We start from the raw sequence: 72,089 nt of genomic DNA, 5'->3' as shown, positions 1-72,089 counted from the left end.
GTGTCTCAAACCTTCAGATCTCACCATGTGGCATTTCTCTAGATTTTTCCACACAAATATCTCTTAGATTTGCATTTTATTTAATAAGAATGGTGGGATCTAGAAAGTGCACGAAATTGAGCTAGTCCAAAAATATGGCCCACAAACCAAATCACTATCCCAAACCACTCTGAAACTTTATCAGTTACTATTCACTAGTAACATTCTACAATTTTTTCATACCTCCAAAAATTCATTTCTCTCCATGATAATTTACCTTTTAAGATGGTAGCATGATCTAGAAATTTTTATAATTTTTCACCACCTCTAGGTATTTATTTTGAATTTTCTCCGATTAGGCCTTTATCGGTAAATATCAGGGAAAATAAATTCCCTAAAATTAATTCATGAGCTTCCAAGGCCCAAAATTAATTTTATAAATTCAAACACACATTTAGATGAATTTTCCATCAATCTTCCAAGTTTATTGAGGCCTCTAACTCATTAAAATAATTATTTTCCTTCATTTCTCCAATAATTTCCCCAAAAACCTCCGTTTACAAGAAATTCCGTAATAATTCATTTTCACCGAGATTCCACCTTTCGGACCTCAACCAATTTTTCAAAACCTCTACTCTATACTCTTTCCCATTTGTCAGGGATTTTCTGAAATTTTTCTGAAATTTTTCCGTTTTGCCCTTCCTAGACCGATAATTACAAAAATGCCAGCCCGGACTTTTTTAGGATTTCATATCAAAAGTTGTTTCATCTCCCCGTCTAGTTCCTACATTGACCCTCATCCCAATTTTTGATCCTTTATTGCTAAATGAAAATTTTTGGGATGTGACAGTACTGACAAAAACAACTGGGCGATCTTCGATTCAGAGGAATGCCTAGTCATAAGCAAAGATGACTTGCCACTGAGGGAGGAAGAGTTGAATGTAAAACTGAGAGCTCCAAGGGATAGTAATTGTTATAGTATTCAAATTGATTCAGATTTTTCTAAAAACTGTTTTATTAACAAAAAGGAGGAAAGTTGGCTTTGACATAAACGTTTTGCTCATGTTAATATGAATCAGCTTTCAAAATTAACAAAAAGGGCTTTATTTGTTGGTTTGCCCAAAATTAAATTTGAACATGATATTATTTGCAATACTTGTCAGAAGGGTAAACAAAGAAAGTCCTTGTTTAAATTAAAGAAGGCAGTCTCAACCGAAAGACCACTCCAAATGCTTCATATGGATTTGGTTGGTCCGTCAAGAGTCAAAAGTTTCAGAGGAAACTTGTCTACTTTTGTGATAGTTGATAACTATTTGAGATTCACCTAGACTCTATTTCTTTCCTCTAAAGGTGAGACATTTAATGCGTTCATCATTTTTGCCAAAAAGATCCAAAATGAGAAAGGTATCTCTATTGTGTCAATCAGGTCTGATCATGGAGGAGAATTCAAGAATAACAAATTCGTGGACTATTATGATGAGCATGGGATTGATTACAATTTCTCAGCACCAAGAACCCCTCAATAAAATGGAGTTGTGGAAAGAAAGAACAAAGTGCTCATAGAAATAGTAAGAGCAATGTTGAGTGAGAAAGGGATTTCTCAAGTGTTCTGGGCTGAAGCAATGAGCATAGCTTGCTATATCTCTAATAGAGCTTACATCAGAACATTGCTCATGAAAACTCCGTATGAGTTATACAAAGGAAGGAAGCCTAACCTGGCTCATCTAAAGATCTTTGAAAGCAAGTACTGCATTCGCAACAATAACAAAGAGAATCTCAGTAAATTCGATCCTAAAGCTGATGAAGGTTTGTTTCTAGGCTACTCTAACTGTAGTAAAGCCTATAGAGTTTTCAGAAAACGTACTTTTACTATTGAAGAGTCAATACATGTTGTGTTTGCTAAAATTGAGTCAATTTCAAAACCTCTAGATGATGATGCTGAGATCATTCAAAGTTTTGAAAAACTAAATTTGAACAAATCTTCAAACAAAGTACCTTCAGAAGAGTTTTTACAAAACAAGGATGATTCAAATAAACCTCTTTCACAAGAAAATTTAGAACAACCTAAAGCTTGGAGACATAGTAGAAATCATCCTTTGAAACACGTCATTAGTGAAGTCAATGAAGGGGTCAAAACCCGGAGACAAGTGTTCAATGAAGTGTGTTTCTCTGTATTTATTTCACATATTGAAACAACCATGTCGACGAGACTCTATCCGATAAATTCTGGATAGTAGCAATACAAGAAGAGCTAAACCAATTTGAGAGAAATCAAGTTTGGGAGTTGGTACCTAGACCTAATGACCATCCAGTCATAGGCACCAAATGGGTATTTAAAAATAAGCTCGATGAATCGACACAAATCATCAGGAACAAAGCCAGACTAGTAGCTAAAGGCTATAATCAGGAAGAAGGCATTGATTATGAGGAAACATATGCTCCAGTAGCTACATTGGAAGCCATACGAGTACTTGATTGAACCCAATTATTCTCTGTTATTTTATATCATTTTAAGGGTTTTTATCATAGATTTTGGCTCCTTTTGATGATAATTGTGCTTAATTTAGATTAAGAGTCCTCGCTTTGAGTTAGTGTCTTTTTTAGGGTAAAATTGTTATAATTGGTTATTAATTGTATTCAATTGATTTCTAGGACAATTGATGCTTCAAATTGTTGCTTTTCATTGTAGGACACTTGAGAATTAGAGCCAAAATTGAAGACCAAAGCATGACACAACATGAGAAGTCAAAATATTGAATCTGGAATAGTTGGTTGTAGCCAAGAAAATGCAGTGCTATGGCAAAAAGTCTGAAAATGTGCATCAGTGACTATTCTAGAATAGTTCACTAGAACGAACTTTTGAGTTTGCCGCTGCAAACTCTCAAAATCTCACCAAAAATTCCTTTCTAGAATAGTTCGGTGCGGTGTCACACCTTACTATTATATTGATTTAGGTTCTTTTCCAAATCATTTTTGACCACATTAGATGGTCTTGGGCTTACTTTTTATCACAAAAACGCTGAATTTCGGATTTTTACTGTTCATCGGGTAAAAATCCAGTTTTTCTGGTCCAACTTCAAAAATTCATAACTTATTCTACAAAACTCCAATTGGGGTGATTCAAAATTCTACTTAAAGCTCTTTAAGTCCTCTTTCAAGGAAAAATAATCTCATTGTCTAATTCCTTCTGAAAAAGCATCAGGTTTTTGAGAAATACAACACTGTCCATTTGCCAAAAACCCTTTTTCCAGATTCTGACCTTTAACTTTGAAAAATCATTAAAAATCGTATACTTGGCCATTTTTAATGTATTAGCTATCAAATTGAAGCTCAGGACGTTATCTTTCACCATAGTATGACTTTGAAGATCTATAGAGATATAAATCAAAGTCATAGGCACATGTAAGAGTACAAGGTGTTGGACTGACCCGCTATGAGAGAGCTCTGCATGGGTTAAGTCATAAGCTTCTCTCATATACAAACCATGTCACTGTGCCCTTTGACCTGAGATCATCATGGATTCCTACATTAGAAACGCTCAGCTTTGACCTAGTCAAAAGTCACTTTTGACTGAGTGATCATAAAGACTATGTTCAGGCTTAGTGGTTTTTCATGCGGAGGAATGTGAATGGTCAAGATGGAATTTGTCCCTCACATTCATAGAGAGATATTACTGGGCCCCTCGATGAGTGAGTCTGAGAAATGTATGGCCATACTATAATGGAAAGGTAGTTCCGTTTCTATACTCAGACTACTTAGGGATCGAGAAAGTAATAGTCATGAATAGGAGGATGACGTTCTCCATGCCTCATCCATGACCAAAATGTCGTGTGACAAAAGGGACGTGATATGGTTGTATGAAAGGTTACATCGTTTAACGATCCTCATATGATTTGGGTAGTCGTGATGTCTTGCTAGAGACCGCTTACGACTTGTAAGTCATTATAGTTAATGGCCCACTGCCAACTTCATATGGGCCTACAAGGTCGCACACAAAATAGCCCAACACGAGCTATGATGTTCAGATTCATTGAATCTAAGATATGTCCAGATTCAATGAATAATATAGGGTGGACGTGTATATATATAAATTCGTATATATATACATATTATATAAATATAAGAGATATTAATTATTAGATTTAATTTATAAGGATAAATTAGATCTATATCAATTTTAAATTGGTAAGATATAATATAATATCTCAAATTTGATTTATGAGAATAAATCAAATATAATTCCGTCATATCTTTATTTTAAATTAAATAAATAGGTGAATTAAATCTGTGGGATGGATTTAATATAAACCATATTTATTTAATTATTTTCTTATCTGATTAGGCAATATTTGATATTGTATTAATTTCGGAATTAATTTAGGATTAATTTTGAAATCAAATATCATTCATAATACCTATAGCATCCTATATATTTGATATTAGGAGCTGGGGTTTTGGGGGTGAGAGTGAAAAAACTTGCAGATAAGAGACAACCAAAAATAGAGAAGGGAGGACGGATTCTTTGAACATAAACCCTAGAAGGACAAGAGGCGCTAGCACGTCATTCGTGATTGGAACGCTGTCCGTGTGGATACCGATAGAGGAAGCCAATCTGAGTGGTCGACTTCGAGCGATAAAAGAGGCGAGCAGAGGCATCCTGAACGGCGGAATCCCCGAGCCACCAAGAAATCGAACACCGAAGGTAATACTTCTTACTACTTGACTTAAACACAATCGGTAGATCCGAGCTAGGGATTGAAAAATTTTAATTTTTTTTCCCGTTGCGCATCTTTCAATTCCCTTCATAAGCTGCTCGATCACTCAATTATCGATCCACACATCAATCAATAGCAATAAAGAATTTCAGTCAAATCAATCAAATGGGTAAGAATTATTGATAAGCTGATTGATAAACTATTAATCGATCAAATGATCGATAAACCAAATGAGGTACACACTTTTACTTAACATTTATCGATAACATGATCGATAATTCATTGTTCGATAACTTGATCGATAATTACCTGAGGATTCTTGTTTGTTCTTCTTATTTATCAAACACGTGATCGATCATTCATTGATTGATAACTTGATCAATAAATTTAGTATTTATAATGGTCAGATTTTGAAAAACCTCGTTAGTTATCGCAACCCTAGCTCGATAAAACCGTCACCCCTGTTTCACGTAACATTCAGAGTTTTACTATTTCATCAAATTCCTCACTCCTTTCCACTCAATATCACTCCTTAAGCTCTTTCAATCCCTGCCAAACCTCTCAAACCCATAAAACACTGAACATTCTTCAAAATCTCTTCCGGATAACGAGAAATGATGAGAGTTAAGCAACTGAATGTTAGCCAAGAGGAAAGCACCAAGAAACAAACCCAATCCAAAGAAACTATTTCCTCGACCACAAAGAAAAGATACAAATCAAAAGTGAGGGAAGAACCCTCAAAGAAAAGAGGCGTATTGAAGATACGAGAAAGTCAGACTGAAAGCTCTGAGCAACCCATCCCTCAGAGAAAATCTCCATAGTCAAAGTCTAAATCTAAGCTTCCTATAGTTACAGAGGAGTCTGAAACAAAATTAGATGATGAAGCTTTAGTTCAAAAAGCTGTGGAGGTTGTATTAAGAATTCCTATCCCTAAGCAACTAGACAAAGGAGACAAAAAGCAAGTGAGGGTATGTCACGCCAAGTTCCTGCCCAAGGTACTCCATCTGAAACATATGAGTTTTTAGTTGGGAATTTGAATAATGATATAAACATGGCTAAGTTTAAAGTAGATTTTGCAAACCGTAAGTTCTATCCTGTGGTTTCTGTTGATATAAAAGACTTGAAGAAAAATGAGAAAATCAATTTGGACTTGAGTAATCCACTTGAACACTATTCCAATTGGTTGATCATTGGAGGAGAATACTACCCAAAAGTGGTTAAAAGATTCTATTGTAACATAGAATCTGTGGAGGAATATGATGAACAAGATAATCTGGTGAATAATTATCTAAAAATCAAACTAAGAGGCTGAACCTTCAATCTCACCAGTGCCAAGTTGAATAAACTGCTAGGAACCCAAGAATTTGTGATGGGAGGTGACATAAATGACATTAACGCTTACAAGATTCTAATACAGAGTGATAACTACCCAGGGGAGCTCAATTTTCCACCAAAGCAAATTATGATTAGTATAGAATAATCCATTAGATCTATTCAATGAGTATGGTCAATAAATCTGGGAGTTTCTCACATCTGAACCGAGATGATTACTTTATGTTGACCAGAATAATTAGTGGAGAAAAGATCAACATAGGGGATCTAATTTTTAATGAAATGAAGGACTTTGTGCTTAACAAGTCCAAGTCTACAGCAACCCCTTATCCTCAGCTGGCCACCTATCTATTTCAAGTGCATAACATTGCACCCATTGAGCTAGAAGAACTTAAAGTGAAGGTTTCGGAATTTGGCATAAATCAACTCAACAAAATGAGAATCCTTATGCCATTCAGACCATCACAAAAACTGGCACACAAAGAAAAAGGAAAACAACCGCCTAGCAGCTCCAAACCACAGGATGTCCACTGCAGCTCCCTCTTATACCTTTAGACCTTTATTTATGGAGAGATCAATCAAGGAAATGTTCCAGACTGAGCTCCAAGATTTTGAGAGGAGAGTTTATGATACAACCAAGGAATATGTGCAGATATCTAATAGGGTCTTTACACAGTCCTAGATCTTTATCATCAGGCCATGGCTGTCTTGGAAAAGGAGATTTCCCAGAGATTTGATTTAGTTGAAAAGGAAATCCGAGAATTGAAAGGAATGGTAGCCTCTCTCTGCAACAATTTCTCTACACCAAGCACCTCCTTCAGCTTTGAGGATCTCTTATCTCATCTACCATCTCCTCCTCATCCTATTCCTGAAACATCTTCCTTGCTAATCTCTACCTCTCCCACACATGCTTCTCTTACTATCCCTGTCACATCTTCTCCCACTCCATCCACTTTAGCCATTATCACTGTTCCTCAACTTGCTCCTTCTCTAACTCTTCCACCTATTTCTCAGGCCCTCTCACTAATTTCTCAGCTTGCCCCTCTTCCTATTCCCATTACTTTACCTATTGTCTCTACTTCTTCCCTACCTTCTGATGCTGACAAAAAGGGGGAGAAGGAATCTGTTTAGTTCTTCTGTGCTTTTATTATGCTTTCTGTTATTTCTGTTACGTTTTTCATGTATTTCTGTTATATTTATGTAATTTGAATTCTGACAGTACTTAAATGGTATTAGTTGCACATTTATGCTAAATTTTGATGGTTTGATATTTACTGATGAATATTGTTATTCTTGATCTAATTTACATTTTTATCTGATGAAATATGATTAATCTTACACCTGTGTTTTGTCATCATTAAAAAGCGGGAGAATGTTAGATTTAAGGTTTTGATGATAACAAATCAAGTATGTTCTAGCAATTGATCAAGTGTCAAATAAAATGTTTCTGTTTGCCTGAAATTTGGTACTAAGTTTGATCGATAAATTGATAGATAATTCAAATTTTATGTGTTGATGGATCAATTAATCGATCATTGTTAACACTGTTTGGTATAGAAGTCTGCAAAAAATTATCAATCACTTGATCTATAATTAGATGATCAAACAACTAACAGATAAAGAGACTTAATTCTGGTAAGAGCTTATCGATCATATGATTGATAAATGAGTTATCAAAGAGAAGACAGATAAATGGTAAAGTTTTTTTTTTACTCGATGTATTCTGTTCCATTCACCATTTATTGATCACTCTATCGATCAGAGATTTATCGATAACCTGATTGAACATTGCTTAATAACTCACTAGATTATCTATATATTTTTTTTGTTCAAGGTTGTTGTCTAGTTCCTTAATCGATCACTTGATCGATCAGTGATTTATTGATCAAATGATCGATCATCACTATTTCACTGCACCTACTATTTTAAGTTATGTTTTTGATCACCTGACCGATCATTTAATTTTTGATGAAATGATTGATCATCCAAACTTCTAAATATTCTGTTTTCACATAACGTGATCGATCAATCTTTATCTGTGGATTTTTTTAACTAAGCTTTTTCAAACAATATTTTATCGATCACTTGATCGATCAATCCTTAATCGATTGACTACTCGAACATTATACAATTTGTGTTTTCATCATGAAATACTTTTCTTGACTTTTTATCGATCAGTTTTTCTATCATTTATTTATCCATAAAGTATTTGATCAATGGTCTTTAGAAAACCTTTACACTCATACATAGCTTTATTGATAACATGATTGATCAAACATTTTTCGATCACTTATTCGATCAATGTACAAGTTCATTTCATAACAAGCTTTTCATGATGATATCAAAATCTCTCAGATTTTTATCTTTAAGCTTTTCTTAGCCTTCCTTTTCCATATAATTCTCTTTGAAGGGATTCAAAGGCATAGGAGAATTTAAAAGCTTTAACCTTGAAATATCTCGTTTGAAGTCACTGTATTCATTTCTCATTGTTTATCGATCACTTCTTTGATTAACTGTTAATCCATAACTTGATCGATAAATATACTTATCTATTTCAAATTCTTTCACTTTGATTAATCGATAATTTGATCGATCAACCAGTTATCGATCATGACTTCAATCAAGGATGGTTAGTTCATGTTTAATGCACCTGGTGATTGATTGATTCCCTTTCCAACTGCCACATGAATGTTTATTATTATCACTTGATCAGTTATCTTCATGAGTTTCACTGGAAAAACTTATTAGTTTCAAGTATTGTTACAGAATACGAAGCTCAACAGATATTTAGTAGCCCTTAACCTACTGTGTCAGAACATCAATGGCGAATATCGTTGCAATTGGGAAAACACACAACCGGACTTCCAACTGCTAGAAGCTCTTCAGTCTAACGATTAATTAAACCTCTCCAACTATAAAAGGTGCAAAGAGCATTGAATGAGTCATTGAATATGCGAGCTACCTTCTACTAAAATTTAAAATTAGTGCCATTGGAAATTAAAATTATATTAAAAATATTTTTTAAAAAAATTATAAAATAAATAGGAAAACAAATATTTAAAAATTATTGTCATTAAAATAGTTATGATTAAAATTATCATATAGCTTATTTTTAGTTTTTAATAATACATATGTATATAAAATTATTTGTGTAAAAGAATATTATATATATTTAATTTCGCATAATAAGTTAAAGTTCATTGCAGCTCAATTGGTAAAGCCGTATATCCACACAAATGAGGTCCTGAGTTTGAGTCATGGAGAAGTCACTTTGAGGAGGAAAATTCCGTCATTAATTCATGGCTAAATAGGGATGGAATTTCAATTCTGTTGCTAAATAAAAAGTCTGTCACTAATTGTATTTTTTTTCAGTATGCTAGATGCATCAAAAAATAATTTAAAATGCTCAACCTACCTTTAAAAATATTTCAGAATGTTGGATGTACTTAAATATAATTTAGGTTGCTAAATGCATATAAAAAAAAAATACTTCAAGCTAAGGTGCTAGATACACTAGAAAATACTTTAGGATATTGGATATACCTTAAGAAAATACTCCAGAATGTTAGATATATTTTAACCCTATTATAATTATCATTAGAAGGAGTATTGATTAATTGATGATTTAGCTATCATCGATAGCTCTTTAGTTCATAACTAATGATTTAGATTTTTAAGTCGTCCATAACCAAACTTCATTAATAGTCTATGCATAAGCTAAAGCTTTGGAAAAATGATGTATAATAATATGCGCAGAAGCAAAAAATATGTATTCAAAGATGGACGCCTTTCAATAGTATCCAGCAAGAAAATTCAAATATGGAAAAAGGAATGATATTAGAAAAAAGTTTTAATTTCTTGCCATTCAGTGTTTGGCACTTGTTAAATCTGAATCACAAGAAATAATAAATACTAATTCTTGCACAACAGCAATATAAGAGAGTTGTAAGGCACATAAACCATAGGTGACTTTCGTCTTGTTTGAGATTTAACATATAGAACTGTCATGTTTCATTTGATGCAAAATAATTAAACAAGTCAGCATTACAGGTAGAATTAAAATCCCCATTACTACAATTGGATAGGAGGCAAGTAGTTATGTTTCATTTTCTTATTTCTTTCGAATGAAAAAAGCATCATCAGTAATATTCATGAATTCACAAAAATGCCGCACAAATCCTTGTACATCTTTATAGATTCTGCGGTCTGCATGATCAAAAGGTAATATAACAACCCAAAAGAAGAAAAAAGTTGCTTTAATTTCTCAATTTGAAAGGTACAACTAACCAAATCCCAACTGTACTCACTCTATGAACCAAAAAAATGTGGCCAATTGAATTCTTGAACTGTAAATAGTGAAGAGAGATATTCTAGCCACACAAAAAGAAAAGACACTAATTGCTAGTAATTCATGTGAGCCGCAACTTAATGGTTCAGTGAGAGAGAGAGAGAGAGAGAGAGAGAGGAGCAAGAAAACATGTATTCAAGATTAGTCCTATAAATTGAGCAAGGCCAGAGCTCTGAAGGGGGTGACAGTCTATTATCTGCATTTTATTCATTCTGGGTTTCCAGATAAAGAGATAGAGAAGCAAAGCGATCTTTGGTGCAGAGAGATTTTGGGTTTATAAGAAAGATTTGAAGCATTCTGGTGGGTGAGAGAGAGACGAATATGGGCGTGGCGTACTGGTGGAGGCTGATTCTTGTTCTTGTTTCTGGGATTCTCTTCTTTCTTCAACCTTGTGTTTCTTCCCTCCAGCAAGGTATTTCTGCGTCTTCTCGTTATACCGCTGTAGTTGCTGAGATTACATGTAACTCTACGATTGATCATTTTCATTTAGATTTGTTTGGTAATCGAATGAAACACCATGTAGATTCTGTTTCTGGTCTGGGAATTCAGTTAATGACAGTTTACTGCAATGTTTAATTAATTAATTACTTGTTTGAGTTTTTCTTTTTGTTGATTTGTGTTATGATCAAGGCAGAACTAGTTTTTTTAATGTAATTTTATGAGGCTTTATTTGCATGCTTCTTCGTTTTTGAGCCAGCATATAATAAACTACTCCCTACGCCCTTTTTCATAAACAACAACTACTGTCGTTTTTTTTTATTCTTAAATATAAACAACATTTACAAACTGTCTTAAATTTTTGTAACAAATTTCCTAGCCCTCATTAATTACTTATTTTAATACTTTATATTTATTATTTTATTTTTCAAACCATTATCTCTTTTTCACCACACGTTCTCTCTCTTTCATTAATTTTTTTATTCTAATATTTTAAAATTTTTTTCTTATACTCTCTCTTCCATAAATATGAGTATTCTGAAAAAAAAAACTTTTAATTTCTATCTATTTATTGTCTTTAACGAATTTAACTGATTTTTAGATCTACGTGATAAAATTTAAAATTGCTTATAAAAAGATACGGAGGAAGTAAGAAGAAATTGTGATTCCATATCAATGGACTTGGAAAACATACATTAATTTTTTATCATTATTATTATTTCTTAGTCACTAGAAGTACTGTCTAGAGTATCCAAAAAATTATGGCAGTCACTGCTATTTGACTTTGACTTTGACTTTTACCTTATTGACCCTCTTATTTTACAAAGAAGTAAAATCTAGGGGAAAAGAGTCAAGCAGCGTGGCAGGTGGAATAATATAATGGAGAGTTGAGGTGCTCACAGCTGTATGTGTACATGCTAATAAATATCCACGAGATTTTGTAGGCATTTAATAATGCCATATAGTCATCAACTGTTGTGAAAATGAAAGATTTACTTCCCCATCAAGGAGAAACGACGACTTGTTAATCATTTTCAAATACTTTTTTGAGAAAATTTGCTGAAAAATTCTCAATTTTAAAATTTATTGCTTAAAGGTAATCCTTAATATAAGATTGTGCTGATTAATCTGAGAAAATTAAACAAATTAAATAAATTACTTTGAAATATTTATATTCATTATTTTCCCCAAATAATACATGTCAATATTTCAGCAATATTATGTAATATATTATATAATTAAATTATTTATTCATCTTCTTTAATTTCTTTAAATTAGTCAATTAAATTTTATATTAACAATAGAAAGTATTACTTAATTAAGAATCCAGGTTTTTTAAGTGAGTACAACTTATTTTCAATGGATCCAACTCTTTTGTACAACATATTTTTAACTATGTATAAATATCTTTTGGTTTGCACGTAGTTAAACATATTTTGCCCCTAGAAGAGTTGCACACCTTTGGTGGGGGATTTTTCAACAAATTTCAGCTTTGCTGGAAAACAGAAACGGTGAATTAAAACCATTCAAAATGGATAACATAATAATAAAAGTGAAGTATGATCAAATAAATACGTAGTATTTAGATTCAAACTATATGTTTGGTTAAGTGGTGGGAGTTCAAATAAACCTAGTTAAACTCAAATAAGTGATTATAGAGTTCATTTATTCTGTTTGGCTAAATTTTTTGAAATCCCAATATATAAATAATGATTTTAGTCCCAATCACACGTTTGAACATAAGCTATTAGAAGTAAGTAGCTTTTGCGATTAGAAAATCCCGATAGAGGTTCAGCAACAAAAATTTCTCTTTGTTAATAATAATTATCAAATTAGAATTATATTTAAATAATAATAATAAATACTTATAACAATTAAATTAAATTATATTTTAGTAATTATATGTTAAGTAATTTTAATAAATGAAATGCAAACATAATCAATATTTTCAAAATCATTTATAAGAAAAAAATATAAATAGAAATTATGATTAATTATTATCACTTTTAACTACTTTTACTTGTAAAAATTATGATTATTTATGAAATGTCACTTATAAAAATTATGTTCATCTACGAAAGCACAATACTGTAAAAAATATGTGTGCGCTCGCGTGCAGGTGGGAATGATTACAGTTTCATGAAGAATGCGAGGACTGCTGCCAAAGTATCGTACTACGACTACATAGTCATCGGCGGAGGCACCGCAGGTTGCCCTTTAGCCGCCACACTGTCTCAAAACTACAGCGTTTTGCTCCTTGAACGCGGTGGCTCACCCTACGGCAACCCTAATGTAACCCAGGCTGTGGCATTCGGCGCCGCCCTGTCTGATTTGAGCCCCACGTCTCCGGCCCAGCGGTTCATATCAGAAGATGGCGTCATCAACTCCAGAGGTCGCGTGCTTGGCGGTGGAAGTTGCATTAACGCCGGTTTCTATTCTCGCGCCAGCACTCAATATGTCAGGTAATAAATCCACCCAACAACAAGCATATCGTCATTGCATTTTATTCATTTCTTCTACGCACACTTGCATGCATAGATTGTATCGATAATTAAAAAAAAAAAAAAACTCCCTCTTCATTATAAAAGCAGCTCTAATAATTATAGGAACAAAAAACACGATTAAGGGTCTGTTTGGGTAGCACCCCAAACCATGGTTTGGGGAAAATGCTACCCAAACAGCCTCCAATATTTTGAAACCATGGTTTCATCTGAAACCATGGTTTTAACCTCTAAAACCTTGGTTTTGTGGAAAGCAAAATTATCTTGCTTCTGATGCTGAAGCTTTCGCTGTTGGGTTGTCAGAAATTATTTGGACAAAAAATGCCCCTTGACTCGCTTGCGTTGTTGGCGTGGAGAAATGGTTTACGGTCATTTGGTCCTGACGCAGCAAGAGAGTGAGCCTGAAAGAATCATAAAGCGGAAAAGATAATTACTATAATAAGTAATAAATTGTTTTAATGTGTGCTTATTTATTTTGTCAAAAAATATCATGATATTTCATATTTATAATCTTTAAAATAAAATAATATTTTTCTGTTGGTAAAAAATATTTATTTTTTCCAGAAACATTTTTAATCTTATATTTTATAAATATATATACACATGTTAATTATTTATTAATTATGTTGGTAAAAAATATATTATTAACAATTTTGTTCCTTCAAATTAAAATATATTATAAAATCTATATTTTATGTAATTATCATATTAACTTATACCCTTTTTAGTAATTTGCACATATAAAAAGTACTTCTGGTAATAACTATCCAAACACTCTCACTTCTCAGAATCACTTTTTCACAAAATCTATTCTTCACAAAATCTATTCTCCTCAAAATCTATTCTCCAGAAGCTATTCTCCAAACCATGGTTTGGTTTTATCCAAACACTCCCTAAGTCATTAATATTAACCTTATCTGAAAGTAAAATAAATTTATCATTTTACTGTATATACTACCTCCGATTCTAATTATAAAATTTCATTTATAAACTATAAACAAGATTTTATAATTAAGATAAGAGGTAGTGTCTAAATAGAAAATTTTTAAATTTGCATTACATTCTATTTCATCATTAATAATTTTAAATAAAAATAATATTGAAAAAAGATTAATTGATGCGACCTTCACATCAAGTGACTTATATTAAAAATAATAAAGATCAAAAGGAATATATTGTAAAAAAAAAAATTAAAAGTCACTTATATTCTTTCATCATATAATTTTTGTTCATGCTCTTTCTTTCTGTTTATAAATGAGTCTTTTTTTCTTCTCAACTTGACTTTGACTAAATTTTAAGTCTAGCTTCATCAATACATGTTTCGTATTTAGATTTTTAAGTAATTAATTCATTATAATTAATATAATAGTATAATATTAACTTTTGTTAAGATAGACTTAAATAGCTTTAAAATTATTCTAATCTTTAATATAAGACCTCGTTTGATTTTTATTTTAATCTTAAATATAAGACCTCAATTCACTTTGTCTCTCATATTATCTTTCTAATAATAGTAGTTTTAACTAATAAATTTGATTAATAAGGACATTTTAGAAAATATAATACTTATTTATTATAAATAATTATTTAAATTATTTTTTTAATTAACTCAAATTAGTCAACTAGTTCTTATATTTAACACCAGAGGTAGCTTTTGATATTTTTAACGCTATGTTATCTTCTAGCATTTTATCTTTTGTTCACATGAAGCTGCTAAAAGTCTAAAACAGACTTAAATTAGCCGACACTGGTATATAATATTACTGAAAATAATATAATATTTATAGTAAAATTCCATTCTATTACTAATAAGGAATGAGTAGATAGGAGAGGAAGAGTAATTTCTTCACAAAAAAAAAAAAAAAAAAGAGTAATTTAGCGCGAGACTGATGCGAAAGGGATTGGGCAATGAAATGTCAGGGAAGCAGGATGGGAGGGCAAAGCAGTAAATGACTCGTACGAGTGGGTGGAGAAAGTGGTCGCCTTCCAGCCTGTCATGGGCCCATGGCAATCGGCCGTCAGGGATGGCCTCATCCAAAGCGACGTCGTTCCCTACAACGGCTTCACTTACGATCACATCAACGGTACCAAGGTGGGCGGCACCATCTTCGACCCCCACGGCCTTCGCCACACCGCCGCCGACCTCCTCCGATACGCCAATCCCTCTCAAATCACGGTCCTCCTCCACGCCACTGTCCACAAGATCCTCTTCACTAATCCCTCCAAAGGTCCCTTCTCATTTTCTTTCTTCATTTTCATTTATTTTACTTGGAATTTCGAATTCTGAGGTCTGAAACTGAACAGGCAAATCAAAAGCCACAGTGGCTCGCGGAGTCATTTTCAGGGACTCGAGGGGGTTAAAGCACAAGGCGTATCTGAAGAATGGGGCTAAGAACGAAATAATTGTATCAGCTGGGGCTCTAGGAAGCCCACAACTTTTAATGTTGAGCGGAATTGGGCCTCAGGCCCACCTCAAGGCCCATAACATTACTGTGGTGTTGGACCAGCCCTCCGTCGGTGAGGGAATGTCCGATAACCCCATGAACGCCGTCTTCATCCCGTCTCCGATCCCCGTCGAGGTCTCCCTCCTTCACGTCGTCGGCATTACCAGCTTCGGCTCCTTCGTTGAAGCTGCAAGCGGCGAGAACTTCGCCGGCGGTTCTCCCAAAGACTATGGAATGTTCTCCCCTAAGGTACGTATTGCCATCCCTTGCTTCTGATGATAACATCCATGGCTTCGGTTAATATAATATAGGGAAATCGCAGATCGGTCAACTGTCTAAACTGCCGCCGAAGGAAAGGACACCGGAAGCCCTAGCAAAAGCGATAGAGTTGATGGAGAGCTTAGACAGTGTCGCATTTCAAGGCGGATTCATCTTTGAGAAGATAATGGGTCCGATATCAACCGGGCATCTGGAGCTCCGGAACCGAAATCCGAACGATAACCCGGCTGTGACCTTCAACTATTTTCAGCATCCGAGGGATCTGGAGAGATGCGTGCGAGGAATAAGCACGATTGAGAAGGTGATAGACTCAAAGGCGTTCAGGCCGTTCCGGTACCAGAACATGCCGGTGGAAATGCTGCTGAACCTGACGGCGAAAGCGCCGGTGAACTTACTTCCCCGTCACGCGAACACGTCGATGTCACTGGAGCAATATTGCAGAGATACAGTGATGACGATATGGCACTATCATGGAGGTAGCCAGGTTGGGAAGGTCGTCGATCGTGATTATAAAGTTCTGGGTGTGCAGCGTCTTCGCGTAATTGATGGCTCTACGTTCCTTACTTCTCCAGGAACAAATCCTCAAGCCACAGTGATGATGCTTGGAAGGTTTGTATATCACTTTGCCGTCAAGATTATTCTGAAAGCACTGATTCGAATTCAATTATGATGAAATGGCCTTAATTTGTGCGGTGCAGGTACATGGGAGTTAAAATGTTGGGAGAGAGGCTTGCCGGGTGAATGATGATCATTGATGAAGGTGTTGTCGGATTGGGGTGGTTCCATCATGTCTCTCTGTTCTGGCTATCACATTTGGATGTTGGGTTAAGAAGCATGTGTGTCAAATGATTCATCAGGTCGAGTGAGAAACTTACCTGTGAGAAAGACTATGAAAAGAAATATATATATATATATATTTATATAGACATGTGTTGCTGAAAAATGATTAAACATGTTTTGTTGATGGGATTGGATGACTAATTTTCACATATTCATCTGGAGGCGTGATTCAACATGACAGATTATATACAAATGAATGAATGATACCTAGTCATCTTGAAGTAATAAAACTCCCCTATTTTATTGCTACCCATGGGATCTGAATTCCATATTCACTGTTCAAGGGGAAGAAAAAAAAGAGATAAATTTTTTTTTTTCCTAAAGCATAGGTATCCTCCTATTAAAAGCAATCCTATTCAAGATACTATCGGATACTAAATTTATTATAATTAACAATATCTACATTCATACCAAAAGATAGTGTAGGAAAATCGAGCCAGCCCAGCCTTTTATGGGCTCGGTTTTAAACAGGTCTTGTTTAAAAACCCACCATCCCCAAAATATCCCTTTTTACATGCTCAAAGTTGACATATGTGCTTTAGGCCCATTTAATCATATTTCACTATTTTTTTCTAAAGAGATGAAAATAATATAATAAAATTCTTAATTTAAAACATAAAGATGATCAAAATTAAGTCACAAATCAACAACGTTTAGATTTCAATTGCATTTCTTAATTTTGTTTCCTTTAAGAATTTAATAAAATAAAATACTAACATTCAGGTTTTAATTGCATTAAGTAAGTTACATACTGTTAAGGTTGAAAGCACATATCATTTCTATAAATTATGATAGATGCAGGTTATATAAATATTAATTGATACCGCAAGCTCACATGTCTTAAAAGTTATTTCTTGCCATGTAGGTTAGAGCAAAATTATAGTGTCTAAATCTTATTCAAATAAAATTTGCTACATACATCTAATTCTTTCTAATTATGAGGTTTTAGTATTGGTAAATATTAGAAAACTTAAATTTGTAATTTAAGTCATAAATATTACCAAACTAAAGTATCAAATTAATTGCTAAATAACAAAAACATAAAGCAAATCAAATTGTTATCTTGAATTCTGATAGAAAATTATCCATCATCATATAAATATCTTGATATTTTTGCATCATGTAATTTACAAAGGATTAAAATAATTTCAAGCAAATACTGGCTAAAATAATAAATAAATAAATAAATACAATGACTAAAATGGTTAAAACATATTTCAAATAATTAAAAAAATAACATACATGTTTAAATGGGTCAACCGTTGATGGGCTTGATCTACTTTTCAAACTCTACTGAAAATTGGATTAGTTATTGAACTGATTGAGACAGTAATCCAAGAGTCAGTGGTATAAATCAGAATCAATAGGTCATTATTTAATTAAAATATATAAAATATTCAAATATGATTCTTAAAAGAATAATATTTAAATGTTATCAAAAAGTAATATTTAAATAAAAAGATATTAATTCGTAAGTAAATAGAATATTAATGTATAAATCAACATAAATCATAGTACTACAAAACAAAGTTTATTAAAGGACAAAATGAACTTTGAAAAAAATGTATTTTTTGAATTCAATAACCAAATGACATTATTTCAGGTTTAATAACGTAAAAAAACAATTTGATCAACCTATCCCAAAACCTTAACTGGATCAATCAAGGGACTCATTCACTAGTTCACCAGTCAAAAACCAATCAAAGTGGATGGAGTTTAATACAATGCATAAAAATGATACTTTGGTGGCTGGCTTAAACACTACAATATATGGCATCATAGAAGGCATATGTCTTATTTTTTCTATTTGATCAAGGGGTTTTTTTTTAAGGTTTAGAGTGCAAGAGGTTTTCATTTCTTTCAACAAGTGTGATTCTTTTGATTTGGATTTGTATTCTTCTCTTTACGGAAGTAAGGCTGCTTGTTAGGAGCATTATGTCTTATTTATAAAAGATTTTGAGCATGTTTTATTATCTCTAGTAAAACAAGCATGTTTTATTAAAAAATCTTAAATTTATTAATTTTATCTTAAAATTCAATAACTTTTTTAATTTTATTCTTATTTAATACACACACATTTTTTTTAACAAAATTGTACATTCATATAATTTAATGAGGCAATTTATCGTAAAGACAAAAAGAGGAAAAAAAAAACACTCTTTAATTTCCGAATAGGACCATAGAATCATTAGAAAAAAATAGAGAGAGATTGTTTATTTCAATGCTTATATATCAATCATCAACTATATTCTTGAAAATTTGTAACACCCGATTTATTTCAAAACGGGTCGGGTATGACATTATAAGGTCCGAATATATTCAATTAATTAGATTTGAATAATATTTTGATTGGGATTCGGGTATATTGAATTAAATAGGAAGCATCATTATTAAATAAGATTTCAATTGGAGGCTCAAATAAAGAAATTAATAATTAATTTTGAATTTGAATGATATCTTAATTGAAATTTTAATATATTGAATTACATGGCAAGTATCATTATTAAATAGTATGTCAATTGGGAGCTTAAATAGAGAAATAAATAAATAATTTTGAATTTTCACACGTTCACTCTAAATTCCACACCTGTAATTCAAATCCCATTTGAATGAATAAAAAAAATCATATTCCTATAAAAAATGATCTTGAACTACCTTAAATAATGTAACTTATTAGAATTTAAAACCTAATCAAATATTTTAATCTGCCTAGTTAAAACAAAATTGGAATACTCAGATTCAATATTATTTTAATTTTATATTTTTAATAGCCTGTTGTTGTTGGTGCTGCTGCTGCAACGCTACAACAGACTCGATAAACCTCTAGGAGGAATATGCAAAACACACAGGTCCTTACCAAAATTAAATCCAAAATTGGCAAGCCAGTCAGCTACAGTATTGCCTTCTCTCAAGGTATGAGAAAAACAAGTCTCATCATTCATATTAAAAGAACAAAGGCCGGATAGTAAAATTCTATTTGTAACCTGCCCGCCGTCCCAAGCAGCTTGGAGCGTAGAAATGGCCGTAGCAGAATCTCCTTCTACCACAAGCTTGGAGATACCCAAGTCCTGGGCAATCTTTAGCCCATAGACCATCCCCGAAAGCTCCGCAGAAATAGCAGAACAAATGCCAAGGATTTTAGCAAAACCACACACCCAATCTCTAGCATCACCTCTCAAAACTCCCCTGCAACTAGCAGGTCCAGGATTCCCTTTTACAGCACCATCAAAGTTGAGCTTAAACCAACCTGAGGGAGGGAAACACAATCTGATATTTCTGAAAACTTTCTGTCTACAACTACTAGCATTACAACAAAAAGCAACTTTACACTCATCCACATGCTTTAGCATAACATGTGCAGGTCTCAAAGGGAAGAAAAAACCCTCCTCGGATAGAGTAAGGTTCATCCACTTTCATAACCACCAACAGCCCACTTCAAAAAAAGTCTTCTAATTACCTTTAGAACCCAAGTTCTTTATGAACCAGTCCCTGCTGGATAAGATAAAAGATTCAGAGTCTAAATAGAAGATATCTAGACTGAACCAAAGCTGCTTAGCTTTAGTGCAGTCTCTCAGGACATGGCACGAGTCCTCCTCAGCAGCACCACAAATGAGGCATTTCGGATCAGTCCCTAATAACTTGGCTCTTCTCTTTGCGGTCAAGAGTCTATCAAGAACTGTTATCCAAAGAAACACTTGGATTCTTCTACTCACGGGGAGTTTCCAAACAACTTTCCAGATGTGGTCAACTCCTCCAACAACTCGAGGGTTAAGCTTCCAATACATGTCTGCAACAGAAAAATTACCATCACAAGATCCATTCCATATCAATTTGTCCGTTCCATTAGCAAGACAAGGATGAGGCATAGCATGTAATCTATTCACTATATTCATCAGAAGAACTTCACGAAGCCACTGCCAATTCAATACCCCATCTCCCCTTTCCACCTCTTTAATAAGAAGATTGTTATCACAACCAAACTTCCCCCCACTATAGTGAGACTAAAGATGATACACATTATCAATCCGAGGGTCAACACAGAGTCTCACTCTTCTCCCATTTCTTACTTCGCACTTAATATTGTAAATAATCTTAGGCCACAAAGAGCCCAAATGTTTCCACATAACAGTGTCAGAATTCTGAACAATGCAGCTAGAAGTCAAATCAGCACCTCTTTTTGTATTTGGCAGCAAGCACCTTGGAGTAAAGGCTCTCCGGTTTCACAATTAAATTCCAACCTACCTTAGCCAAAGAGCTTCATTCATTTCTTTCATTCTTTGAATTCCAAACCCTCCACATGATGATCAGGAAAAGGTAGTGTTGGTCACTACTATGGCCCTGTTTGCCAACATTTCAGATAGTTGGTGGATCGGGTCCTCGCATCATATTTTCTTCCGAAAAGAATCCTCTTCGACTTACATATAGTTTCCCAACTTAAGGCATGGATTCTTCTCCTATCTCCTTGAGAATCCCACATAAAATTCTTCTATAATTTCTTAATCTCATTGCACACACCAATTGGAATGTTTTCATGTTGCATTTGGAAAGAAATCAATTGGGATCTGACCGATTGGATTAAACTGAGCCTCCTTGCTAAAGATAGTGAATTAGCTTTCCACCGACTTAGCCTCTGCTGAACTTTATCAATCAGCACTAATGGCCTTTTATTTTAATAAACACAGAATTTAAGGTATGGATAATATTTCAAATATCACTCTTTAAACACTTTCATGTTTTTTGGCAAAAGAAACTTTCATGTTTTCCCCCTATTAAATTGTTCAAATAACATAATTATTAATGAGCTGAGTAGGGGGCAAAAGGCTTCATGTATATTTGAATAAATAATTATGGGACAAATCAAAATCACATTCTCAATAATGGAAATTGCTAAAGCATGTTTTTGGCTTCTTCCTATTTATTTCCAACTACAGCTTTATTTTAAAAATGCTGTAACAAAATGATGTCAAATGTTTATTATTTAGTATTTTAACAACTAAATTATATTTATTACTCAAAATCTTTTAAATAAAATTAGAAAAAGAAAAGAAAGAAAGAAAGAAACACATGCAAGCAAAGTTGTTAAATTCACGAATTTAAGCATACTCATGAAAGGAATGTTGACCTAAGTTGTAAACTCATAAGAGTTTATTTTTATTAATAAATTGGTATTAAAAATATATAATTAAATAATTAAAATATAAAAAATGACAACATTTCATTCAAATATATTTTAAATTCAAATAATTGAAATTATATTCATCAACATTCCCAATTTATCATATTCAACAAAGAAATTTATGTAACATTCACATATAAAGTCACTAGATATCAATGAATTAAAAATTTTAGTATGAGTTTGAGGACGACTTGACATGATTTTGTAAGCTAAAAATATAAAAATAGTAAGCTTGGTGAGTCAACTTATAAGTTCAATTGAGTTTACAGTTAATATGAGTTTACGAGCGATTTAACATGATTTCGTAAGCTAAAATGTAAAAACATTAAACTTGGAAGGTCAACACGTGAGTTTGACAACAATGCATGTGAAGAAAGTTTCTCTTAATTGATTGGTATTTAAGTTGACTCGAATCTAATTTTGGATTTGTCATTAGCATGGTGTACTTTAATTACTTAGCCAAAGAGAATGAGAAACATATTATTAAAGGAATGTCCGTTGCAATTTATGTAATGAAGTAATGCTTCTCATTAAATAGAAAAGCAGCATTATAATTAGCTCCAACTAATGAAAGTTTGTTGGTAACCAAATTGCTGATGTTAAATTGAACCCACTATTGTTTTTGCATTTCAATTCTTCTTAAGTTTCCATACACCTAAGAAAGATTAATTCACAAGTTAAAAAGGGTTACAAGTCAAGTCATTATTATTAAATAAACGGATAAGTGTTAACCTCGTAAAATTCATGTTACTTTAGCACATTTTTCTTTATTTATTACACTTTTCAATAAACTAATACATCTTTAATTTGGAGGTATACATGAAAAGAAATGTTCATAATTGACACTTAGGCTAAAGTTATTGATTTTTGGTTAATTGTTACTCCCTCCGTTCCTTATTATAAGAGACGAATAACCAAATTACGTTGATAAAAAAAACAGTTAAAATTAGTTAAGAACAATCAATGTGTAAAAGATATAATTTTTTTCCAAAAAGGCCCTCATTAATAAGCAGAGAGAGCATGAGAGATAACAATGGTAAATTATTCAAAGAAAGAGAAGTGGGAATGAGAGAGAGTGTGAGTTGGAGACAAATATGGGTAAAATAGGAAATCAACACAAAAAAATAGAGACAACTTTTAAATGTCTCTTATATATAGGAACATGCCATAAGCATCAAATGTCTCTTATAATAAGGAACGGAGGGAGTAATATTTTGCCCTTGTTTCATCAACTTGGCTTTAAGAGTTTGTGTTGTTTTCATAGGTGGTTGAAGCTTTCCAATGAAGCCATTCAATTCAAATGTTAATCCCCATGAAGTTGAAAAGATGTTTAGAAAGCCATAATACAATGAAAAAAAATCAAGAAAATAGGATATGCAAAATAAAGCATTATTGGTCTCAGTTAACAGCATTTTAGATGGTAATTGGCCTTAACCAAGAAAATTCCTGGCCGCAACCAAGATTACTACTGAAAGTAATTGGCCACAGCTAAGGAAATTCTTGGCTGCAACCAGCATAGACTTAATGAAGTTATGCATTCTAATGATAAATTGATCGTAGGACTCCCTATGCTATAAAACTCAAAGGGAAGTGCTGTTTGTAACATCCTAAGTTTTATCGGGTTTTAATAGCCTCTTTTGGGTTGATTTTGAGGATAGATTAGTGATTTAATCTTGATCTTGGTGTTTGGGTTGGATTTGAGGTTTGTTGGAGGAATAGGTGAACGTACCCCTTTCTTTGCCGCGGCACTTCGCCGCGGCGCACCGGGAGTTTCAGAGGGGAGTGTCTTCTCGGGGAGGTTTGGCCGCGGCGAAGTCTAGGGGACGCCGCGGCGAAGTTGTTCAGGTGAGCGAGGCTTCCCTTTCGGGAAGGTTTCGCCGCGGCGAAGGTAAGGGCACGCCGCGGCGAAGTTCTTCTGGGCGAGCGAGAGTTTCCTCTCGGGAAGCTTTCGCCGCGGCGAAGATTGGGGTTCGCCGCGGCGAAGTCAGGTTTTCAGGCGACTAATTCCTCTCGGGATTAGTTCTCCGCGGCGAAGATGGAGTTCGCCGCGGCGAAAGGTCGCGATTTTATATAATCGCTGGAGGGTTCAGTTGTGCGAAAATAAGAAAATCTGAAGGAGGAGAGAGGAGCTCTGCTAGGGTTTCGTTGTTGAGGCTTGGGAAAGCATTTCTAAGGATCCATTACCTCAAGTAAGTGATTTTAACCTCTAATCTTCTTTCTTACTTGGAATTTCTGAGGATTTTGGTAGAACTCTAGGTTTTTTTCTAAGTTATGATGGGACTGAGGTTTTTGACCGATTGTTTTGAGTTTAATCGATTGCATTGGGTTAGTTTAAGTATTTAATCGGTGTAGTTTTCTTAGATTTAAAGAATCTTGAGTTTTGGAGTTAGGGTTTATGGAGTTGGATGATTTGGCATTGAGGATGATAATGTAGAGATTGAATTTGAGTTTTGTGAATTGGGTTATGTTAAGGAGGGTTAAATTGGAGGTTTAATCGGTTTAGAATTGTTGTTGGAACCTTAATTGCTCAAATGGGATGTTGGAGGTTGAATTCCTATAGTGGGTCCTTGAGGTTTGAACTCTAATTGATGCTTGGAAGGAGACTTGATGTTTTAATAGACTTTGAGGACTTTGGAGTGTGGTTTTGTTAGTTATACCCTTTAAGTTGGGTAGAGTTTTGATGGGAGATAGGAATTTTATGTCCCCAAGTGTTGTTTTGGCCACATTATTAGTTTGAGAGCTAATATATGTTGGTTGTGCGTTTGTGTGCTTGTGTAGACCGGTTGTGAGTCTTGGTGGTGCGCGGGGCCACTTTGTTGGTTGTTATTCCTTGCTCAGGCGAGAGGTAACCACTTTCCAATCCTTAGTACTTGCTTATGTGGTATTGTGAGTAGATTTGTGTTTTGTGCTCCAAATAGTAATTGTGTTCAAACTATATGTTGTATATAAAAAGGGAAAACCGTCTTGTGGGGTTTTGATTTATGATGAATGAATTTTGGAATTGTGAAAGATATGCCACTGAATGAGGTTTATTGCGAAATGATTGTTACTCTTGATTATGATTTGAGCATGATGCATAATTTGGGATTTGGTGAGAGTTTGATAGTTACTACCACGTGGTAAGGCCTCCATTAATGCATGATGGTTGGCTCTTTACGTCCCCCATAGTGAGGGATAGGCCTTCGGGCTCATTACGTCCCCCAGAGTGAGGGATAGGCCTTTATGGCTCCTTACGTCCCCCATAGTGAGGGATAGGCCGGGTTCGGCTCCTGAAAATCCCCCAAAGTGAGGGATTTGATTGATGGGATTGCATCATTGCACTTGCATGAATTGTTGTGGCTATCAATATATATATATAATTTGTAAACTGCCCCACTTGACATCTCACGAGCACCTATTTAGTAGTACCTAGCATTGGAAAGGTTGGTTACTGGGACTTTGTCTCACCCCGTGGTTTACAATATTTTCAGGTGAAGGTTCTAGGCGTGCGCCTTCGGGAAGAGACGCAGAGGCTTGAGCTTGGTTAGCTTTAGGCCTCTAGCTTTAATTATGTATGGATAGTTGTATATTGCCACGTTTAGGGTCCTTTTAAACTATTTTGATTGCCCGGTTTATTCGTAAACTGGAGGAAGTGTATCTTCTTCTTATTTCAATTGGGCCGGAGGCCCTTTTTTATTGATTTTGTAAACTGGAGAATACATTATCTACTCGTTTTGTTGGCCGGAGGCCATTCCTATTATTTTATGAAACTTTGTTATTCGTGGTTGAGATCTATTGGGATGGGCTGATTTTGATGTATGTCGTTACCCGGGCCGGAGGCTCGGAGGCCCAGTAATTGTGATTGAATGATGATAGTTGCATGCAACTGCATTTGAGATGGAACCAAGTTTTAAATGTTAATTTTTAAATTACGCAATTTCTTTCTACTATGGTAGTTGTTGTAACATCTTTCTTTTTCTACCATAGTAGTGGTCTTATGAAGAGTATTGATGTTTAAGGATAAGGTTTTTACACTGTTTTCACCATTCGTCACTTTTGAAGGCTTATTTTGGGATGTTTCTCTGGTAGGATTTATAGTATCTAGAGCTATTAAAGGCAAGGATTGACATTTGAAGAGATTCAAGCTCATTTCCTTTAGTTTTTCTGCCTCTTTTCTCTTTCTTCTTCATTTTTCTGATATGACTATAGCTATTGTTTGTAGTTATGGTTGTTTTTTGAACATGAGTAGCTAAGCTTCTAATCTAGGATTATTTTGAACCTTTGTATGGATTAAATATTCATTTTTTCTTTTTGTGGTTAATGATATGATTTTGTTAATTTTACTCTATGTTTAATGCTTCTTGTTAATTGGTCACCAATGAGATTGTTGTGTTCACTTGAAATTTGCGAGTTAAATGTGTAACACCTTAACTTTAGACCATATATGAAACCAAAATAAGTCAATTAGAGCCACATTATATGGCATTAAGCGTGAAAAAACCTTACTTTGAAAAATTCAATTTCGGGTTACTATTCACTTGGTGACCGTAGAATTATTGTCAATTTTAAAAATTCATAACTAATTCTAGAAAAATCAAAATAAAGCAAATCTAAGTTTTATTTGAAAATTTCTGAGTGATCTTCAAAGAAAAAAACTTTCTGCTTAGAAATATATTACACTTGAGTCCAATTTTCATGCAAATATGTACTGTTCATATTGTAAGTTTTTAATTTTTAAAATTTATATATAACTTTAGATAGGCATAACTTTTTGTACAAAGTTTCAATTTTAATGGATTATTACTCATTTGAAAGCTAAAAATGAGATCTATTAGACTACCAAATTTTGTCATCAAACCCCCTCATTTGCTCAGAATCATATGGACCCCAAAATAGGTTCAAATTAGGTCATCTTCATCCTTTTTAATCTCTATTTTTGCACCATTATGCCACATTATTCTATAGGAATCATTTATCATTCCAAATAGTATAAGATTATACTCCAAATATACTATATAACATGTAAAAGTTATTGAGTCATCCAAACAAAGTTAATACATAATTACATAACATTATCTAAAAGTATAGAACAAGTAATTTTTCAAGTAATTGCTACCTCCTTTAAAAAATCCTTTCTTAAAACCCTTCTAGTACGCGTTCGAAAGCATTATGATTCAAGTAGTTCATAAAACAAACCCATGGATTAAAAACTTGCATTTGCTTTCTTAGGTTATTATTCACTGGTAAATTCCAGATTTTTCAGTTCAATTTTGAAAAATCATAACTAATTCTAAAAAAATCGTATTAGGGTAGTTAAAAATTCTATTTGAAACTCTTTCAATTCTCTACAAGAAAAAAAAATAAATATAGACTTAACCCTTTCCAATTTCTATAGCTAATTCATTAAAGTTTATTGTTCATTTGGTCAAAATAGTGCTTCCCAAATTCTTTGTCCTAAATTTGAGCAATCATAACTTTTAGCACACACATCTAATTTAAGTGATCTACCACTTGTTTTAAGCCTTAGGATGTGTTCTAGATGCTCACCAAATTTCATAGGCAGATTTGATTGTTTGCCTTACTTTCACTTTGTCACTATTTTGTGACTCATTTAGGGATAATTTATCTTCCTTACTTGCATTAACAATTTATAATCAATTCTTTCTATGCATATTACCATTCCATACATCATCATAGACAATCATATATGCCATCATCATTATTTAGCATCTCATAACATTGAGAGGCATGTTCATATATACATTAACATAAGGGCTACATTAATTACATAAGCTCAATTATCACATTCTTCTCTTCTTTCTTTGTTCTCCTTCAAGCATTCCTCTTCCTTTACATATTATACTTACTATGGTTAGTTAAGGAAGGGTGAGATTTGGGAGAAGCTTAATAGCAAATAATAACTACTCAAACATACATGGCGAACTTGGCATTAGCAGCATGCTTTGCAACTTAATATTTTTATAACATAATGACATGTTTGGAAATCATCATGCATTTATCATAAAACACATAGGCTGATGGAATACTTAACCATATTCAAAATCATAATGGATGAGTTCATCAAATCACATAAACATAGAAACATGTCATACATGCAAGCAAATATCAAGCATACAAGAGTAGGATAAAATTTGCTACCTTGTGTCTTTAAACTCTCTTTTACTTCCTCTTGCTCCCTTTACTTCCAACCATTAAAGTTACTTGATCAACCTTTTCCATTCATCTTTCTTAATGTCACATGACCCTAATCATATTAACACATCAATAGCCAACTCATTAAGACTATGGTAAACCCTAATAACTCTTACTTTCAAACTTGATTCCTCTTTAACCCTAACTTTTCACTTTCTTATTATTAATTTCTAAAATCATTCTCTTGACCATTTCCCACTCCATTTTTCATGAGGAATCCAAAAATGAGCTTGGATTTAACAAAATTTAACTTGTTCCCTTTGAATTCCATTAGGGTCCAAAAATCTCATTTTCAATTCTAATGCTTCCAAACTTGTTTCTTTCAAATAACCCTACATAATTTCTCATTCTAAACTCATTGAAAACATCAAAGTTATCAAAATGCAACCCTAAGGCATAAACCCTAGCTTGGCCGAAACCCTTAATTAAGTTACATAATCATGAAATCTTCCCAAATCATGCAATTACCACTTGATTCTTGTTCCTTTCAAGGCTTCAAACATTATTCTAATAGCAATTTCATCTTCCCCTTAACTTATCAATTTCATGTAGCATGTCCTTTTAGGAATTCAAGCTTTCAAAAACCATTAAAACCATAACCAAACTCAACAATTCATATGGTGACATAGACTAGAACAAGAGCTATGATATTACCTTGATTGGATGCATGGATTTGCTGTTGGAAATTGTGCCCTAGGGGCCAATCATTATGTTTTGAACATTGTTAATTTATGAATTTATTAATTACGTTATCATATTATTTGCATGTTTACTGTGATGACTATCCTTGGATAACTCATGGTTTATCCTAAATGTCCCTGGTCAGTCATCTATGTGGGAGCAAAGATGAAATAAGACCAGTATGACTTTAAAGATATATAGAGATATAAATTAAAGTCATAGGCATATGTAAGAGTACAAGGTGTTGGACCGACCCGCTATGAGAGAGCTGCATGGGTTGAGTCATAAGCTTCTCTCATATACAAACCATGTCACTGTGCCCTTTGACCTGAGATCATCATGGATTCATACATGAGAAACGCTTAGCTTTGACCTAGTCAAAAGTCACTTTTGACCGAGTGATCATAAAGACTATGTTCAGGCTTAGTGGTTTTTCATGCGAAGGAATATGAATGGTCAAGATGGAATTTGTCCCTCACATTCGTAGAGAGACATTACTGGGCCCCTCGATGAGTGAGTCTGAGAAATGTATGGCTATACTATAATGGAAAGGTAGTTCCATTTCTATACTCCGACTACTCAGGGATTGAGAAAGTAACGGTCATGAATAGGAGGATGACGTTCTCCATGCCTCATCCATGACCAAAATGTCGTGTGACAAAAGGGACGTGATATGGTTGTATGAAAGGTTGCATCGTTCAATGATCCTCATATGTTTTGGGTAGTCGTGATGTCTGTAACATCCTGAGTTTTATTGGGTTTTAATAGCCTCTTTTGGGTTGATTTTGAGGATAGATTAGTGATTTAATCTTGATTTTGGTGTTTGGGTTGGATTTGAGGTTTGTTGAAGGAATAGGTGAACGTACCCCTCTCAGGGTATGTTCCCGCGGCGCACCGGGAGTTTCAGAGGGGAATGTCTTCTCAGGAAGGTTTGGCCGCGGCGAAGTCTAGGGGATGCCACGGCGAAGTTGTTCGGGTGAGCGAGGCTTCCCTTTCGGGAAGGTTTCGCTGTGGCGAAGGTAGGGGTATGCCGCGGCGAATGTTTTCTGGGCGAGCGAGAGTTTCCTCTCGGGAAGCTTTCACCGCGGTGAAGATTGGGGTTCGCCGCGGTGAAGTCAGGTTTTCAGGCGAGTAATCCCTCTCGGGATTGGTTCGCCGCGGCGAAAGGTCGCGAATCTATATATTCGCGGGAGCAGTTCAGCGTGTGAAAAATAAGAAAATCTGAGGCAGAGAGAGAGGCTCTGCTAGGGTTTCGGTATTTTGGCTTGGAGGAGGCATTTCTAAGGATCCATTACCTCAAGTAAGTGATTTTAACCTCTAATCTTCTTTCTTTATTGGAATTTCTTGGAATTTCTGAGGATTTTTGGTGGAACCCTAGGATTTTCTAAGTTGTGATGGAATTGAGGTTTTTGACCGATTGTTTTGAGTTTAATTGATTGCATTGGGTTAGTTTAAGTATTTAATCGGTGTAGTTTCCTTGGATTTAAAGAATCTTGAATTTTTGGAGCTAGGGTTTATGGAATTGGATGATTTGGGATTGAGGATGACAATGTAGAGATTGATTGTGGGTTTTGTGAATTAGGTTATGTTAAGGAGGGTTAAATTGGATGTTTAATCGGTTTAGAATTGTTGTTGGAACCTTAATTGCTCAAATGGGATGTTTGGGTGTAGAATTCCATAGTGGGTCCTTGAGGTTGTGAATCTTAATTGATGTTTGGAAATGAATTAAGGTGTTAATGGATTGGTATGACTTTGGAGTGTTGCCTTGATAGATATACCCTTTGAGTTGGGTAGAGTTTTGATGGGAGATAGGAATTTTGTGTCCCCAAGTGTTGTGTTGACCACATTATTAGTTTGAAAGCTAATATATGATGGTTGTGTATTTGTGTGCTTGTGTAGACCGGTTGTGAGTCTTGGTGGTGCACGGGGCCACATCGTTGGTTTGTTGTTCCTTGCTCAGGCGAGAGGTAACCACTTTCCAATCCTTAGTACTTGCTTCTGTGGTATTGTGAGTAGATTTGTGTTTTGTGCTTTAAGTAGTAATTATGTTCAAACTGTATGTTGTATATAAAAAGGGAAAACCGTCTTGTGGGGTTTTTAATTGATGATGAATGAAATCTTGAAATTGTGAAGGATATGCAACTGAATGAGGTTAATTGTGAAATGATTATTACTCTTTGATTATGATTTGAGCATGATGCATTAATTGGGAATTGGTGAGAGTTTTGTCTGTTACTACCACGTGGTAAGGCCTCCATTAATGCATGATGGTTGGCTTAGTACGTCCCCCATAGTGAGGGATAGGCCTTTTGGCTCCCTACATCCCCCAGAGTGAGGGATAGGCCTTTTATGGCTCCTTACGTCCCCCATAGTGAGGGATAGGCCGGCTTTGGCTCCTAAAAATCCCCCAAAGTGAGGGATTTGGTTGATGGGATTGCATCATTGCACTTACATGAATTGTTGTGGCTATCGTTTTATATTGTTTGTGAACTGCCCCACTTGACACCTCACGAACACCTATTTAGTAGTACCTAGTATTGGAAAGGTTGGTTACTGGGACTTAGTCTCACCCCGTGGTTTACAATGTTTTCAGATGAAGGTTCCGGGCGTAGGCCATCGGGAAGAGACGCAGAGGCTTGAGCTCGGTTAGCTTTAGGCCTCTAGCATTTGTATATGTATGACTAGTATATATTGCCACGTTTAGGACTGCTTTTGATATATTTGATTACCCGGCCTTGTTGTAAACTGGAGAGAATGTATCTCCTTATTTTGGTTGGCCGGAGGTCATTGCTAGTGTTTGATGAACTCTGGATTATATGGTTGAAAACTATTTAGATGGGCTGATCTTGATGTATGTGTTACCCGGGCTGGAGGCTCGGAGGCCCAGTGGATATGAATGGATTATTTTAGTTGCATGCAACGTCTTACGGGTTGACCCGAGCTTGAAAGTCAATTTCTAAAAATATGAAATTTTCCTTCTACTATGGTAGCTCGTTTTAACAGCTCTCCTTTTCTACCATAGTAGAGGTTTTATGATGGGTTAAAATGTCTTGAGGTAGAGGGTTTTTACAATGTCTTGCTAGAGATCGCTTACGACTTGTGAGTCATTATGGTTAATGGCCCACTACCAACTTCATATGGGCCTACAAGGTCGCACACAAAATAGCCCAACACGAGTTATGATGTCCAGATTCATTGAATCTAGGATATGTCCAGATTCAATGAATAAATAGGGTGGACGTGTATATATATATATTCGTATATATATATATTATATAAATATAAGAGATATTAATTGTTAGATTTAATTTATAAGGATAAATTAGATCTATGTAAATTAATTCCGTCATATCTTTATTTTTGAATTAGATAAATAGGTGAATTAAATCTGTGAGACGGATTTAATATAAACCATATTTATTTAATTGTTCTCTTATCTAATTATGCAATATTTAATATTGTATTAATTTCGGAATTAATTTAGGATTAATTTCGAAATTAAAATATCATTCATAATACCTATAGCATCCTATATATTCGATATTAGGGAGCTAGGGTTTTATGTGTGAGAGCGAAAGCACTAAGCAGATAAGGGACGGCCAAAAGTGAGGAGAGAGGACGGATTTTGAAAACCCTAGACGGACATAGATGCTAGCACGTCGTTCGAGGTTGAGGGCTACTTGTGTGGATACCGGTAGAGGAAGCCGACCGGAGTTGTCGACTTTGAACGACAAAGGAGGCAAGCAGAAGCATCCTGAATGGCCGAATCATCGAGTCACCAGGAAATCGAACACTGAAGGTAATGCTTCTTACTACCTGACTTAAACGCGATCGGTAGATCCGGGCAAGGGATTGAAAGTTTTAAAATTTTAAGTTTTTTCGCTGCGCGTCGTCTTTCAATTACCTTCATTTGCATAGGTTCCCTTTAGTCTTTCTCTTCTTCCTCTTCCTTCCCTCCTTGGCCGAAATGCTCTCCCTCCCTTTTCTCTTTAGTTTGATAAGAAAATCTCCAAATAATGGGAGAGGGAGGAAATTTATAATAAGCAAGCTTAAATCTTGGTCCTTGATCTTGTAAATAGGTGGCTTAATCTTGGCCATTCATTTAATCTTTTTGCCATATGTCCCTTATCCTCTTATCTTCCATCTTGATCAAGCCATGTGTCTAGGCTTCTAGATTGCTTACTCCTTATGGCATCACACCTTTTAATCATGCCTTGCCATGGGTTTCATAATTAAACCACTTAGCTTATGATTTTGCCATTTGTAACTTGATTAGGCTATATGTTCCATGATCTTGCCATTTGTCTTCTTGCAATATTCCTGCCAATGAGAAGCCTTACATGTGGCATGAAAGAAGGAAAGCTTTTCTAACAAGCTTCTAAGCTACCGGTCTCATTCACCTCTTACTGGTCTCTTTTTTTTCACATGCTTTCTTGGAACTTTTAACCAATGAATTGGCCCACATATGGCGTCATTTTAGTAGAGCATAAAAGAAAATGGTTAGCTCCACTAACAGGATACTTAGCCTTATTGAGTTACGCAATGGAGATTTAGCTGTATCGGGTAGACAGAGGACTATCTAAAACGCACTTGTACTGCATTTTGATTTTTCTACTATCCATAAATATCTCCTGGTTACTCATTAGATGACTCATTCACATCATAAATGCACCTTGATGACTCAGCATGCTAACTCAGTGCTTTCATTAATGCAATCTTATTTCTTTGTCTCCTATTTAGGGGATAAAATTATTTAATCATTGATTGGAGCATTTTATTTAATTCAAAGCTCCAAAAATTCATCTGTTCATACCATAAACTTTCTTTAGTTTTGAAAAAAAATATTTGAATTTTCTCAGACCATAACTCAACTCGTAGGTATTTCTTTTTGAATTTCTCGTAAAATGCCTGTAACTGGTAAAATTGAGCCTTAAATATTCCTAAAGCCATTCCGTTGGCCTTCTGGAGGAAAAGGCTAATTTTATAATTTTTTACAGCCTTTTAACTCATGAATTCCTATTTTTTCTTAATTTTCTGAGGACTTCTCATGGCTCAAACAATTAAATCTAACTGCATACCTCAAAATGAGCTAAAATCTTTAAAATTCATTTAAAGTCAATTCAAAGGCATTTTCATAATTTTTCTACACATAGGCCTTAGCATGTCATTTTCCTTTTTTTTTTTGTTGATATTTTCTAGAATTTTCAAGCATAATTTCCAACTTCATAAAATTATGATTTTGCCCCTAGTTTGGCTTAACCCCATAATTCACCTCATTGAGACCTAACATAACCTTTAGCCTACATTTATCTCTTTTTCTCATTCTTGGGCCCTGATAATTTACTAGAGTCTCTAACTTTATTTATATTTTAGTCCCTAAAACTTTCTCAATTTGCAATTTAGTCCTTGAGAACCCTTTAACCTCATTTTTACATTTTCAGAACTTTAGCTCATAGGGACTTAGTAGCTTGCATACTTTAGGTTATTCCTTGCATTCCTAGGCCTAAAATCTAGCAGCCAAGTTCCTCTTCTGAGAAGGAGCTACGAGAGGAGATCAAGCGAGAGACGGAGGCTAGGATGGAGGAGCGTGATCATCATTTGTAGTTACAGCTTGACCACTTCAAAGCAGCCACTATGGCCATGCGTGATATGATGATCAATTTCGCTCCAAACATCCTGTATCTCGCGTTCCCTAACATATGGTTAACACTAGTAGTGGATGACTAGCAGCCAACCCAGCCCTAGCATGACCAGCAGCTTGCCCAGCCCTAGTAGAACCAGCAGGAGGATTCACAAAACGATGATCAGGATGATGCTATTTCTGCCCCTCACCCTTGATTTACACCCTTCCCTTGTGTTGACTTTTAATGATTTGGATTTTATTACATTATGTTATATGTGAATATTTATTTAAATTTTGTGTTTATTTATTTAAAACCATAGTTGTTTAAATTTATTATTAGTCACTTATTCCTTTTTTCTATTTGTTACTATTTTTTTTTTACGCAGATGAAATTTGTAGCAGTTACAAATGTTGCAAGAAATTTTAAAACTTCAACTTTAGATTGTGTTCCTAGCTGACAATTTCTAGCGGTTACTAACCACTAAAAAATTCTTACCATTACCCTTTTTGAAATTCAAATTTCCCTCCAACCTCAACATTTCTAGCAGTTATTAATCGCTAGAAATGTTGGGTTCAGAGGGAAATTTGAATTTGAAAGTAAGAGGGTAACGGTAAGACATTTCTAGTGGTTACTAGCCGCTAGAAATATTAAGGTCAGAGGGAAATTTTAATTTGGTAACGGTAAGACTTTTCTAGCAGTTATTAACCGCTAAAAATGTCTAACCATTACCCTCTTAATTTGAAATTCAAATCTCCCACTCACCTCAACATTGCTAGCAGTTATTAACCGCTAGAAAAATCTTTGGAATTCAAATTTCTAGTAGTTACATATCTACAAATGCTAGAAATTTCTAGCATTTTAGAACTGCTATAAAAAGTTGACCATGATCTATTCGTTGGCAGCCTCCTTTATAAGCTGAAAAACTTCATCTTAAATTCATTTTAACTTCTCTTTGAGCTTTTCATCTGAAATATTTAGGAAATTTGAGGAATATTAGTGATGGATAGGTCGTGGATCAATTTGCACTGGTCGACTCTGCAATGCTTGGCTAGTATAAACTATTTCTTGGATTTTGCTTTTGCCAATGCCGTTGCAAACAGTAAAATTCAATGTCCATGTCCTAAATGTAATTTCAAGAAGTGGCATCCAAGAGATATTGTTAGAGAGCATTTGATATTTAAGCCCTTCCTGCAAGAGTATGTATTTTGGCAACTATATGGGAAATGATCAGATATGATTGCTGAGTCAGTTCTAATAGTTTCACAGATGGGAGCTCAAGCGGAAGAAGCTGATACCATGAATGATGTTGTGCATGATGCTTTCAGTGTTCATGAAAGTGAGGATCCCAATGAAGATGAAAACTGCCTGGGAATTTTTTGACCTCATGAATGAAGCTAATAAGCCTCTTTATTCTGGGTGCATAAAGTATTCTAAGTTGTCATTCTTGGTGAAGCTTTATCATATCAAATGCTTGTGTGGTATGACTAACAAAGAGATTTGTACAAGATGTAAGACATCTTGCTATAAGTCAGTACGAAAGGGGAAAAAGCAGAAGAAGAAACCAGCCAAAATTTTTAGGTACAATTCATTATAATGTGTTATTTATTCTTTCTCTAAATATTCGATATTCTTAATACATTATTTTGTTAGGTACTTTCCTTTAAAATCGCGGTTGCAAAAAATGTATATGTCATAAAAAAATGGCTGAGCACATGAGGTGGCATATGATTGAGGAAAATCTAGATGGCAAGTTAAGACACCCACGAGATACGAAGGTGTGGAAAATGTTTGATGCGAAATTTCCAGACTTTGCTGGTGATCCTCGAAATTTACGTCTTATGTTAACAACTGATGGTTTTAATCCCTTTAGAAATATGAACACAAGCTACAGTATCTGCCCGGTGGTGTCAATTCCATACAATCTCCTACCTTGGATGTACATGAAACATGGCTCCTTTTTGCTTTCCATGATCATTCCTAGCAAGAAAGCACCGGGCAATGATATAGACATGTACCTGCAACTGTTGATACATGAATTAATTGACTTATGGATGGATGGTGTTGGGATATATGACTCATATGACAAGTGACTATTCAATCTTCATGCAGCCTTGATGTGGATAATAAGTGATTTTCCCGGTTTGGGAACTTTATCTGGCTGGAACGTGCATACTGGGTTGGCCTATCCTGAGTGCAATTTTGACACTGTATCATGTCCCCTTCTAAATAGTCACAAGTGGTGCTTTATAGGATATTGACGATTCCTAGATTCCAAGCACAGATTTAGATTACAACGGATTCGCTTTGATGGGAAACAAGAAAAGAGAGATCCTCTTGTTACTTTGTCTGGTGTGGATATTTTACAGTAGTTAGAAGATGTTGATGTCGAGTTTGGCAAGAATGTGGATCCTGAATGACTGGAATGATGGTCTCATGGGACATCTGATGCGAACCTATACAATGGCGAAAGAGAAGCATATTTTTCACTCTTCCTTATTGGTAATTTAATTTGCTACGACATAGTTTGGATGTTATGCACATTGAAAAAAATGTGTGCAATAATGTGCTATATACGTTGCTGAATGAAGTTGGAAAGTCCAAAGACCATCTCATGGCTAGAAAAGATTTACGGGCCTGGGTAATTCGTGAAGAGGCTTGGTTTGACGAAAACAACAAGTTTCAACCAGCTAAATTCACCTTGAAGAAACAAAACAAGCATATCTTCCTTTCGACGTTGAAGAACATAAAAGTACCTAATGGATATTCTAGCAACATCTCAAGATGTATCGATCTGTAGGCTCAAAAGGTTACTAGGTTAAAAAGTCATGACTCCCATGTTCTTATGCAATAGTTACTTCCATTGGCTTTGAGAAACACACTTCCTTCTGATGTATCAGTGGTTTTGGTGGAATTATGTTCGTTTTTCAAGAAGTTGTGTGCGAAGGTCTTGATACTGGAAGAGCTCGATCAACTGTAAAATAAAATAATTCTTACACTTTGTCACTTGGAGATGATATTTCCTCCATTATTCTTCACTGTCACGGTTCACTTGACTGTCCACCTTGTTCGAAAAGCAAAGGTTGCTGGCCCAGTTCAATATCGATGGATGTACCCTATAGAGATGTACTAGATTATCTTTTATCCCTGCCTCTTTAAATTTGATATTTTATTTCAATGCTAGCAATTATTAATGAAATATTAACCTACAAGTATTTGGAAAAATAAAAATCATATGTTAGGAGTAAGGCATGGCTTGAGGGGTCAATAGCAGAAGGTTATTTCGGAGATGAGGTCCTAACTTTCTGTTCAAGATACTTTGATGACATGGAGACATCTTTTAACTACCCACGTCGTGTAAATGATTCTCTTCCTGTTCCTTCCATGTCAATTTTATTTCCTTCTCTTGGGAAACTAGTTGGAGGATATGAATTCTTCAGACTTACTCCCACAGAGAAACTTCAGGCATATAGACATGTTTTGATAAATTGCAGCCAAGTTGAACCCTTCATGTAAGCTTACCAACTTTTACACTTTATATTTGTTTCTCACTGACTCTTCTAACAAATTACACTTCATTGTAGTGAGTTTAGAAATTACCTCAAGCAGTAGCTGTGAGGGCGTGCGCATTCTGCTAACATTAATAAAAGAGTCCACAAAGAGTTTCCTGGTTGGTTTACACATTGAATATGTAATGACAACAGTCCATGGACAGATGAATTCAAAACTCTTTCCCTCGGTTCATTAGACGATGCATGAAGGTTTACTGTGTATAATGTCAATAGGTTCAAGTTCTGTATGGTTGGACGTGACTAGGGATTGCTCACACAAAACTTTAGAGTTTACGAGACATTCAGGACGAGATGTTATGCTAGTAGCAGTGATAGCGATATGCGTTTTGGAGGTATCACTTACTATAGAAAGCTAATTGACATCGTTGAGTTAAGTTACCAGTTTTTCACCGTAACTCTATTCAAGTGCTCCTGGGCAAATACGACAACTTCACGAGGACTCACTATTGACTGCTTGGACATCACCTCTATTAATTTCTCTAGGCTCATTCATATAGGGGAATCTGAAGATGATGAGCCATATATTCTTGCCTCAGAGGCACACCATGTTTACTATGTCGAGGACGAGAAACATAAAGATGGAATATGATCGTTCACCTCAAGCCACGAGATCTTTATGATATAGATGATGGTGATATTATTTACGATAGTGAATCCTTCCAACCCATGAATTTTGAAAACTTCTTTTCTCAAGGAGATGATAATTTGGCTATTATCAGGTATATGTCTTTTCTTAAATTATTTAAATAATTAACTACTAATTACTAATTTTTTCCAAATATATTATAATTCTAACAATAATTTTTTTAATATCTCCTTTCAGGCAGGATGATGATCAAGAATAGTAGTTTCAAAATTTTTTATCATTCAAATAATTTGTTTCTCATAAGTAAATATGTATAGATTAAAATTGGTTCAGTTTTTTAAAAATAAAAAAATTGCAATTTGTAGCGGTTACAAGACTACTAGAAACTACACAACCGCTACAAAATTAATAAAACAGCTGCAAATAGTAAACAACTGCTAGAAAGTCTCGCTAATCTCTATAAATACCATCTCACCTCCTCATTCATTTACCTCATCTCTTTTCCTTCCTCTCCTCTTCTTCGTAATTCTCTCTTTTCTTCTTACTCTCTTATATGGTAGTTTTTTCCTCTTATTTATATGGTAAGATGGTATTCATTTTATAAATCTTAATTTCGTTTATTTATCTTTATTTATAATTTACTAACATATTTATTTTTTTTTTCAGATTTTTCTTCTTCACATTTGTCATGCCCTCCTCAACTAATTCAACTACTTTTCAACATAATAGTTAAGGTTCAATATTATAAACTATCCCATCTCCAACTCAACTATCTTATTAAATTAAATTAAATTAAATTCAATTCATTTGACACAATCATAATTTAATTACTTATTATTTATCACAAAATTCAAATATATAACATGTAATACATGGGTAAATATATATATTAACATAAATTCTCTAATATAATCTATTTAATGGTTTTTTAATTTATAATATTATATTTTATAATAATGAAAATTTTGAATTTTATTTTTTCACCTGGAATGAATTTTGTAGCAGTTCAAAAACTGCTAGAAAAATTATAAAAAAAAGCGGGAAAAATTTTGCAAAATTTAAATTTGATTCCACCTGGTACCAAATTTCCAGCGGTTAACAGCTAGAAAGTTTTGGCACCAATTTGAAAATTTTGTTTCCCGGCAAAATAAAATTCCATCCAAAACTTCCTAGCAGTTCCTCTAACTGCTACAAATATTGTACAAATTTTCTAGCAGTTCTAAACCACTACAAATGTCGTTACATTCTCCTACACCTGCTTGTTTTTTTCTAGTGGTTAATGTAACCGCTAGAAAATTTTTTGGCGTTTTGACCATACTGTGTAGCAGTTTCCTTAACCGCTAGAAAAATGTTTCTTACACTTGATTTTCTAGTAGTTTATCTAACCGTTACAAATGTTGTTTGTTGCAATTAAAATCACTAGAAACGTCATAATTTAACCGTTAAAAAATACATATTTTTTTTTGTAGTGACAAAGGTGTATATTTTGTCAAAAAATATATATTAACATAGCCTTAAGATTAGCACAGCTTTGATGCTAATATCAGAAATATAGATATAAACAAGACAGTGTGTACCAAATTTGATCCATGTTCAAATCTGGGTCATTTCTTTAAAGCTCCATGACTTAATCTACTGATACTCATGTAGAATTTAGACTACTAGAACCTAAACTTGAGTGGCGCAGTAAAGCACCACACAATAGTGAATATTAGAGAAAGGGGAGAGATAGTTGAATAGCTCAATGACTGGGATGAGTTGGACTAATGGGATAAAACGTAGGTCCTGGAGCAGTGAGTTTGTAGCTCCAGTTTGACCTACCAAACGAATGAGTTAAGCCACGGGATTTGGTAGACTTATAGTACACGTCCCAAGCTTTAAAATGAGAAGTATATCATCTCAATTGGATGTGTACACAAGGAGATACGAATTTCCAAAGTTGAGGCACAGAATCTGGAAGTTCTAGATTTTACGAAATGAACAGTAATGTTTATTAATTAAACTGTACGAATTGGGTAAGGATAAGTCCAATTGGATATTTTTTCCTTAAAGAGCATCGAAATAGCTTTCTGTAAAATTTTACAACACCCTAATACGATTTGTATGGAATTAGTTATGAATTTTTGAAGATTGGGCCTGTAATCTGGGAATTAAACAGTGAATAGTAACTCGAGTAATTATGTTAAAATTCTACATCCGCGGGCTTGTGCCATGATCTACTTGAACCGTAACGCTTATGAATGCATGCTCTAAGGGGTTAAAGGTAGGACGTTTTAGTCCCTATACTAGAAATCCTTTTTATAGGATCAGCACAAGTCACCTTCTCCTTCTTGTAGCTTGAATTTTAATGTTATGCCTCAGATGTCCCAGATTTACTTATATACACTTTTCATGGTAAATCTAATCCCTCTCGAGTCAATGGTTGACTCAGATTATCCTTCTCGTATGTCTAGTGTCCACACTTATGACAACAGAATGTCATAAGGGACATGTCACAGACACTAGCATAGGTGTGTATATCACAATCAATCTTCCTTTTGCCAAATATCACTTTGATATGAATCAGTCACTTTCTTGGCATAATACCTGATCGCATCTATCATGACTGTAGGAAACATGCTAAAGTAGCAGTCATTGAAACATATTTTCGTGATATTGTCAAAGTCAAAGGACACCAATAGGATGATAATTCCTCCCTGGGACTCACGCAACAATGAAGTAGGGATCTTTCACTTGCTTCCCTTTTGCGGTTCTTCTAGCACACGTGGTATGAAACACATGCTACGGTATTACTCCTTCACTGTAAGAGCATCTGTCGTTTTGGACTTATCATTAACACCATACAGACTTAAGTCCAGATACACTCAGTATCTAAACCCAAATTCTTCAACTCTGCTCATATCTACGACGTCGACATTAAAGAGTTTGTTATCTGGCTACAGGTAATACGGAAGTGGGATTCCATACTTCATCCAACTTTATCAACATGGATCTCATCTTGACTTGCTACACTTTAGTCAAGGCGACATAAAGTTTGTGTTTCTTCCCTACCATATCAGCATTTTTTGCTGCTTTACTGGTGAACACAAATGTCTCATCTTTGCTCACTCCACCTGAGTGTCAAAGGCGGTTGCCCGTGTGAGAGAGCCAACCTTTTTAACCTGTACGACATACTAGATATTGTATACTTTCAGACAGACGCATAAAATGATGATAGAAAAATATAATTTCATTGATGAGGTTTACATATTACACTTTACGCATGCCAAGGGCTTGCACATGTTCTTTAAAAACTTTTTCACCTATTAGCTTTGTCAGAGGATCTGCTACCATATATTTGGTTGAAATGTATTGTACAGTAACAATCTTTTGTGCTATATAATCTCTAACAAAATTATACTTGATGTCAATGTGCTTGGTTTTGTTTTGATACTTAGGATCTTTGGTATAGGCTATGGCTGCAATATTGTCACAGTATACCATCACTGGATTGGTACTCTTGTTTCCAAATCCAAAGTGTTCTATAAATCTCTTCAGCCATAAAGCCTCTTGCACTATTGTGGTGCATGCCACAAACTTAGCTTTCACTGAATGTAAGGCAATGCACGTTTGCTTGTTGCTACTCCAACATATGGCGCCATTGTTAAGCAAGAAGGTATAACCTAAAGTTGACCTTCGTTCTTCTTCATCTCCACCTATATCAGTATCGAAGTACCCAACAAGGCACAGGTCACTTCCTTCGTAGCACAGTGCATAATTGGAAATGCCTTTTAAGTATCTCAAGATCCTCTTCTCTGCTTTCCAATGCTTTTCACTGGGGTTAGACTGAAATCTGCTTACTAGTCCCACTGCATAACAGATGTCTAGTCTTGTACACATCATTGTGTACATTAGACTACCAACAGCACTAGCATATGGAACTCTTTCCATCTTCTTTTTGTCAGACTCAGTTTTGGGACACATGTCAGGACTCAAAGCCACTCTAGTAGCAACAGGGGTACTCATGGGATTGCAGTCTTTCATGTTAAATAGTTCAAGAATCTTGTTCATGTAATTTTCTTGTGAAAGAGAGAGGATTCATTTTGAGCGATTTTTTTAGATCTTAACTCCAAGTATATACTCTACTTCACCCATATCTTTCATTTCAAAATTCGATGAAAGCCATTCTTTAATAGCCACCACCGAATCTAGACTATTTCCGGCCAATAGTATATTGTCTACATATAAGGATAATATGACAAAATTACCCTCAAACCGCTTAATATAAACGCAGTGGTCTTCCTCTATCATTTGGAAGTCATATGAGGTTATTGCTTTGTGAAACCTCAAATACTACTGTCTGGATGATTGTTTCAATCCATAAATGGACCTTTTAAGTTTACAAACTTTATTTTCCTTTCTTTTTTTGATGAAACCTAATGGTTGTTCCATATAGATTCTTCATCCAGATCACCATTTAGGAATGCGATTTTTACATCCATCCGATGTAATTCTAGGTCTAAACTATTTACTATTGTCAGAATAAGTCTAATAGAGTTGAAACGCACAACAGGTGAAGACGTATCTTCATAATCTATGCCTTACTGTTGTGTGTATCCTTTTGCCACTAATCGGGTCTTGTATTTGTCAATTGATCTATCCACTTTTCTTTTAATCTTGAGAACCCACTTGTTCCCAATGGCTTTATGCCCTTTTGGAAGATCAACTAACACCTAAACTTGGTTCTTTTTTATTGAGTCCATTTCTTCTTCCATTGCTTTCATCCATTCCTCCTTGGCAGGACTTGACAAGGCTTCTTGTACAAAACGGGGCTCATCATCCCCTCCTGGAGTAACTAAGAAAGATTCACCTTCAATTTGAAAGCGTCTTTTAGGAATACTTTCCCTGTTGCTCCTTCTGACAGGAGCTATTTGCTTTTCTTTCTTTCTTTGTTTAGGTCTCGGTGTTGACCTTTCTTTGCTCCCACTCAGATTAACACACCTAGATGATTTTGGTTTGTCAATTTGTTCTGCACTATCTTGTTCATGTGTCTCATAAAGAGAAACAGTACGGTCAACATCTCCTCTATTAGGAAATTCAGTCTCAATGAATGTTACATCTCTTGATTCTATTTCAGTTACCATTCCATCTTCGTTTTCACCTATGAAAACTTATCTCTTTGACTGTTCAGAGTACCTTATGAAGATACATTTCTTTTCTCTGAGACCCAACTTCCCATGCTTATGAGAAGTGTCATGGATATACGCCGCTGACCCCCAGGGCCTCAAGATGCTTAGATCTGGTTTGCGTTTTGTCCATAACTCGTAGGGTGTGGAAGCGATTGATTTTGAGGGTACACGGTTAAGTATAAAGGTCGCTGTTAACAAAGCGTCACCCCAATACGAAATTGGCAGGTTTGCTTGAGCCATGATAGACCTAACCATGTCTAGAAGAGTTCTGTTTCTTCTTTCAGCAACTCCATTTTGTTGTGGAGTGCCAGGGATAGTCAGTTGTCTAATTATCTCTTTCTCTTCACAGAGCTATTTAAACTGTTCAGATAAATATTCATGACATCGATCAGTGTGTAATGCTTTAATTTTATTGTCAATTTGATTATCTACCTCGTTTATGTATCGTCTAAAGCACTCAAGAACTTCAGACTTATGCAAGATCAAATAGACATGACCATATCGTGAAAAATCATAAATAAAGGTAATAAAATACCAAGCTTCGTGTCTCGCCCTAACACTCATTGGACCACAAATATCAGAATGGATTAATTGCAATGGATTTTTAGCTCTTGTTCCCTTACCGAAAGGCTTTCTTGTTGCCTTACTAGCTAGACAATTCTCACATATTGACATTTCCATATTGGAAATAGCACCTAACAATCCTTCTTTGGCTAATTTAATCATTCTATTCTGATTAATATGTCCTAGTCTAGCATGCTGGGTGTTTATATCAACATTACTCAAAGAAATAGCAAAGCATTCATTACTATTGAAATCACCGACAATATCCAAAACAAAGAACTTTTTAAATAAGAAAACTGAACCATAAAGAACTGAGTTGCTTAGAATGTCTGCAACTTTACCATGAAAGTTTACATCAAACCCAAATTCTAAAAGGCATAATACAGAAACCAAGTTCCGTCGGATGTCGGGAGCGTAAAGTACATCATGGACTATCAAGGTCTTCCCACCACGCAAAGCAAATTTACAGGTGCCCAAACCTTTAACCTCGATCCTCGCATTGTTCCCAACGTAAAGCCACTTGCTTTGATACGGCAATCGACGGTACTCGATAAAGGATCCTTGATCCTTAGTTACGTGGTTTGTGGAGCCTGAGTCTATAATCCAAGAAGAAAAAACAGGTTCTGTTTGAAAAATAGTACTAAAAACATATGAAACATGTGAATTCACATAATTCACTAATACCTTTTCGCTCTCAGTCTGTTTTGAACAGTTACGTGCGAAATGACCTATTCTCTAGCAGGTGAAGCATTTGACCTTCTTCAGGTCTAGCTTCTTCTTCTTCCCACCTTTCTTTCCCTTCTTCTTGAATTGCTTTTTTCCCTTTTTGGGTTGAGGACCACCCTTCTTCCCTTTCTTTTGGAACTTCTTGCCCTTTTTGGAATCGGGCCTTGATTGGGAAGTGCCAGCATCCTCAGTGTAATAAGCTTGTCCAGAGGTCTTGTAAACCTCTAAACGTTCATCCTCCAACTTAAATGCTTGGCTACATTGTTAAAAGTAACGATTTTTCATTATGGGTCAGATTGACTTTCATGTGCTCCCAGCTAGCTGGGAGCGATCTGATAACAGCTTGCACTTACTGTTCATCAGACAGGACATGTCCAGCTTCTTTAAGTTCTCTAATCATGTTGGCCATCTCTCTCAGATGTTGCTTCATAGGATTGTTTGGCTTGAGTTTGTAGGTTTCAAACTTAATCATTAATCTCCTAAGTTTAGTGGTAGAAGTACCACCAAACTTGTCTTTCAACGCTATCCACATAGCTTGTGTAGTTTTGTGCCTTCCAAACTTGCACATTATGTCATCAGCCATGGCACTCAGAAGCATGATTCTTGCTATGCTGTTTTTCTTCTTCCAAACTAGGTAAGCCTTTTGGTCTCTCCTATGTTGGGTCGTATTCCCAGCTTCAAGTTCGACCATTACAGTGATTAAAGGTTCAACGGCATCTTGTTCCTCCAAGATGTATTGGACCTTTCGGTGCCATATGTCCCAATTATCGCCGTTAAGCTTTTCCCCTTTATTAAGCTCAACAATTATGTTCTTGGTTGCCATTTTTAGTTCTGTGACAAATTTTTCCCACATTATTCTACGTTCTCTCTAAAAAAGAGACGTACCATAGAACATTTTAGTTATATAGCACAGCGAAGTATACAATGTGTTGTACTTATATCATCCTTGATTAGAAAGTAATGACACTGTAAGATCCATGATCAAGAGCATACGTTTGTACCTCCCATCACATAGATACATGCAATAATCATTATGTCCTATCAAGAATTCTATATAAGTACTTTTGTGACTCTTAGAAGTCTCGTCTCCTAAAAAAAACTCCCATTTATAAAAAGTATACAAACATTATTCACAAATAATCATATAACAATAATTTAAGTAATTTTATTAAATGAAATAACACACTTAGTTTGTTTACAATGTATGAAACCAAAAACTTGATATAACAAACATTAATAAAGTGAATACAAATACTGCATCATTTGATATGAACATAAAGGTAATCAAGCATTGTTTTCCTCAGTTTCCTAAGTTTATGTGTTTTGGTCATAAAGGATGATACTAAATCTATATCCCAAATCCAGTAAAATTTCCTTATGGGTTTGCCTTTAGGTCCGCTTCTAACCTTTATTGCTTTTATGTACTCCATTATGACTTTAAGGTAGAATTCGGTATTCTTCTTATCAGTCATGTAATGGACATAGCTGGTGAGCACGCCATTGATGCCTTTTATGTTCGTCAGTTTGGCCGCATCTCTTTTAGCTATACTCATAGCTAAAGTAGGGGTACGTGGTTGATTCACCTCTTCTCCTTCCTCAACTTCGGTTTCATTGGGAAGATCTAGTGAATCATTAAAGACCAAGTGAGGTTCGGTACGGAGGGGTTCAATAGGGAATAAAGATTTCGACTCAGGTCCAGAATCCATTAACTCCTCTGGGTCTTCTTGAGGAACCTCTTCTGGGTCCTCCTCAGGATCCTTATCCTCTGGTTCATATTCTGGAACTCCATCATCCATGTATAAGTATTCCAATGAACCATCTTTAATATTTTCACTGCTACTAGAAGCCTCTTGCTTCATTTTCACCTAAAACAAAATAATATAAATTATTTTGAATATTCTGGAATTTATTTCTGCATGAATATACCAGAAAATACATTGAAAATACTCACAAACAGATCCTCAATTGTCTCAAAAATTAGCAAATTATATATCAAAATGAAGATCTTGATTTTAGGAATTTTTAGAGACTAACCGCACCTCAAATGGAGCTTCCACACGCCTACACGTGCCCCAAGAAGCATAAAATCCAAGAAATAGGAAATTTTTCAAGTACCACTCGGGCTGGCATACGTGTAGTACACGTGCCGCCATGCAGCCGGTCGCCGGCAACATGCGCCACCAACGGTCAGGTGGTGGTGCCCATGTGTTTAGAAGGTGTGCTACGTGGTGGCACGCGCCACGTGGTGTTTCTGGGCCAATTTTTTTTAATGATTAATTAATATTTTTTTTATTGGGTTGGACCGAGTTGGGCTCAGATCAACCCGATTGAGTGGCAGACCGCTTCTTTTTTTTAAAAAACTGTCATTTTTTTTTTTGGGTTTCTGGATCTAGGATCCAGCCCAGAACAGTTTCCTATATATATATTTTTGTACTGGGCTGGATCCTACTTCTAGGTCAGTTCATTTTTTTTTAAGCAAGGTGCCAAAACGACGCCGTTTTGGCCCCTGGAGGGTGTCTTCAACCTCCAACCGGGTCGCCTGACCCGACTTCTGCAACTGGGTTGGGTTCGACGAACCTGTCGGACCCGAAACCTTCTCTCCTCCATATTTTCACCATCTGACGGCCAAATTTCGCGTATTTTATATCATCTTCTTCATTTTTTCGTCCTCTACACAATGGGATAGGTTTTGGAGCCTAAAATTTTGATTTTAAGCAAACCCAAAAGCAAAAATGGTACGGCCGAAAAAATGATCCAAGAAAAAGAATGCGTTCATGGAGGCAGAGAAGAATCTAGTATCTCTAATCACAAATATAAGATACGAAAACTATCATACTGAAAGTAAAATGGAGGATTTGCATAATATTTATTGAAGCAAATCTCTGGATACTTAGAACCGAAAAACAGAAAAAAGAAGAAAAAAAGAAAAAGAACATTGGAACAAAAAGACATATGAAACGCAGGCCACAGAATGACACCAACAAGAAAAATAAACCTAGGCTCTGATACCATTGTAGAGTTTCAGGCATACCTGGAGTGTTCCATGCCTTCAAATAGCCACACGGAGATCCGGTTATGGTAGGAACTTGGATCAGTGTTACACAGCAAATGCACCGGGGAGATGAAGAACAGAGAGCGGAGGGAGGAGTATGGAGAAAAGAAAAACTGGAAACCAAAACTGATCCTTCGGTTGTCTTTTTAACTCCATGTTTTCGTTTGAACTAAAAACTACCTCCTCCACATGGTTATCCAACCGTTCCCTCCTTTTTTTTTTGTAAATTAAATAAAAAGGCAAAAATTACAATTAAAGACCCACTAGTTCTACTATTCCCACCAGAACTCCAAATGTCAATGGGCTAGGGTCCAATCTACCAAGGGTGGACTGGCCCATTTTCCTACAAGAATCTAAAAGAGTAAAGTTAACAAATGTTTATGAGAGTTGACGAATTTTGTTTATTTTCTACTTTTTCAGAAAGTTTATGTATATTTTTGCACCCAAGTAAGCTTTATGGTATCTAGTCCCGATTACTGTTAATTTCGTTATTAAAAATAGACCTTAAAACTACTTCACGTGTCCCACTAACGGAAAATAATGGGCGTTAATGACATTGTTATTTTTGTCAATTTTTAACAGTTTCATGTATATTTTTGTTCAAAAAAAAAAACTCTATGATGCCTAGTATCACTTGGTTTAAACTTAGTAATTAAAATTGCACTTTAACCTGAAAAAAATTAGAGTGATGGGTGGACCGTTAAAAGTAAAGGAAAAAGATGCGCGATACCGTGTGAAAAAGCCTTCGGATTTCCAAAGTAAAGGCCATGATAGCGCATACAACTTTACATTTATTACACTTCACAGGCGACTTGACCCTTCAAGTCTTCCACTCTCCAAACAAACTGCCAAAATTGCAGTCCTATAATGGAACTGGAACCCCACCCACACTGCCCATCAGTTCATGCAGAAATTAAAGCCAAGTGAAGCTGGTTGAATTGAATTGTTATAGCCCATCACCCCCATTTCTCTCTTTTCCCGTTTAAATCCATTATTCCTTCATTATATGCAGAGTTTCGATCCATTTCACAGATAACCCTCTGCTTGGATAATGACGTTCGTTCTTTGTTTCTTCTTTCATTCCGAAGTGCCTTCACAAAACGCTTAACTTCAAAGCGTTATGATCAGAGCGCACAGATATGAAAATAGCATTTGCCAGCAAAATCTGAAAATCACCCCTTTGACCTTTAGCTCTTGTTGTTTTCTAAAGCCGAATCTTTAAGACCAATTCTTCAAAGTTATGAAAAGCCATCGTACTGCCATTATATTTATCCATCTCACAAGGCAAACCTCAACCACTCAAATTTTTCAGCTTAATTATGAGGGTCCCGTGCATATAATCGCCTCACGGTCCACCCTATTGGTTATATTGCTGTCTCGACAGTGATTTTCAACATATCCGTATTCTTGACCATCACGCATTAACGTGAAGATCCAACATGTGTCGCTGTCTTCAATTATAAAGTTGTCAAAAGTTTCTCGACCCTTGTTTTAGGTAACATTGATTTTCCCGACTTTATTGGCTCCGAAATAGTCAAAACTCAGATATATGTTTGCAAGGTGTTTGCTGTTATGCTTGAGACGAATTTAATATAAGGGATTGTAATGAGCATGAGGGAGGAAATGTTATGGATGGTGAGAAAATTATGAGGGAAAAGCGGAGAAAATGCACTCGCCTTGTGCTGGAGAAGCATCAACACCGTGCTTTAATGGCTGTTTTTCCTCTTCTTTTCTTGCTTCTGAGGAGTCTCATGCTGATACATCTGTGAATGAAATCAGATCAGGCTATGATTTTGTGGCAGTTACTTGTTCAACTCTTCATCCAAATGCCCAATTCACCAATCATGAGGCTCTTCCTTCTCTGCACGAGTCATATTTGAATTTCACAAAAGCTTATCCTCTATATTCCAACACTCTTAAGGCTGATCAGATAAGAGCTCAAGAGTATTATCACTTGAATTTCTCTAACCTCTGCTTTGATTATACTGGATACGGCCTTTTCTCCTATGCTCAGCAGCAACAATCCTGGCCTGGGACTTCAATGGCTGCTTCTTCGTCATCTCATCATCCTCCACTAATTCCTTTAGAACTTCCATTCTTTGATATTTCTTACAAGTCTGTGAATTTGCATTCCCAGGTAGTTTACGGTGGCGAGGAATCAGAACTAGAGACCAGTATCAGAGAAAGAATTATGGCATTTATGAATTTCTCTGAAGATGATTACTCTCTGGTATTCACTGCCAATCACACATGTGCTTTTAAGCTTCTTGCAGATTCTTTCCAATTCACACCTAATGGAAACCTCCTCACCGTCTATGATCACAAAAGCGATTCATTAGATGAGATGACCAAGAGCTGTAACAAGCAAGGAATAAATATTATGTCAGCAGAATTCTCGTGGCCTGATCTCCGAATCAACATGAAGAAACTAAGGAAGATGATGCTGGGCAAAAGGGATAAGAAAAAAAGAGGCCTTTTTGTTTTCCCAGTTCACTCCAGAGTCACTGGATCACCATATTCATACATGTGGATGTCCATGGCTCAAGAAAATGGTTGGCATGTATTGCTTGATGCTTGTGCATTAGCACCTAAAGAAATAAACACTTTAGGACTCTCTCTGTTCAAACCTGATTTTCTTGTTTGCTCATTTTACAAAATTTATGGAGAAAACCCTTCTGGATTTGGCTGTTTATTTGTCAAGAAATCTAGCATCTCTGCTTTAAACGATTCACCAAATGCCACCAGCATCGGAATTGTGAGCCTCATCCCAGCATTGAGAAAACCAGAAACCATTTCTGATGAACAAGAAATTGTGTCTGAACACCAATCAGAGCCAAAACCAAGCAAAAGTCTTGAAACTTGTGGCAGATTAGAAGTAGAATTGAAAGGATTGGATCATGCAGACGAAGTGGGGTTGGTAGGAATCAGTAGCAGGGGAAGGTATCTGGTGAACTGGGTAATTCGTGCACTTATGAGTCTGCAACATCCAAGCTCAGAAACAGGGTTTCCACTGTTAAAGATCTATGGATCGAAGATAAACCCTCACAGAGGGCATGCGATTGCATTCAATGTATTTGATTGGAAAGGAGAAAAGATTGATCCATTTCTTGTGCAGAAACTAGCTGACCGGAACAACATATCTTTGAGTAATGCGATTCTGCAGAACGTGAAGATGAATGAACAAGACTGGTGTGAAGTGAATGGTGTGGGGCAACCTAGGAAGAAGACCATGATGATGACGAAACAGGATTGTGGGATCTCAGTTTTGACGGCTTCATTAAATTTCTTGACAAATTTTGAAGATGTGTACAAGCTCTGGTCATTTCTTTCCAGGTTCTTGGATGCAGATTTTGTGGAGAAAGAAAGATGGAGGTACATGGCTCTCAATCAAGAAACTCTTGAAGTTTGAACGACATATTGTTTGGGGTAAGATTTTCCTGCTGACCAATTTTTGATAAAAACATGAGATGTAAATGATTTTTTTTTTTAATACATTCAATTACATGAGGCTGAATAACAGGAAATTTATTTATTATCTTGTCTTAAAAGACTCAGTTTTTTTAATAGATCCTTCACAAATAGTCTCATTTTGTTAAAATTTCTTTTTTCACCAAAAAAAAAATTTCTTTGGCTGACTTAAAATTCAGTCTTCACGCATGTTCACACCCCAAAAAGGGGGGGGGGGGTTTTCAAACAACCATTGGGCCGTCTTGTTAATATTGAGATTTAATATTAAAATGAGGCCATAACGTGGACCAGGGTAGGCTACTAGCCTTACTGGACTAACCCAACTCACAATGTTAATTTAAAGGAAAATGATAAGAACAGATCAGTATTAATAACATTGTATACAAAAAGGTATATTTTCACGCTTGAAAATGCATTCACGTTAAATACTTGATGTTCAAGTTTGTCATCAAAAGAATCATACCTGAATCTGAATTAGTTTATAAGTTATCAATAAAGTATTTTAAAAGTTACAACCAATTTTTCTTAAAATTGTAAGTTGAGATTCTAGCTTTCCAAGTAACTAGAAACTTCTCCTCCATGTGATGCATGTATTAGTATATTTTATTAAGGGTTAATATAATTTTTGGTTCATCAAGTTTGTCCTCACTTTGGTTTTAGTCTCTCAAATTTTAAACCATAGGTTTTGGTCCTTCAAGGGGCAAAATGATCTAATTTTTTATTGAATTATAGGGATTCTCACACTTGATTCCCGGCCTTCCCATAAAAGGAAAAAAAAAAAGAGTTGTTACCAAAATTTTAGGAAGTTAATTTCAAAAACTTTTTTATAAAATACGTTCTATAAAAATAGAGTAAGATTTGGTAGTCGATTATGTGTTGGAAGGTGTTAGGCACCCCACAACACCCATTCAAGAGAACGGTTACCTTAAGTCAATTAGTCAAAATTAATATGGCCTTTTATTAAATTTTAATTACTCTAAAAAAAGAAATAAAAATAAAAGCACATGACACTTTTTATTTAAAAAGAAAAAAAATAAATTGTTTACAAACTTGGACTTGATCTCGAATAAAATCCTAGGGCTTATATAACCTTTAGGGAGATCAAAGCCCACATAGTTCAGGATAGAAATGTGTGTCACTCGGTTGATGTCTTTTGGAAAAATGTTTATATGATTTATTTAAAAAAGACATTTTTTTGTTGGTTTCATTTTTTAATTTATGAAAACAATTTATTTAGAAAATATTTTTTAAAGAAATTTTGGATTATCCTCCCTGTAGAAGTTCTCATAACCTCACATGGGAGAATAATATGCTCCCATAACCTCATATGGGAGAATACTAGTTTGGCCTGGTGGAGGTTCAAAAAATCACATACAACTCTGGAAAAATATGTTGAAATTATATATTTTATTTTTATGAAGAGAGAACTTTCCATTTTATTTTTATTTGTAAGCATTAGGTTAAAATCATTTTTCTTCCCCTTTCATTTTTATTAAAAAAAATCTATCCAACCCCATTGGTATGCCTACAGAGACTCCCATAATTTTACACGGCTTACCAATAATCCTAGATGCCTGAGGAGATTCTCAAAACCTCATATGCCATGAGCTAGAAAGGGATGCAATGTTTTTTTTTTTAAACAAAAAAACAGAAGAAGGAGAAGAAAGAAGAAAGATCACCCCTATAAAATGAAAAGAGGTTAAAATCAGTTCATCAAGAATTTCATCAAATCCAGCATAATCGGAAGGGAAGAAATCCGTACCTGCTATTTCTTCATCAATTGGCTAAAAAGATAAGAAAAATAATTAGTAGACAAACCAATGGACAAGTTAATATATAGATTGTGTAATGCCTATCTCTGTTGAACATATAAGGACCAAGTGAATAAGATTGAGGATGATAATGATAAGAAAGGAAGACCGGCACACCCAAAGGGAAATCAAATAAGATATAGGAAATTAGCCAAGATCAATTTTCTTCCCATGAGCAATAAATTTGTTAGGCAATGGCATAATAAAGTGGATTATGAGAAATATATTTTAAAAATAAGGATAATAAATATAAATGAAACAGTGGAAACACTCAACTACTAAAACCAAGAGATCAAGCAACAGAGTATAGAAGAAGAAGAAAAACAGGAAAAAGAATAAAAGAAGCAAGATGTGCCTAGAGCTTGAATATGTATGCCTCAGCTCTATTGATATGTTCATCGGCATATCAAGTATAGGCACGTGATGATCCCATCTTGAATGATGAGATGGAGTAAGAAAATGAAAAGAATGCGTTTCTACCTCTCTCTCACTTGCTTAGAAACCTCCCCCTTGGCCTCAAGAGTTCTTGCCTGTCTTCTTCTAATTCTTACTCACTTATTTATAAATTCTAATTAGGGTTCTTCAATTTTATTTTAATTTTTTAAAATTTTTTTCTACATTATGACTCATAATAACACTTCCTATTTAAGTATCAAATCGTTATCAAATTGTGATTTTTTTATTTTTACTTTTGTTTTTTAATTTTTCACAATAATGACACCAAAAGATATAAATTGAGGAGCAAATCATCTTAAATGAGGGATTTTTATTTTTATTTTTTTTAAATTTTTTTAAGGATCCACCTCATATTTCCTAATTTGGAGTTCAATGAGCTTTTAAATCTCATATTTTATTTTATTGCTATTATTATAGGGAGGATATTCGTATTTAATTTTTCTTTTTTGATTTTTCACATGTTGGACTTCTCAAACTTAGCTTCTAAAAAAGAATCAATGAGGATATTATTTTTTATTATTCTTTTATTTCTTTTTCTTTATATTTAATATTTCTTGTGAGACTCGAACAAAATTGGGTGTTCACAAGGACCAAAGTTTTAAATGAAAAGAAACTTGAGGGTCCAAAATGTAACACCTCCTTTAACACCCTATTATACGTCAATTGGAACCATCATAACGCATTTCTCAACGTTTCCGAGTGAAAAATTTCAGTTCCAAAATCTTCCTTGTTAGTCTATCCATACATTGTTCATCTGAATTTGGATCAATTTGAAAATTCATAACTAATTCTAGAAAAATCAAAATGAGGTGATTCCAATTTTTCCTTCAAGCTTGCTAAGACTTCTTTAGAGGAAAAATATCCATTGGACTCAATTCCATCGAGAATATCACCAGAAAATTCGACAAAATGCACTGTTTATATTTCAATTTTCAAATTTTTAATATTTTATCCCGATTTTAAAAGGGCATAACTCTTAGCACAAAACTCCAAATTTAGTGATCTACCACTTGATTTAAAGGTAAAAAATGAGATCTATTTGCTTGCAAAATTTCATGTCTAGATTCCATCATTTGCTTATTATTTTATGTGCCACAAGATTAGCTTTATTGGGGACATTTTTATCCCTTATTCTCTATTATCTTGAATTTTATTTCCTTTTTCCTCTTTCCATACCCAAAGGGCATTCTACCACTCAATGTTTCAGTATTAGGACTTGTCATGAAAATATAGTTTACATCATATCATCATCCAAAATCCATTATAGCTTAACATAAAAAAAATCCATTATAGCTTAACATAAAGCTCATTAAAGCATTACATAACTTTTCACAATATCATGAATTCCATAATGCTCCTTCATCCCAATACCATTTCCTTGCCCTTGTCATTGGATGAACCATCCCTTATTTGGTACATAAGTTAACATAGGAGGGATGAGATTTCAAAGAAATCTCAGTAGCAATTGAACTATAATTATCATGTAAATCAAGCAAGTTATAATGTGACATGTTATAAACTTCAAGACATCCTCAAGCCACATAAAATCATGCTCAACATCATGCTAGGAGATGAACACCAACACTTCCATAATAACACAATTCAATACATTTGGCCAAAGCATAACCCAAAGTCATCCAATCATCCAAGATCACAACACAAACTCCTTAATCCAAGCAAACAACATAATCACATTAAACAAACAAGATAAACAATCAAATTATAATTCAATGCTACCTTTAAACATTTGATTAATTTGATCTCCTCAAAGGGATTATGTTTCTTCTTGATTTCTCCTCACAACACCTATTGATTCAAGCATAAATATAAGCTATATTAATAACTAAATAACTTAAACACAATCCTTTAACTTTAACTTAACAATTTCCCACTTTTTCTTGGATTTTTAACAAAATAGTTCCTCCTTAGAATCAATAATCTCTTGGCCCAATCCTACACAATTTTTCATGAGGAATTCAAATATCTAATCAGTTTTTAAAAAATCAAACCCTTCCTTATGGAATCATAATGGCCAAATAGGGGGTTCCAGCTTTCGAAAATTTCATTTTTGATTCCAATAATTTTACACACTTCCCTTTAGCATATTCCCATACAAAAACACATTTTAAACCCATTGGAATCATCAAATCAATGTAAAACAATTTCCTCTAGCATATACTACCCTTGGCCAAAATGAACATATAAGACCCTAGGTGGGTTTTCTTCCAAAAACCACTCTATACACCACTCACACAAGCTTATTCCACTTGATATTTAAGGTTTCTATCCTTTCCTAAAGGTCACATGTTCAAACTAAAATGGGGCAGCAATTTCTCTTAATTTTTCAAGCCAAAAACCCTAACTAAACTAGCTTGAAACTTAGGGATAGGGAGGCTTAAGCATACCTTGATGTTTTCTTGATAAAAAATGAATGATTCCTTGCCCAAATACCTCAAAATTTTTGGTCTCCTTGGTCTGGACACAAAGTGGCAGCACCTCCTCCTCTTTTTCCAATTTTCTAACATTTTCTTGTATTTTAGGGAGGGGTATTTATAGACAAATGGACTTGCCATTTTTCATTGATTTAGATGCCCAAAATGCCACAAAATAAGATGATTTGGCAGCCATCAAATGCTACGTAACTTTAGATTTAACCAAGTGTCTATATACTAGAATTTTTCAACATTTATCCACCAATTTTGGATTTATTTTAATTAAAAATAGTAGGGTCCAGAAGCTCAATAAAATTGGGCCTAATGTGGGCCTAAAAAATGGTTTTGGCTGGCCCAAAAGGATGGCCCACAAACCAATTCAAAATCCCAAACCATTCCAATACTTTATCGGTTACTATTCCCTAGTAACATTTCATAATTTTTCCAGACCTCCAAAAATTTATTTCTCTTCATGATAGTTCAATTTTTAATATGAGAACATGATCTAAAAATTTTCAAAATTTTTTGCCACCTCTGGGTGTTCATTTTGAATTTTCTCCGATTAGGCTTCTATCATTGTCATTGTGGGAAAATAAATTCTCTTAATTTAATTCCTGATCTTTCAAGGTCTAAAACTAATTTTATAAATTCAAAAATATATTTAAATGATTTATCCATAATTTTTTCAAAATTATTGAGGCCTCTAACTAGTTAAAATAATTATTTTTCTCTGATTTCTCAATATTTTCCTGAAAAACCTCTGTTTACGAGAAATTCCATAACAATTTATTTTCACAATAATTCCACCTTTCAGGCCCAAATGATTTTCCAAAACCTCAAATTTTCATTTTTCCTATTTTTTTTTGGAAAGTTTCTAAAATTGTTCTAAAATTTTTCTCTTTTACCTTCTTAGACTGATAATTATGAAAATGCTAGCCCGGACCTTATCGGGATTTCACCTCAAAACTTTTTTTGCCTCCCCGTCTAGTTTCTACATTGACCCTCATCCTAATTTTTGATTCCCTATGTCCAAGTGAAAGTTCTCGAGATGTGATACAAAACCTATGGTTTGAAACTTGAAGGATTAAAACTAAAATGAGAGTAAATTTAAAAGACTAAAGTTTGTATTAAATTTGTAATTCTAATAGATTACATTATTTTGTGTAGCTCAAGAACTACTTAAAATAGACTGTATAATTATAATAGATAATGAATCAAATCCAATTTTGATGCAATCCATTGTTGTTAAGAGCTTAATCCCAAATTTCTCCTATATGTGATCTTTCATCTTATGGACATTTTTTTCTTTGATTAGTACACTAATTTCTTGCTTCTAAGACATCTACTTCAAAAATATGTGCATATTCTCTCAACAAGTATTACTTTTTATGCTTGTTGATTGAGCCACCCCATTTAACCCGAATCACTTTCTAAGGTCTTTTTTATGAGCTCTCGAGTTAAATTTTCTACCACAAAGAGCACTGTCATTAGCCACAACTTTGAAGTTCTCAAATTAGTAGACCTTACCTTCTACTAAACCATTGACATATATATGCATCTATCCTTTTTGAGTAAGTGAAGCTTCAACCATATTACCCTAGTTTAGAGCTGGGAAAGTAGCTGTCCCATTTAGGCTCAAAAATTGTGAGAGCTGGACTTGGAATTTTTCCCTTCAAATAGAAACATGCTTAAAAGAACTAGTCCTATAGGACCAAGGACAAACGGGCTAGCCTTAAAGGGCCGAGACCTGTTTATGCCCTTTTATTTTTTTAATTAAATTTTTTATATAATGCTAATATTATTAATTTTTTTCTATTGTTAATGATATTTCCAATATTTAATTATTATCATATCAAAATCAAATTTCATAAAATGGTTTGATTTATTTGGTTTTAGACAATAATTTGTTTAATTAGATTTTTAAAAATGAGTTAATTTAGACTTTAATAATAATTTGATTTATCTTATATGTGTTGATATTTTTAAACTATATATATTTGATAAAAGAGTATTATTATACTTATATAACTTATGCTTCTATAATTTGAATAAGAAATTTATTAGTTTCAACAATAATGTATCTCAAACTTGTTAGATTTAAGGTTTTGATGATAACAAAATGAGTAACGAAGTTTCTTTGCATGCATGTTAAAGAAGTTTGAACATGTGTTGGATCATGGGTTGATCAAATATGTGATAGATAATTCACTATGTGTTATGAGTTCAAATACTGTTAAGATTTATTGAGCACATGCTAGATAAATCACTGTGCTAGATAACCTGTTAGATAAATAGGTTGTTCGATCACCTGTTCGATCTTTGGTAGAACTGTTTTAATATAGGTACTTTTAGGAAATTATTAATCACCTGATCAATAATTCAAATGATCGATAAGCTATCAGGTAAAGAAAATAATATTCCTCACTGTTGACAAGGGGTTAATCAATCACCTTATTGATTAAGAGGTTATCGATAACGTGTTAGATAATTGGTAAGTTTTTTCTACTCTCCTACTATTTGGAATGCTTAATGAATTATCGATCACCTTATCGATCATCTGCTTATCGATAACTTGTCCTGTAAACGTTTGACAAAACTCCCTTTGTTGTTCGATTGGCTATTCAATCAAGTCCCTTTCTGGAAATCGAGTTTTCACTGACAATGATCGATCACTTATTTGATAATTTAATTATCGATCAACGCCATGTTTTTCTGTAATATCAGTCTAAGTCTTTTAGAACTGCTTTTGGATAACTTGCTTGATCAAGATATTATCGATTATCAGATTAATGAGTTTAAAGTATTTTTTACACAGTTACTTAAATTATCAATAATTTGTTCGATGAAGTGTTTATAGAACATCTGTTCCATAAATTACAAACACTTTTCGTTAAACTGTTATTCACGATGATCTTTTAGAAAATATATTTTCATATTATCTTTAAGCTTTTCTTAGCCTTCATTATTTATATTATTTTCCTATAAAATGCAAAGAAGGCATCAAATGTTAAAAGGACAAATCATGCACAGATTTCAAAAGTACTTTTGTGACTAAAATCACTTTGTATGTATTTTAACATTTATCGATCACATGTTCCATAAACGAATGATCCATAATGACTTCAATAAAATGTTCTCTTCTTTTAAGTCTGACTCCCTTGCTATTAATCGATAACTTTATCAATCAAGGGATTATCGATCAAGACTTCAATCAAAGTGATTCTTTTGATTCTTTGATTATCTGACCTTTGATCTTATGATTTCATATCCTATATCAATTCTAAGAATTATCATTTCTTCTAATATTCATTCATATTTACTTGAGAAAAATACTTACACTTTTGCTAAGACACTTTTACAGATTGCGAAGCATAAAAGTTATATTATAGGCTCAACCTATTGTACCAGAAGCATTTATTATGAACGACCGTTGTAACTGTCAAACACATGCAATTGATATTCTAACAGCTACAAGCTCTTGTGTCTAACAGAAAACTGAAAATCTCCAATTATAAATGATCATTCATCCAGTCCTCAAAGTACTAAGAGAATTGAATGAAGTATTGAATGAATTAAGCTACCATTTGTGAAAATTAATCCTCACAATCATTACTTTGTTTTTACATTCTGAACTTCAGTGTTTATCATATATACTCTGTGAGAGGGTTATAATTCTTTTCACTTAAATCTGTGAGTGACTGGAGTGTGGACTCTTGAGGGGATTATAACCTTATGGGTAGTAAGGGGAGTGATTAAGAGTGATTTAATTGCCATAGTGTGGCACCAAGAGCCCACTGAATCTCAGGAATTTAGTAGAAAACTCAGGCGCTCTGAGGACTGGACGTAAGTCAAGTAGTTGAGATAGAACCAGTATAAACTCCTGTGTCATTCTTCTTCTGTTCATCCTCCATGAAATCCTTCTAAACTTGTCTCCATTGCTTTATTTAGTTATTCATTTTATTAAGTCAATTTTTTATATATCACCCAATTTATCCCCTCTTGGGTGAAACTACCACTAACATTTGGTATCAGAATAGGTCTCTTTGAAAAGGACTTAATCATCTAAAGAGAGATCCTAAATGGCAGGATTTAGTGACAGTGTGCTACCTGAAAGATGTTCAACGACAAAACCACCAGGCTTTAATGGAAAAATTTCACTTTCTAGAAGATGAAAATGAAAATCTTTATTAAAGCCACCAAATATGACCTATGGGATGTGATAGAACGCAGGAACTATGTTCCTATGAACACTGTAGACAATCAATGAGTTCTTAAGAGTCCTAATGAATTTGACGATGAGGATGAAAGGCTCATTCTACTCAATGATAAAGCAATCAATATGCTAACCTGTGCTTTGAGTCAAAAAGAATATTTTCGGGTTTTTAATCTGGAAACCGCAAAGAAAATGTGGGAAGCACTAGAGATTGCTTATGAAGGAACAGCTAGAGTTAAACAGAGAAAAATCAATACTCTCACCATGAAATTTGTGTTATTCAGAATGAAAGATGGAGAGAGCATTCGAGATATGGAAGTAAGATTCTCGCATCTCATCAATCACCTCACTGCACTTGGCAAGAAGTATAGTCAAGAGGATCAGGTAAGGAAAATATTAAGCAGGCTCACCAAAGAGTGGGAACCAAAGGTGACAGCCATTGAGGAGACAAAAAGAGAATCAATTGTCTCGGTTGCTCCACTATTAGGAAGTCTAGCAGAGTATGAAAGCAAGTAGAAGTACAAAAGGAGATAAACGAGAAGAATCATAAAGGTATTGCTTTCAAAGCTTAAGAGAGTGAAGATGATAATGAAGAAGATCAGGAGGATGAAGAAATGGGCCTCATAGTTAAGAGGTTCAGGAAATTCTACAAGAACAGAGCTGGAAGAAGATTCCAATAAAAACGAAAAGCCTCTTCATCAGAGACCAAAGACTTAATTATATGCTTTGAGTGCAAAAAGCTAGGATACATCAAAGCAGATTGTCCACAACTATCTAGGTCAAAGGACAAAGATAAAGGGAAAGAAAAATTCATAAAGAAGAAGGCTTTTGTCACTTCAATCTGGGGAGATAGCTTATCTGAAGAGGATGACACTGATGATAAAGAGACAACCAACATCTATCTTGTGGCACAAGAAAACGAAGATTTAGCAACTGATGAGGTAATCATTTCGGAACCTTCCTATGACAAATCTAGAATACAATGGATAAATTCAGCTCATTCTTCTAATCCATATAATGGTGAACGATCATATCTAACTTTCTTTAAAAATTCAGTTCATTCTTCTTATCCATTTGTGCTTTGTTCTTACTACAACAGTAAGGGTTATACAACATCTTCTTGTCATCACAAGAAGAAAGGAACCTATGGAACATTAAAATGGGTGCCCAAAGATACATATGTACACAGACAAATCAAGCTAACCTAAAAGGACCCAAGAAGGTATGGGTACCTAAAACGTGATTTTTCTGATGCATGTATGTTTTAAAGCATCCAGAACAAATAAATGGTACATTGACAGCGGATGCTCCAAGCACATGATGGGTGACACTGACATGTTCTCCACAATCAAACTCAAAGAATGTGGCAAAGTAAGCTTTGGAAGAGATCAATTTGGAAGAATAGCCAGAATCGGAGAAATAGGAAGTGACAAAGGAATGAAAGTTGAAGACATGTACTACGTTGAAGGTTTATGTCACAACTTGCTCAGTGTCAGTCAGAGTACTGACAAAAATAATTAGGTAATCTTTGATTCATAAGAATGTATGATTATCAGCAAGGATGACTTGCCACTCAAGAAAGTAGAACTGAATGTGAAGCTAAGAGCTCCAAGGGACGGTAACTGCTATACTATTCAAATTGACTCACAGCTTTCTAAAAACTACTTTGTTAGTAAAAATGAAGAAAGTTGGCTTTGGCATTAACATCTTGCTCATATAAATATGAATCAACTTTCAAAGTTAACTAAAAAGGATTTAGTTATTGGTTTACCTAAAATTTAGTTTGAACATAATATCATCTGTGATGCTTGTCAGAAGGGTAAGCAAACAAAATCCACTTTTAAATCAAAGAAGATAGTCTTAACTGAGAGACCACTCCAAATGCTTCATATGGATTTAGTTGGTCTATCAAGAGTTAAAAGTTTTGGTGGAAACTTATATACTCTTGTGATAGTTGATGACTATTCAAGATTTACTTGGACTTTTAGTGCATTCATTGTTTTTGCTAAAAAGGTCCAAAATGAGAAAGGTATATCTATTGTGTCAATCAAGACTGATCACGGAGAAGATTCAAGAACAATGAGTTTGCAAACTACTATGATGAACATAAGATTGATCATAACTTCTTAACACCAAGAACACCTCAACAAAATAGAGTCGTGGAAAGAAAGAATAGAGTGCTTATGGAGATGGTTATAGCAATGCTAAATGAAAAGGAAATTTCACAAGTATGCTGGGTAGAAGCCATGAGTACGGCATGCTACATCTCTAATAGAGCATACATCAGAACACTACTTGAAAAAACATCGTACGAGCTATATAAAGGAAGAAAACCAAATATGGCTCATCTAAAGGTCTTTAGAAGCAAATACTACGTTCACAACAACAACAAAAAAATCTTGGTAAATTTGATCCTAAAGTTGATGAAGGTTTATTTCTGGGTTATTCTAACCGTAGTAAAGCCTATAGAGTCTTTAATAAAAGAACTTTTACTATTGAAGAATCAATTCATGTTGTGTTTGCTAAAACTGAGTTGATTTCAAAACCTCTAGATGATGACGTTGAGATTGTTCAAGGTCTTCAAAAATTGAGTCTAAACAAGTCTTCCAATAAAATGCCTTCTATAGAAAATGAAGAGAATAAAAATAATCCAATTGAAACATTTTCTCGAGATAATCTAGATCAACCTAAGGCTTGAAGAAATAACAAAGACTACCCTATAGACCAAGTTATTAGTGAAGTCAGTGAAGGGTTTAAGACCCGAAGACAAGTATTTAATGAAGTGCATTTCTCTGCATTGAACCAACCAATGTTGACGAAGCTCTATCTGATGAATTTTGGATAGTAGCCATGTAGGAAGAGCTAAACCAATTTGAGAAGAATCAAGTTTGAGACTTGGTACCCTGACCTAATGACCACCCAGTCATAGGCACCAAATGGGTATTCAAGAATAAGCTCAATGAATATGCATAAATCATCAAAAACAAAGCTAGATTAGTTGTAAAAGGCTATAATCAAGAAGAAAGTATTGATTATGAGGAAACATATGCTCCAGTAGCTAGATTGGAAGCCATATGAGTACTCTTAGCCTTTTCCTGTATAAAAGATTTTAAATTATTTCAAATGGATGTTAAAAGTGCCTTTTTGAACGGTTACATTATGGAAGAAGTTTTTATTGAATGACCTCCTGGATTTGAAGATCTAAATCTTCCAAATCATGTTTACAAATTGAAAAAGGCTTTATACGATTTGAAATAGGTACCTAGCGCTTGGCATGAATGTCTTAGTAATTTCTTGATAGAAAAAAAGTTTTGAGAAAGGAAAAGTCGATGCAACACTTTTCATAAAAAGAAATAAGAAGGAACTCTTAATAGTCCAAATTTATATAGATGATATTATATTTGGTGCTACTAATGAGGATCTTTACCAAGAATTTGCTAAGTTAATGCAGGAAGAGTTTGAGATGTCTATGATGGGAGAATTAAATTTCTTCTTTGGATTACAAATCAAACAAAGGAAGAATGGCACATTCATATCCCAAATGAAGTATCTGAATGAACTTTTGAAGAAGTATGGTTTGGAGCAGGCAAAGAGTGCAAACACTCCAATGAGTTTGACCATATCTCTGGATGCGGATAAAAAGGGCAAGGATGTGAATTTGACTAAGTATAGAGGAATAATTGGATCACTACTCTACCTCTTTGCAAGCAGACCAGATATTCAGTTTAGTGTAGGGATATGTGCCAGATATCAATCAGCTCCCAAGGAATCACATGAAGAAGTTGTCAAGAGAATCCTTAGATATCTTGTTAGAACACCTAATTTGGGAATATAGTATCTAAAAAAAGGAGAAGAATATCTAATGGGATACTCAGATGCTGACCATGGAGGTTACAAAATAGACAAGAAAAGCACTAGTGGATAATACCAATTCCTTAGAGGGTGTTTGGTTTCATGGTCAAGCAAGAAACAAAATACCATGGCTATATCCTCCACATAATCAGAATATGTTGCCACTGTAAGTTGTTATGCTTAGACATTATAGTTAAAACTGTAGTTGCAAGATTTGGGAATCAAGTTGAAGGAGATCCCAATTCTGTGTGACAACATAAGTACCATCAGCTTATCAAAGAATCTTGTTCATTATTCTCGAACTAAGCATATTGATGTTCGATATCACTTTATTGGGGATCATGTTCAAAAGAAAGACGTGAAGGTAGAATTCATTCCCACTAAATATCAGACTGCAGACATCTTCACAAAGCCCCTCGACTAATAGAAATTCAATTATTTCATAAGAGAATTAGGAATGGTAAATACCAATAAGTTGTAAGAAATTTACATTATCTCTTTATTTTGAGTATTTAAATTTAATGTTTTGATGATTAGAGAGCTAACTTAAGCATCATAGTAGATAGAAATTTGTTTTACAAGATATTCTATTTTGACATTGGAAAACAGAGGTAAACAGAGGAGAGGAAGTTTAATGAAGACATCGATAATTATGCTTCAAGAATTGATATAATTATCGATCACCGGATCGACAATAGTATTTACGGGTCAAATTATCGATCAATGATGAATATGGAGAATGGCACTAGGCAAATTATAGATAACGTGATTAATAAGTTAATTATTGAACACATGATCGAACATTTAAGAGGAGATTTTGTGCTGAAGTAAAAAGGCAGCTTAAAAGGTAAGCTTGATTGAACATTGCTTTATCGATCAACTTATCGATCAACATAGGCAGGTATGGTTTTTGACTATAAATTATCCATAACATGTTTGACTAATGCTTATTTGATAACGTGTTCCATAACTATTCATATTGTTCTTATTTTCTTCAACATTATCAATAAGCTGATCGATCATGACTTAATCGATAACCTAATTGATAATTCTCAGTGTTTTAAGTGTAGAAATTTAAAATTTCCTCATCAATTATAGAACCCTAACTCGATAACTGTTTTCCCTGTTTTCAGTAACGGTTAAAATCACTCCTATTCCTTTAAAATTTCTCACAAAACTCCTTCTAAAATCACTTTTCAAACACTTTCAATTGCTCTAAACCCCTTATTGCTCAAAAATCACTGAACATTTCTTTGCAAATCCCTTCTGCACCGAAAATGGCAAGAGTGAAACAACCAGGTTCTAGCCAAAAAGAGAGCTATGAAAAAAAAAGTCTAGACCAAGGAGACTACATCTTTGAGTGCTAAGACAAAGTATAGACTAAAGATTAGACAAGAAAAACCACATAGGAGTGGCACACTAAAGATCAAAGAGAGTCAGACGCAAAGCTCATCTCAACAAACACCAAGCAAAAGGCAAACTGGGTCGAAGTCCAAACTTCCTGTAGTTACTGAAGGATCAAAAACTAAGTATGAGGAGCAAATCTCAATTCACAAAGTTGTGGACACAGCTCTGGGAATTTTGTTACCTAAGCAGCTGAGACAGAAGAACCAGAGGGTCAGTGAGGGAGTATCTCGTCAAACTCCTGCTCAAGATAATTCTCCTCAATCCTCTAGTGAATTTTTAATTGGAAAACTGGAAAGGATGTGAATATGGGCAAGTACAAAATGGATTTTGCCACTTAGAAATTTTACCCAGTAGTATCCGTGGACCTAGATAGTTTGATAACCAATGAGAAAACTAGATTGGACCTATCTGACCCAATGGAATACTACTCTAATTGTTAAGCTTGAGAGAGGATTATTGTCCTAAGGTAGTTAGAAGATTTTATTGCAATATGGAAGTGATAGAAGAATATGATAAAGAGGGAAATATGGTAAGGAGCTTCATTACCACTAAGCTTAGAGGTCGAGCTATTACTCTGGACCTAGTCAAGATTAATCAGTTATTAGGGACCTATGATCATGTAAAAGGGCCTGATATGTCACATATAGTAATATGGCATTTAGGAATAGAGATATTCCTAAATATTTAAAGGCCAAAAAGGATAAGGAGAAATAGAAGATTTACGGTGGAAAATAATTATTATAATTTTCTAAACCGATTATGAAAAGTTTGACTAATTAAGAAAAATTGGTCAAGAATAATTATGGAAAAATATTTTCAAGCCACACAAAATTAAGAAAAAATAAGGAAAAGGCTCCTTGAGAATTATATGGGATTATAAAAATTGATTTTATGACCAAATCACCCTTAGGAAAATTACAAAGTAATTTAAAGGCAATTTAATCTAGTTTAGGGTCCTTTATTTGGGAAATTCCAAATAAATATTTGGAAGGAGAATAAAATCCCAATAAAATTCTTATGATATCCCAAGAAATTATAAGAGATTATGGAATTAAAAGAAGACCCTCAAGTACCCAAGATTTTTCCCAGTTCCTTTGAAAAGTGGAAAAATCACTAAAGAGAAGGAAATTAGTTTTCCTTCTTATTTAATTATTGGAAAATTAAATTTGAGACAAAGAGGGCAATTTGGGAAGATAAAAATGAGAAGAATAATTTATGGATCTGATAGAAAATAATTATAGAGGCCAGAGTACTGTAATTATGGAAAAGAAATTAAACCCGGAGCGAAAGTGCACCAATAAAGCAAGAAGTAGAGTCTTGCACTTTACTTGTCCTACAAGTTGCCACTTGTCAAGCCACCAATGAAGAGGATTTGAAGTTGCCAAATGTCAAGCCTTGATTGGAGAGGATCTTGACTTTTGAAATCTACTTCAATTCGCATTAAATTAATTAAGTGAGAGGTTACAAGATTAAATGGGTAAGTGACACATGGCATCTCATTAATGTTGGTTGGTGAGATATTTTTGGCCTTAATCAACACACTCCTCCCCTCATATTCAGATCCCCATTTAGCCAAGGAAGAAAGAAGAGAGAAAAAAGAGAGTTTGAAGTGGAAACAAGAAGAAATCAACCACTTTGGATCAAGTAAGCTTGGAGTTAAGGTTAGTAGATGATTCTATGTCATTCCTTGCTTGATTCTCTTGAGTTTGATGGTTGAAATTTCTGCTTTTCCTCTTTGTTTAGTGCTGGCCGAATTGGTTAATGTTAGGGGAGGGAAGTTTTGTTGCAAAACATAGTTAGAACACTATGATTTAAGATGGTTTCAAGTGATTGGATGTTGATTTGAAGAGATTTCTTTGATGCTTCTCAAATGGTACTGTTCGGCCAAGGCCAAAACTAAATGTTAGGATTTTTTTTTCAAATTTTTGAGGCTTCCATTATGTTTAAAATGGAAAATGGTGTAGGATAAACCTAAAGAGCAAGTGTTGGAAGCATTAAAACCAAAGTCGTAATTTTTGGATTTTGAACCCTAATGGTCCGGTCAGTTTAGAATTGAAAGAAGGAATTTTCTTTTGTTAAATCTAAGTGGATATTTGAAATCTATATGAAAAATCATATGGGAATGAGTCAAGAGGGAAATTTTAGGGTTTAAGAAAACAAACTCTAAAAGTTAAAGAACAAAGGTGGAAGCTTTAAGGGACAAAGGTTGTCCTTGAGTTATATTGTTGACTTATATGTAGAATGGTTGATGATTCTTGCTGTCATTTTTTTGGATTGCCATATTAGGGTTTGAAATTTGTGGAAGCAAGAAAGAAGAACAAGAAAATGAAAGAGCATTGGATCAAGGTAGTAAGATTTAATTAACCTTAATGTTGAGTATTGCATTGATTGCTATGCAATTTCATGTGCTATTATGTGGTTGAGCTAAATGATGATGATGATGATGATTGTGTAGCTATACTCCTTGCTTTATGTGCCTTGGCTATTGCATGTTAGAGTGCTACATGTATGAGGTAAAGTAGTTCCCTATTAATAGCAAAAGGTTGGAATGCTTGTAATTGATGCATATTGATGTTTTAGTTGATTAATCTTGCTACTGGGATTTCATTGAAATCTCATCCCCCATATGTAACTTAACATTTTAGGGACTAAATCATCAAAAGGGAGGCTGCAAATCTAAAGATAAATATGGTGATGAACCATGAGGAAACATTTATATTTGGTTATGTATAAATATGTATGGTTGGAGCTGTAATCCCTAAGCAGGATGCCAAATTAGAGCCGCGTTTTATTAAGTTACCAAACTAATTTCTGCATGAAATTTGACATGCTTAAATTTGACATCATGAGCTTCAAATTGATAGGAAGTACATTAAAAATGGCCATCTACAAGAGTTTTTATGATTTTTCAAAGTTAAGGTTTAGAATCTGAAAAAAGGATTTTTGCCAAATGGACAGAGGTGATTTTCACAAAAACATGATACTTTTTCAAATAGAATTGGTTCATAAGATTATTTTTTTCTTGAAAGAGCATTCAAAGATATTTTTATAGAATTTTGAACTACTCCATTTTGATTTTTCTAAATTAAGTTATGAATTTTTGAATTTGAGCCAGAAAACTAGATTTTTACCCATGAACAGTAAAAATCTGAAAATCAGCGTTTTTCATAGATTTTTGAGCCCAAGACCATCCAAGGTGGTCTAAAATGGTTTTAATTAAACCCTAAGTGGATTCGATAGTAAGGTGTGATATTTTTAGTATCAGAGCGGAGGTTCTGGCATAGGATAGAATGCTCTGCTTAGTTAATGTGTCAGTTAAAAAAGAAAATTAACATATTGTTGCAGGAGTTGTGATAAAAAACACAATGGATTGGGATGTTAGATCTAAGAAGTTGGTTAATGATGGGGATACTAACATAATTGATCTCACAAAAGAGGATTCAGTGGGATGGATTATGGGGATTGCTAGCCCAGGATATTCAACAGAAGGGTCCAACAATTATCCAAAGCATGGGGCTAACCCTTTAGGACCTGTTGAGGATTTAATGAACCTTCCTGTACCCAGTAACCCGGTAGATCCCACAACTGATTTGTGTCAGGAACCAATGGACCCTAGTTTTGACATTTAGTCTCATGAACAGCTTGTTACCCTAAGTGTGCACCTAAGCGACATCCCTGAACCTAGTACCAAGCTAGGGATACCCCTGACACCCACAATACCTATCCCTGTTCTGACTGAGCCTAAGATCCGTAGTCAGGATCAGCTAAGAGAGAAGTTGGAATTCTTGGGTCGACATATCAGGAAAGATGAGGATCAGTAAGACCCAAACATTTACCTAGAATACCTTCAGGGAGTAAAGGTGTTATATTAGACTCAAGGACTGGATAACCCCTATCTAGACACCAAGGACTGGATCTTTACGATGACGGACATGCTTCCATATTTACCCTTCTGGGTATATGAGTTCTGTCGCCTGAATCAGATAGTGGATTTAGGTGTTGAGGATTACATCTAGCACCTTGAAAACTTTGTTAAGATTCACTATTTTTAAATAGTAAGATCCTCGTAAAACTGAGGTAGGATTTGTTTTGATATAGCTAACCTAAGTAGGTTAGTCTGGCATGTTTGATGGCTATGTATGTTAAACTATATTGCTGTGATTGATGACTAATGCTTGAATGATGTATTATGAACGCATATGCTGTTAAATGAAATCCAAGCATGTTGTTTATTTTTTGTTCCTCTATTATGCTATCGTTTAGTTAGCGTATTAGTTAGAACCGATGAAACGCTTTGCCAGAGGGACCCTCAGGACACAACGTAAAGGTCCCTCCCCATCCAACACAATTAATTTTAGAATGCTTAGAATCGCAATAAAAGGCTATTGAAGGGATGAGGGTGGCGCACGCTAGCCAAGAACAAGAAAAAGATGTTGTAATAGTAGTAGCGATAGCAGCGAAAGTGGCTAACCTCAACAGGAGGCAGCCAGAGGAAGAAAGCTTAGCAGTGCAAGCAACAGAACAATTGCCTAGACTAGCAACGCCAGCAATAGACCCTGACAGCATCCAGCAGTGGATGACTCGCTTTTGCAAGCACAATCCACCATCCTTCAATGGAGTGATTGACATCCAAGTAGCAAAGGACTGGATTAATTGCTTGAAAAAGATTTTCAAAGTTCTGGACTGTCCGACTAAACAGAAAGCCCAAATGGCTATATACCAGCTAGAAAAGGACGCTGATCATTGGTAGAAGAATACTGAGATTCTTTTGGATGCTCGAAACATAAGAGTGACATGGGAAGTGTTCCTGGAGCAGTTTTATGAAAAGTACTTCTGCGATCAGTTAGGGACGAAAAGGAAGTATAATTCCTAACCCTGAAGCAGAAGGATAATGAGTCATTTGACGAGTATTTAGCTAAGTTTATCTGTCTCTCCCACTACTCCAGTTACCTGCGTTACCGAGAGGATGAGAGGTAGATGACCAAAAAGATGGTCAGAGGATTGAAGCAGTCCTTAAGGGAGATGGTTGCTCTCAGGCAGTTCAAGCACTTCAACATTGAGGCCTTCTAAATTACAGAGAATAGCCTGAATCATCATTTGATGATTGAGCATACTCCCAAGTTAGAGAATGGAGATTAGGGTAGCACTTCTTCTGATGTGAATAAGAAGAGGAAGAGGCCATCAGACAACCGAAAGAGTAAGAAGGGAGGTAAGCCCTCAAATGGAAAGGAATGCCAACCTGCGGCAAGAGTCAAGGTGATAGCCCATGTATGGCCAGACAAAATGTTTACTACATTTATAGTAAGCCTAGACACTTCTCGAGAGAATGCCTGCAGAGTACAGAGAAGGCAAGGTCACGTGCTGAGGACGAGTATTTGCCATCACAGGGGAAGAAGCCTGGAAGTCTCCGGAAATGATCCAAAGGAATGATCATTATTAAGAACTTCCCAGTGATTGCAATGTTTAATTAGGGTGCTAATCATTTTCTTCTCTCACATGATTGTTTAAAGGACTCAGCCTGGTTATGAATATGTTGCCATATGATATACATGTGTCCACACCAACACATAATAGGATAATTACATCTGATGTGTGCTTAAATTGTATAGTTGGTTATGAGCACTGTTATATTGCCTTAGACTTGATATATATGCCTTCTATGAAGTTGATAGGGGTAATTGGATTGAATTAGTTGTCGGCCAATAATGGCAAGGACAAGGCCCTGATCCTACCCTTAAGAGAAATAGAGTTAAATCTGAAAGTTAAGTTAAACTTCGTAACGGATGCCCAGACAGGCAATGGTACGATGCATAAAGCTATGTAAGACTAGCAGAGGTTAAGAGAAAAGTATGTTTTTCCATGATAAACCAAGGGAATTAGTGGCGATGGACGAATACAGAGTGATTACCAAAAGAGGTGGTAACTTCCATCACTGCAAACAAGGATTCTGGTCATGACGAACAAACACAATAACTCTCAGATGTTGAAGTGGTATCTCAATGAGACATAACGACTTTTAGAGGTCGCAGAGAGTAAGATAAGTAGAAATCAGGAAGAGAGTAGTAGCCACTATTTAGAGTTACCAGATTCCTCCTCAAAAAGAAAAGTAATGATAAGGAGTTAAATAAGACAGTTAGGGGTAGAGTCTTTACACCACTAAGAAGGTGTAAGTGGCAACCTAAGCTAGATAAACTCTTACAGCCTCGTTAGGGCTAAGGCACCATGATAGAGTAGCT

The 72,089-nt window shown here is 34.8% G+C and overlaps 3 protein-coding genes across 5 annotated transcripts; 2 read left to right on the top strand and 1 right to left on the bottom strand.

Moving 5' to 3' along the window:
* The first annotated feature begins 10,495 nt into the window (after positions 1–10,495).
* LOC114754594 (protein HOTHEAD) lies at positions 10,496–17,125 on the top strand. Of its 3 annotated transcripts, none has more exons than XM_028943386.1 (6): positions 10,496–10,786; positions 12,932–13,274; positions 15,234–15,541; positions 15,636–16,006; positions 16,080–16,645; positions 16,735–17,125. In XM_028943386.1, exons 1-6 carry the CDS (start codon positions 10,696–10,698, stop codon positions 16,775–16,777), a joined length of 1,722 nt encoding a protein of 573 aa, XP_028799219.1. In that variant the 5' UTR covers positions 10,496–10,695; the 3' UTR covers positions 16,778–17,125. The 3 variants fall into 3 exon arrangements, with proteins under 3 accessions (XP_028799219.1, XP_028799218.1, XP_028799216.1); XM_028943385.1 differs by having other exon boundaries at positions 15,630–16,006; XM_028943383.1 differs by having other exon boundaries at positions 10,497–10,786; positions 15,618–16,006.
* Positions 17,126–19,445: 2,320 nt separating this feature from the next.
* Positions 19,446–20,661, bottom strand: LOC114754591 (uncharacterized). The gene is made up of 3 exons (XM_028943380.1): positions 20,334–20,661; positions 19,861–20,123; positions 19,446–19,463 (listed from the first exon to the last, which is right to left on the bottom strand). Exons 1-3 carry the CDS (start codon positions 20,659–20,661, stop codon positions 19,446–19,448), a joined length of 609 nt encoding a protein of 202 aa, XP_028799213.1.
* A 29,083-nt stretch (positions 20,662–49,744) lies between these two features.
* LOC114754589 (molybdenum cofactor sulfurase 1-like) lies at positions 49,745–51,728 on the top strand. The gene has a single exon (XM_028943378.1). It carries the CDS (start codon positions 49,881–49,883, stop codon positions 51,621–51,623), a length of 1,743 nt encoding a protein of 580 aa, XP_028799211.1. The 5' UTR covers positions 49,745–49,880; the 3' UTR covers positions 51,624–51,728.
* The last annotated feature ends 20,361 nt before the right edge of the window (positions 51,729–72,089 follow it).

This window comes from Neltuma alba, unplaced genomic scaffold, assembly GCF_004799145.2.
Source record: "Neltuma alba isolate B1F8T4 unplaced genomic scaffold, ASM479914v2 tig00010165_pilon, whole genome shotgun sequence".
Classification (NCBI taxonomy): domain Eukaryota; kingdom Viridiplantae; phylum Streptophyta; class Magnoliopsida; order Fabales; family Fabaceae; genus Neltuma; species Neltuma alba.
The sequence above is the reverse complement of the archived record's forward strand: the minus strand, read 5'-3'. Positions and strand labels throughout refer to the sequence as shown.

What these genes read in the sequence shown, in the direction of transcription:
- LOC114754594 (XM_028943383.1), top strand. Translation starts at nt 10,696, where the DNA reads ATGGGCGTGGCGTACTGGTGGAGGCTGATTCTTGTTCTTGTTTCTGGG. An exon ending in CTTCACTAATCCCTCCAAAG is followed by an intron (nt 15,542 to 15,617) that starts GTCCCTTCTCAT and finishes GAAACTGAACAG; the next exon opens with GCAAATCAAAAGCCACAGTG. An exon ending in ATGGAATGTTCTCCCCTAAG is followed by an intron (nt 16,007 to 16,079) that starts GTACGTATTGCC and finishes GGGAAATCGCAG; the next exon opens with ATCGGTCAACTGTCTAAACT.
- LOC114754591 (XM_028943380.1), bottom strand. Translation starts at nt 20,661, where the DNA reads ATGTATTGGAAGCTTAACCCTCGAGTTGTTGGAGGAGTTGACCACATC. An exon ending in AAAGAACTTGGGTTCTAAAG is followed by an intron (nt 20,124 to 20,333) that starts GTAATTAGAAGA and finishes TCCCTCCCTCAG; the next exon opens with GTTGGTTTAAGCTCAACTTT.
- LOC114754589 (XM_028943378.1), top strand. Translation starts at nt 49,881, where the DNA reads ATGCACTCGCCTTGTGCTGGAGAAGCATCAACACCGTGCTTTAATGGC.